Below are 59,167 nucleotides of genomic sequence, written 5' to 3'. Positions count from 1 at the left end.
CTTTCTTTCATATAAATTTCATTATAAAAAAGAGGATCCTTTTTGGACATCTCTTATTATTAATTGACGCAGGCTAAATTTAATGTCTGCTTTTTGTAGCTAGTCTGTCTACAGGTCAATATAGCCAATGCAAGTCAATGCCTCCCTGTCTTTATTTAGGCTATTTACCTGAGAAACATCCCCCTGCAGAGCCGGAGAGTCAACGTTTTAGACGTGTGTATGTGCAAGTTTCAGAGTCACCATTTTAGACTTGCAAATGCGCGAGTACCAGATCCTTCTCTGTTCTATGGACAGAGATTGGTAAATATATATTTTAGAGTGCTGTTGTAAAAATAACGTTAGCTTTGCATTCCCAATAGCTTTTCTACTGCCTAGCACACTAGCTTGCTAGCTAACACTGTCAGCAACTCCTTTATCGTGAATCTTTACAGAATATAGCAACTGTTACCATTTTAGCTAGCGCTAGCATAGCTAGCAAGTTGAAATGTTGACTATACTTCCACTACTGTGAAGTGATTGGCTGATTTAAAGACTCATACATTTTTGACTGAACGGGCCACATCAAAATAGTGATTGACAGATCCCCTGCCCTCACAAGCTCACGCATGCACACGTCTAAAATGGTGGCTCTGAAACTTGCACATGCGCAGGTCTAAAATGGTGGCTCATTTTTTAAAATTCTGATTCACTATTACATCCCATAATAAAATATATAACACATACAAACTATTCATAATAATTGTTTTTATAAACTTAACCTTATTCACCTCAGAATGCCATCTCATTTTACCTTCCATCGTGGTTCACTGCAAGGTTGTTGAATATGGTGTGCCACGCCCCCTGAAGTGATGTCATAGCCATAGAGCCTATATTTTTTAAGACATACTTGCTTATGATGAGCTCAGTATTGAATTTTAGTAATGGGTAATGGAGGTACATACATATAAAGATAAAAATGATTAAGCTTAACTGTCCCACTTTACCCATCGTCCCACTTTACCAGTATTCACCTTATTTTAGCAGCTTTTGAACTGATGCTCCTCCAGATGATTTTGGTTTGGGATGCAACTAACGATTATTTCATTTCATTTACTATGAATTTACTACCAGGATAAGCAGTAAATCTTCACAAACTTGAATATTTTTGCCATTTTGGATTGAAAAAATGTCCGAAACAAGTTAAATTGATCACCATCAGAATCAGTCAAACTCAAGGGCTTCAACCATTGATGGATGACAGAATGGGCCCCTGGACACAGACATACAAAAGGCCCCACCAACCTTTTGTCCAACCTTCAGTATAAAACCCAAAATACACTTTAAGAAGACTAAGACCAAGAAAAGCAGAAAATACTCATATTTAACACCCTGGAACCATCAAATGTTTGGACTTAAGCTTGAAAAATTTATCAAACATAAATCGATTATCAAAATAGTTGCTGCCCACAACTGATTTTTTTTTGTATGTTTGCCGGCCCACTTAAAATTTCTAAGCTAGCATGTATCACCATCTCTACCATGCACTTGCTTCTCAACATTTGTATTTAATTTTGTGGTTATTTTTCCTTTAGTATCCTAAATATTACATTCATACCGATTTGTTTGGGTCTGTACACTGAATTCGTAGTTGTCCTATTTCCGACAGCACTTGAAGGCAATCTAACACTTTTTTTAGATGGGTTGTGTGTTGGAGATCTGCTCTGCAGGGATGTGACCGACAAAGAGAGGGGAGGGAGCAAGCCCCTCTCATCTGTCATGCATTTCCCCTTTGATTCAGCAGCAGCCACTGAATCTTATTTTCCAGCATTTCTCCCCCCTGAGCGCTTTGTTCTGTGTTCAGCTGTAGAATGTGCTTGAGAACACAGTTAATTGTAAAAACCTACAGCTCTGATCTTGTTTTCTCTCCACTGAAACATTCAGGTTTGTGCCAAGATCACAAAAAAAAAGCAAGCAGGGGCGTCAATTTAGTTATTTTCTGCAAAGTCTCTGCAGAGTGGAACAAAAACCTTTGGCATGAAAGCTATTATCTGTCTGTGTGATCAAATGTAGCTCACAGAATGATCAACCAAGAGGACACACTTCTCGTAAGTGCTCCCTTTTGATTTAGATTTTCTTGTTTCAAGAAAACAATCAACAAAACCCAGTTCGGACTTAAATAAGAAAACTATAATGGATTGAATGAATATCCACCTGATAACATGAAAGTGCCATGCTGTCTTTGACACTTACAATTCAGCAAAACATGTCCTTTAAAAAATATCTGTTGACCTTGAATATTGTTTTACTTCCACCAGTTGCAAAGCCACTTCAACCTGTAGGACAAAAATATTGTTTTTAAGTGAGCAACCGCCGTAAAATTCAACCACTCCCCTATGAGCTGAAGACAAATGAAAAGTTTATATTGTTGAAGGTTAAATTTGCCAAACAATGCCAAATAAGCAGTAAAATGCAATACTTGCTCCACCTGTTGGTTGTTCTGTGGCAATGTCAACATTTTGGAGACTTCAATAACTGTATTCGGGCAGAGCTGCATATCCAACTCAGAATTTACCAAAAGCTTGAAATCTTACGATGTGTAGGGGTGTGAAAGTGTGAAAGTGTTCAACACTGTGTATAGTCACTAAGTGGATGTTTGCTCATATCAACACTGGTGTAGTTGCTTTAGGGTAAATGTCAGTATGTCAACACACACACACACAGAAATGATGAGATATGGTGGGAAAAAAACTGCTCGCACACAAGTGTGTTTTTTTTCTTTTTGGTCTTTTTTAAACAATAAGATCATCACATATAAATTCTCTCTATCATAAATCAATTTGTAAGACATTTTACAAATCAAACCCAGCCTAAAGTACAGGAGAAAAGTACATTTACAGATACATTAAGACACTGTGACACAAAGTTTCTCAGTGAAAAACAGTAAGGCACCAATGCCATCTGTGGCATGGGTAGTTTCCAAATGAAAAGAAAAAGAAAATTACCAACTAAAACCAGCAGTCAAAATGAGCATACTTTTCAAAACGTATCAAGAAAATGAAAAAAGAGTGCAAAGCATAAACATGTTGTTCAAAAACCTTGTTAGTGGAACACATCTTGTGAAAGATTAGCAGAACAAAGAAATAGAAGATTGTTCCGTCCAGCCTTTGTTTTGTTTTGTACAGAAGCAAAGGAAGACCAAATTAGTCTGAATTTAAATGCAACTGAGAACCTCATTGTGAAAAATAACCACTGCCAAATGCTTGAAGTTTAAATTTAAAGGTCCAGTGTGTATGATTTAGGAAGATTTAGTGGCATCTAGTGGTGAGGATTGCTAATTGTCAACCAGTTGGTTAGAATTCCTTCAGTGTTCATTGTTGAGAAGGTTTATTATCGGGAGTAAAAACACTGACAAAGTGTTTCTCCTACGTTGTTTGGCCAGTGCCTGCTCATGTGCGCACACCTTTTTTCTGATCCAGACGTTCAGAAGGTTTTTACCATGAGCAGAATTATCCACAGAGGTCTCCTCCTCTCCCAAACGAACGGGCCAATTGTTTTTAACCGGTAAAAACACTGATTAAAGCAGTTTTACATTACAACTAAGTGTTTCCCTAATGCTTACTACAAGCCAAATTATCTCTTTCTCTTCAAAACAAATGGAAACGGTCATTTTAAACTGGTAAAATATTGAATAAAGCAGTTTCATGTTATAAAAACTGTGTTTAACCGATGCTGTTCGCCATGATGGGGCTGCTAACTACAGTGGCCAACGTGAAAATGCAAAACACGACTGGCTCTATCAAAAGCCAGTGTTTAATTAGTCCATGCTGGGCTACTGAAACATGGCGTTGCAACATGGCAATCTCCAGAGACAAGGACCCGCTCCCTATGTAGGTATAAATGGCTCATTCTAAGGTAACAAAAACAAACAATTATTATTATTATTACCTCCGCCAAGGAGGTTATGTTTGAGCCGGCGTTGGACTGTTTGTCTGTTTGTTTGCAAAATAACTCAAAAAGTTCTGAACGGATTTTGATGATTATCAAACCAGGAAAGGTTGATAATGGGACAAGGAACAGATGATAAAATTTTGGTTGTGATCGGTTGAAGCAAAGTGTATAAAATAATAAAATGGCGGGAAATCTGAGCTGCTTGGCGGAGGTCTGCGCTCTCCGAGTGCTTTTCTAGTTTTTAGGTGGTTATTCACTTAGGAAAATATACTTTATATTAGGCTATGTTCCATTTCTGCCAGTATATCCCCCAAAACCCTGCACACTGGACTTTTGAATACCACTCAATTAATAGCATTGCATTGATAGCATTTTTTCTCTCTCTCTCTTTAGGTTCACAAATTCAAATAGAAAATTCAAATGTTTGGGGTTTCCAGACAGACATCTGATCAGGTTATAGTTATTTTGTTTCTTGAATTTTTGTGTCTGCATTTCCCAGTCCAATTTTTAGCAACCTGATTTTTTTTTTCAACTTGAAATTTTACATCTTAAAATGGCCTGTATATAGTTTTTGCAAATTAAGTTTCTGACACTGCTTGCTTATTGTTTTTTAGAGGGGAATTTAAACCATGTTACTGCTTCTAAGCTGTGAAATAAGTGGTATTCAAATTAAGTATTCACATCTAGGTATTGCTTGTTAAAGTCAAATCTGTTTGGCCTTTTTTTGCTTTCGTAGCTTGGTAGTGAGACCTGGTTTTAACATTCAAAAAAATAAGTGGCACATCAGTCGTACTAATAATAGGACATGTGGCGCTCTAAGGAAAAGTGTGTGTGTTACATTTTATTCAGTCGTTAATTCTTTCAACTGCAATTTCAAAGTTCAGACTGCACAAAAAACAACTTCTTCACTGAAGATATAGTCTGACTGTGGAGCATGCATGGCTGTCATCAGACACCCACTGACAGTGTGAAGGATCAACAACATCACCCCCTTTTAGTTGAATGGCGAGACATAAGAATTTATTTACTAAATTCAAATCAAATGATCCAGGCTGCTTAGAAAATAAACTTTGCAATTGGATTATACTTTGATGATGTACATCTCTACATGTACAAGGGAGCTAATGCCGAGCCATCTTTTACATGGTGTTTCACTGTTGTGCTGTAAAGGCTGTGCTTCTGTTTCACACTGTTAAAAAGCATCAAAGCCGAAAAGTCTTGACAGATTGTTTCGAGACGAGCTCTGCTGGTCTCCGACACATTCCCTTTCTGGTGTTAGAGAAGCGAATGTAAAGAGGACCAGAGCTACAAGACATAACTCCTCTAAAACATAAAATAAAAGTAACAGAATAAACAATAGCAATCCAGAATAGTATTGCTCACAGAGTGGGTTAATATGCGATTCACTATTGAACTGTCTTGAAATAATTTCTTCCCCATTATTAATACAAAAATATATAAGAAAACATTTACTGTATACAAAGTATATGGCCGACAATCAAGAAGTGGGTAACTTTGTTCTAAATACCGGTAATTCGATTCAGAAATTGTCACGAGAAAATGCAACAACGACCTATATCACAGCCCCCCACGCCCCCTTTACTGTACCTTTCCAGTCAACACACACACACACACACACAGCCACACACACATCCACTTGGTAAACACTGCACAAAGCTAGCTTTCACCACAATCACAGGCACAGTAAAGAGTATATGTATTTTCTGTTGTCTGTAAATGAAATGAAGTGAGAAAGTGGCCACGGCTAAAAATACAACCCGTTCGCCTGTAGACATTCTGCGAGTTTGTCAATGCACACTGTGGCTCCTGTGAAAACAAGTTTGAATTCCCTCCAGTGAGGCTGAGTGCTGCTGTGTGTGCTTTCTGTAATTATGGATGTAGGTCTGTGTGCTCTGAGGGCGTGTATGTGTCTGTTTTTTTGTACTGGGTCCACTTCCAGATATTTATGAACTGACTAAACCATATAAGGCAAGGGATTCTGTGTGTGCAGCCACAGCGCTTATTAGCACCAGAGCAGGTAAAAGAGAGTAACAGGTACGTTTTCTTCTCACCTGTAACTTCACTGCTGTGATGTGTGACCAAGTTATTTTTACTCAAGAGATAGAAAAGAAAGAGTCTTTTAATTATGCTTTTGACACTCTGTGTGACTTTTGAATAGTGGATGGAAACTCAAGATCACACCACCACCACAGTAACTACTACACATTTCTATATATAACACATCTCAGCCTGTCAGTGTGTTCTTAAAAATATCTAACTGTGAAATGCTTATTTGTTCTGAGAGATCTCTACTAAACTTCATCTCAACATCAACCGTGACACTTCCACTGTCGGTGATGTCAGGTTATATGTCATGAATTTTATTTGCCTGACAAAAATACCTAGAATTGTTTAGTTGATTTTTTTAAAAAAAAAAAAAAAAACTTAGGTTGAGGTTCAGACAAAGGCGAGATGTTTTGCCTCGGCAGTGTCGACTGAGAGGGATTCACTTAAGTATAGTAATTCAGCTCAAGTATCCAAATCAATTCTCCATGAGCCCTCTGTAAGCCGATCAAAAATGGCCACCACTTCCTTGTCTTTCAACATATCTCTCAGCATGCCTCCATTTCCAGAGAGGCCTTCACATGTTTGAATGCTACAGATAATTGCAAAGAATGTGCAGTCGACACACTGGGATATGACGATTAAGCTTCAGCATGTAATAATTAGCAACAGTGACAACATGGTGATTTAACCTTAATCGTGTCCATAATCAATTTATGAAACTTGTCTCATTACCATCTTACCAAATAACTGTATATAAAGATGGGCAGTGCATCTCCACTTCCTCTCATTGTACAAAAATGAAGCCAAAATATCCCAGATACGGCTGCTGCCATCTTGCCCTGGTGACATCATTTAGAACCAGAGTCTGCCCTGTAGCGATCTAAACATTATCAAATTCCCACCATGTGACCAATTGTGAGCAGCACCAATGATCGCAGGCACTCCGATTGGCACATACGGCTGTCCATCATGATGTCAAACCCCCTTTTTATGGCATCAAATAACGAGTGAAAACCAAATGGTTACTTTTAGGACAAAAAAATGAAGCCTATGAGGAAGTACTGAAACCTGCAGTCCCTCTAATGGCCATTTGAGGCTGGCTCCAGAAGCAAGTCAATCCCCATAGACCCCCATATTAAAATACAAAACTTAACAGCAGTAATAAACATGTTTACAACCTGGTACAAAAAAATGGTTTTGGTCTCATGCTAATTTCCCGCTCATGACAATTGTACAGAGGATGAATTTTTATATAACTTGTTCACATTTTATTAAGTCTTCAAGTTATGCAAAATAAAGGGCGGGCTGCTTTGAGTTCCAGGCTTTCTGCCAACAGTGCCATTCGTCTTAGTCAGATCCACCCCTCGCTCCACCACAGCTCTACCCTGGTAATCCAGAGTTCTCGCGAGAGCACAATTTGAATTTGCTCAGCGAGTCACTCTGGCAATCAGTAATGATGCTCATTACCCATGGCGTTGGAGCCGAGCTGCACCAGTCACATCGCTGTATCTGATATAGGCGGGCCAGAGGTGAGCTAAACAGATGATGATAGCGCTGTGACAACGAAGTCCAGAATCAGTCAGTAAACATTGCAAGATGGCTACGGATGAACACCAGTTGTTTGAAACGGCTTTGGCCGCTACAATGAACGAGTTAGACTTGGCTTTTTCTCTAAAAGAGGAACAGAAGACGGCGCTCGAGTCTTTCCTTTGCAAGAAGGACGTTTTTGCTGTTTTGCCGACCGGATACGGCAAGAGTCTAATCAACCAGTTAGCTCCGCTGGTAGCTAAGCGTATACGTATGTCACCCCGTGTATTGTTCTGATTGGCCGTAGTGTTAGCCAATTGCGTGCAGTGATATTTTCAAATGCATGCTTGGTGCTGCCCCTCGAGTTGGGCCATTTGCATTACTCATAGCCAGACCCTAAATCTTTCTAGATTTGGGTCTGGATTTCCAGGCTACCACAGCTCCAGCCTCTCTCCCAAACATGGTCACCTCTGGCTCTAACAAACCGAGATGGCAACAGCTGAGATGCTGAACTCGAGAAACCTATGGGTGATGTCATGGTAGCTACCAGAGTTGGGTATAACGTGTTACAAAGTAACTTTGATTACTTTTTGCAGTAACGAGTAACCTAACGCGTTAATTTGCTGTTTGAGTAATCAAATACTTAAGTACATTTTCAAACAAGATATCAGTTACCTCCGTTACTTTTAGAACGCTGGTCCTTCAGCTCCGAAACAGCAACGGCTGTCGTTTGGTTCTAATAACGGAGATAACGTTAAACCTATCAGTCTGAAAGAAGCCACGGAGCTTGTGGCTCGCTACGTGGTCGGAGAAATGCTGTCTACGGTGGAGTCTAAATAGGTGGAGTAGGACTCGCTGACAGACATATTTCAGACTCAGGACTTGCATTATGCCGCTACACGATGGTACTTACCAATTATCCCCGGTTGTCTTTCAAGGCGTGTGTGATGTCATCGGGTTATTCTTGTCCTATTTTTATTACTTTCACTATTATTTGAGTCACTGTGTCTGTTCATGTGCCAGCTGACATGTTGTTGTAGTCGCCTAAAAGCATCAGCAGATGGCAGGAGCTACATTTGAAGCGCCATATGTAAACGATCAAGCTACTGTATCTTCCACAGGAAGTTCTGACAAATATTTCAAAATAAAAGTCTATTTAGAAAATGGAGGGATTCTCTCAGCCGAGGTTATAAGGGGCTTTTAATTTGAAACAAGTGTTGAGTTTGAAATGACGGTATGATATGTTAACTTTATAAAGACAACGGAGCGGATAAAAAGTAAATATATAAACACACAGAGGGATTAATAAATAACGGACCATCTATAATGTAGTCTGTTTCAAATGAAGCTGGGAGCCTCTGCAGTTGTGGTGAGTAAAAGCCCCGCCGCTATTTGTTAATGTTATTACTTTATGTCCGACCGTGAGGATGTACCATTGTTTGCTAGCTTGATGCTAATGACAGTAACGTTAACTCAGCGGGTTGACAAAGTGCCTCTGCTGTTTCACACCATCATTTCCCCCTTTTACTCTGTGTGGTAACATCCCTAGAGGAAATATTAAAAACGCTGAGGTGTTGTTGTCATACAGTTGTCTACGGCAGCGGATCGTTGTGTGTTTCTACTGGTCAAAGTGACGGCTGTGATGGGAGAATTGGATCTCAGTGAAGGGCAAGTGGTCCATAACTTTAATTTTGGAGACAAAAAAATGTAGGCTTAGCGCCCTGTGGTCCATTGCCCAATAGGAAATGTAGAATACTCAAAAGTACTTTAAAAGTGCTTGAGTTACTTTTCTCAGGGGGTAACATTGGAAGTACTTTTAAGGTAACTGAGTTACTTTACTCAGGGAGTAACGCAGTAAAGTAACTGGTTACTTTTTTAAAAAGTAACGCAGTAACGTACTTTGATTATTTTTAAAGTAACCCTTACCCAACACTGGTAGCTACGTTCATTATTTTTACACTTGACGGTTATAACTAAACTTATCAGAAAATGAACACTTGAAGATACATCAGCGTGATAAGAACTAGCTAAAATGACAGAAAACATTTTATTTTTTGGGGGGAAAAAAAGTGACCCATACTTTGATTTTCTTTCCAGGGTTTATGACATATACTACAGCCAGCCATAAGAGGGATATCGAGATGTTTTGGCTTCACTTTTGGGGAGCTGTCATGTCCCTTCCCTGGATGGAATAAGTAGTGCGTTTTACATTTCTAGCAAAAAAACAAAGACATGATTGTGATAAATACATGATGAACAAGGTAGCTAGCATGAGCAGTGATGTTAGCTTCATTTAGCCACACCTCTAGCTTAAACAACAAACATCTAGAGAAATCCAAATTCTAGAGCTCAGTAGAAAGTAAGCAATTAGTGTTGTTTTCTCTTAGACAGAGCATGGCACTGGTGCTGCCTAGCTGGCAAAACAAGGGAGTTGATACAATTAGCTAGCTAGCTGGGGGAAACGTGGATTCTTATACCATGAAAATTGCTTCAAGCCGTTGAAAACTTGGTATCAAAGTACTTCTCTCCAACATTTACTATTCATTAAGCAAAAATCAAAGTTGAAGTCTAGAAAAATAAATAAGTTTTAGTTAATATTTATTAAGAGTTAGCCTCTCAAGAACGGAGGGTGCGGAAGTTTAAGGTAACACAAGCAAACAATTCCACAGCCTTCATAGGATTTTGTTTCAAATGTTGCCTGACTAACTCTGACTGGTGCATGGTAATACTAGGCATTACTTTCTTCCCACTAAGCCACGCCAAGGGATGGGAATTGACAACTGTTCCAAATTGTCCGACCCATATGAGCTTATCAATTCCTTTTATTGTTGTCGTCATTTTTTTCTGACAGTTGCCCATTCATTCTGTTGCACTGACACCAATCTCACTCATCTATACCCTGCTGAAAACAAGAAGGAGACATGTCAGAGAGGAAGAATTGGTCCAAAGCATGGCTTTGTTTCACGAAGAAAGGTGATACCTGTGCTGCTTGTAATGTCTGTTAAATGATCATTTCAAGTAAAGGTGGAAACACCAGCAATATTTTTAAACATTTTTTGACGCAACTTGGGCTTAAATTCCAGAAATGCCATGTAACTGACACTTTACTCTTGACTGCCACTGCTTCCCAACAGAGCAGCATGTCTGTTACTGATGGTAAATATCCTGTTATAATAACATTAGCACCACACAGGCAGGCTGAGCATTTTTTTTCTTGACTAAGAAAACCCTGATACATAAAAAACAATGCTGTTCAAATATTCTCTCATTTCATCCTTTTTAAAAGATGACAGTCAGACTGCTGCTAGAGTTAGCTCTCAGGCTACAGCCAGCTTGACTCACCCACCAGCTAACAGGGAGGGAAAATAAGCAAAGAGAGGGTGTAGGCCTACTTTTTTCACAAAGACAATTGATCAGGGATTAATAAGGGAATTGACAAAGAATCGAACCCATAAGATGAACCCATAATGGCACTAGTATCAATAAAATCATATCAATCCCCATCCCTTGCCACACCTACCACAAACCAGTGAGGAAAAACAAGTAGCAAGAACACTAATACAGAAATCTATTGTGAAATTAATAAAACTGTTCTAACTTCAGTGAAGTATTTTGTGTTCATGTGGGACCACTTGGTAGTAAGAATTTCCTGGGAAGAAACTGACTGAGGAAATATGTCTTAAGGCATTTAACATTGGTGGTGCAAAGCCCATGACCAAACAACAAATACCTAACTACTACTGACTGTAAAAGTGGCCATGCATGTCCATGCTCTGGCTTCTAAATTAGAAACTGTTTCCTTGGTCATCCCTTAAATTCATGACATAAGCATGTTGTATACAGGCAGGGAAACAAAAGAAGGGCCATGTTTCATGTTGTAAACCTTCTCATATGATTAAAATGAGATCATGAAATCATCCTGATGTCAGTTGTTTGAGCTGGAGGTGTGGATACACAAAATTATCAGACAATAATTAACTCAACAGCGTTATCCAGAACCTGTTTCTTGGATTGGGTTCCAACTCAACCAGTTCAACAGACAAAAACAGAGTGCCATCTACAGAAACTTCAAGGTCATTACAAGGCAATCTATTATAAAATGACATCACATTACTAGCCATACAACTAATCAATGGCTGTCAGTGATTTTACAAACAGTGCCATGGAAATGCTTACGCTGTGCCAAGTTGTATTTTCCTTCATCTTCACTGACCCTGGTTCCCTGGACGTCTGTCACATTCCTCTATCCCAGCTGAACCTATCCGTTTCTCACCCATCTGGGATGACAACCGCTCTGTGCAGTTATCCCACGCACTCTCTTCACTTCCTGTTCTCTCACTGTTAGGACTCCAGCAAACTGTGCCAGCGGCAAACCTGCTGTCCTTTAGACTCTTTCATCTGAGTCCAGTGGGTGAGCTCCTCCTCTCCAGAGCTGTTGAGGCCAAGCGAGATCCAGCCAATCATCTCCTTACGCTTCATGCTGCGCTTGTTGTAGACGGAGAGGATAAGCGTGACGTCCGATAGCTGGAAAAGAGCTACCTGGAAGACAAACGTCTCTTTGTAGGTTGGGTTGGGCTGACCTCGGCAGATGGATGTCTTACACTTGGACATCTCGTGGCCCATGGAGTTCAGTAAGGTCAGCTTAACATATGTATCTGAGCAAGAAACAGGTGGAGTGGATAATTAGAGGGGAAATGATGAAAACCTTTAGAAATATTTAGAAATGTGTGGCATGAGATGTGGCTTCAGTACTGGATCATTTGTGCAAAATCCTTGTGTTTCTCCTGTGTATTCTCTTTGAATGAAAGCATTACTACCTGCTGCAGCTGTGTCTCCTCTGCAGCAAAGTCTGACCCATTTTCCCCACAAAGCATTTGTTCCTGTAATAATGTCACTGCAGTTGATGTATAAGATCATGACCACATAGGATGCGGTTTTCTCTTGATCAAACACAAAGCGCAGCTGTGAATGTTCCTGATAACAGAGCGAGAACGCAAGGAGCGTTACTTCTGTCTTGTTGCTATGCAACTACAGTATGTCTAACCTGAAGTAGAGGATAATGTTGAAGATAAAAATGGACTAGAAAAAGTTGGTAATAGGTCTGCCTGTGCTTAGAGGCTGAAGAGCCTCTTTGAAAACAGATGATGTAGCTAAAATTAATGTTCCTCATCAGCAAAGCCCTCCAGGAGCTGCTATCATTTTCTCTGACTTTGACATAATGTCAGTGTCATGACATAACGTGCACAGACTTTTAGAGTCAAGTACCGCAACCCAAAATGTGCTCTGCCCAAAACAGGTTGCATGTCTGCTGCAGCAGCCCAGTCACCAAAAGAAAATGTTGCCATTGTACATTTCTGCAAAAATAAATTACATGTGTATGTTTTACATGTATCAACATTTATAAAGTGATTTAATACATAAGCTGACTTTGTCATCTGGAGGTGGACCTAGGCGAGACACCTGTCAAGCAGCAGACCACTGTATGAGACCAACAAACAACAACACCAGTTGTTTTTTTATTGAGACATCGTTGTGTTTCCAGCGGATTTTTAGCCATGACGTGGATGTTTTTTAGTGACCTGTCACTGTGTTTCCATCAGGGGTAGTGCCACAAAAACTGGTTGTTTTTTATAGAGACATCGCTGTATTGTCTTCAGGATAGTACCATGAAAAGCTGTTGTTTACCCAGACAATGCTGTGTTTCCAGCCTTGATAGTGTAACAAAAACTGGTTGTCTTTTACAGCAACATTGCCGCATTTTTTGAAGGGATAGTGCCTGAAAAAGCAGTTTTTACCAAAACATTGCTGCATTTCCAGCCAGGATAGTGCCATTAAAAACTTTTTTCTTTTTTTAACATCATCATGGCATTTTCACTCAAGAAAGTGGCACAAAAAGAGGGTGTTTTCTACCAAGACATGACCACATTTCCAGCTGGGATAGTGTCACAGAAAGCGGTTAGTTTTTACCAATACATGGTTTAATTTCCTGTCAGGATAGTGCCACAAAAAGTGTTTTTAGTGCCACTGAAAGCTGTTGTTTGAGACATTACTGCATTTTTTCGATGAGACGGTGCCTGAAAAAGTTATTTTTTACAGAGACCTTTTTTTTTTTTTTATGAAGTCATCATTGCATTTCCGGTTGAGATAGTGGCACGAAAAGTTGCTTTTTATCAAGACATCGCTGCATTTCCTGCCAGGATAGTGCAACGAAACATGATCTTTTCCTAACCAAGTTGGTTTTGTGCCTAAATCTAACCACACCCTAGATTCAACAACTACGGTGTTGTTGAAACATAAAGAAACATAAAATTTAAACCTATCCTTTACATATTATTGTACAAATGTAACATGCCCTTGGTTTGCATAAACAGACAATGCCAAATGTATTCTGGTGAGAGGGTTGGCTGCTAACTAATGAGAATGTTCAAAAAACATATGACTGGTGTATAATGTTGATAGGTCACGAAAGTGGTATTAACTTTGCAGACATGGCATGAAAAAAGAAATTAAGCCCAAGAGCCCAAGATCCTTATAATCAAACAGAGATCATAATCTTTGGACATGTTTCATTAGCAGTATTCAAGAATGTACTGTACATCTAGTACAGAGCGATTATGTTACTGATAATCTTTCCCCAGCTGATTCCCTTCTGTTTTATTGTAAATCAGCGCATATTCTAAAATTTCATTCCCAATAAAACTCATTCATTTAGCCGCAAAGAGGAGAAAAGGAAAAACACTGGCATTATCAAGTGATTCAGCATTTACGGCTTCCTTTTTCACTCCTCATTTCCATGCCCGAAATCATGATATAAACTGAAGCCACAAATCCAGCGGAAAGTAAACGAGGCAAGACTAGCAATCACAATGGGTCTTTGAGAGTGTTTCGCCCCTCGTCTACAACCATACTCCATAATAATGCTGTGTATTATGTTCCTGTCTAAGAGGGAGTATAAGGAATGAATTGCCGAGGCTTTCATGCTCTCGAGTGCCAGCTGCCTTCCAACGCCTAGCTCACCGCCTTGAATCACACATTCAGTTGCTCTCTTTGACATAAAAGCACAGTGAAAAAAATAGCCTTGATTTCTTTTTTGACTGCTGCTGAATGGGCTCTGTAGAGCTGTGGATGTCTTAAGTGGTCAGCAGCAGTGATGCATGGCTCTTTGGTATTGTTGCTGAATGAGAGGGGCTGCGACTGATGATTAACTTGACTTGTCGGCTCGGTACTGTTTTGAAATGATAGAAAAGGAGCTCTGAAATTGCTCTGCATCTTTCACCGGCGCTCTTTCCACTTTGTGAGACGTACAAAGTCAATCAAGGCCTTCATAAGGATTTTGCACAAAGATTTTTTTTTCAGTGTTACCAGATGTGACTATTTTCTGAATGCAATTTGTATACAGTATGTGGATATGCTATTCAGGAAAGCACAAACAATATCAAAATGTGGCAGCTAGTTATTAGTTACAGACATTCATGAATACAAGGAGCAAAGCAATTAATGGGAGGGCAGTTCAGTGTGTCTTTCAGATGAATATTTATGCTCTACTCTGTCACAGAAGTCCTCTTTCTGTTTTATATGCTGTAAGCACAACTGGAAATGTAAAAATGACACCTAAAGCATGCCGTGGTGTTCTGTTTAAATAAAGTCAGCAGTGGATGACGCACAGCATTTCCTTCAAGCTGGCCATCAGCCACCAAGCAAACTGGATTGAGTTAGCATGAAAAGTGTTACTTCTGAGTGAAAACATGAAAGACCTGCAGGCATCACAGGCACCAACACAAGAGTGACACGACACAGGTGGGGAAGAGTGGTTGTAGGGCTGCATGCACAACAAGACTATACACTCCAAAATGAAGGGAACAGCAACCATCTTCATGGATACATGTTTAAATTTTAAAGTTCATGTGAAGAAATAGCAATGACAATGTAAACATAAAGTAATTGCTTTTTTCCTATTGCTTTTTAATTTTAAAGTAATGTTTTTTTTGCAGCAGACTTTACTTGTGGGGAACAAGCTTATTTGCTTTTTGCCAAGCGTTAGATGAGAAGGTTGACAGAAAAAAATGATTTGTAAATAATAATAAATAATAATGTAAAATAATTTTCTAAGCACTGGGGAGGGACTTTTTTATTTCAGCTAAGGGGAGGGGCATACAAATTTAACAGGTTGTATTTTGCATTTATTTTACCACTGAGTTTTAGAGAAAACATGGAAGGTACGTTCCACCTCACAAACCAGCATGCATGACAACAGTGAAAAACCGAAGAACCGCTTTTTTCAACTTCAGGATTTCGTCTTTAAATTTTAACTTGCAACTTTCAAACATCAAAAGGTAAGTTTGTAAAATCTAATAACAAATTAATGGTGGAGGGAGTCATGTGTTTTCCGCAAGTCACTCAGGGAGGCTCAAGACAAAATTTCCCTAGCTTTGGGAAGGGTCAAAATTAAATAACTAAATGGAAACAAGTCAAATTCCAGCCATCCCCCTCTTTTGATAAATAAAGAACCGTCCCTAAAGTTACCACCAGGAGACTGTTAGCTTAGCTAAGCATAAAGATAGGAAACAGCTAACCTAACTCTGTCAGTAATCAACTGTCTGCCATCAAAGCGCACAAACTATATCTCTCACAGGCACAGTAACAGCCAGGCAACCGGTGGAGATGGAGTGGAGGGATTTTGTTCCGTCTTTATGCTAAGCTAACCGGCTGCTGGCTTTAGCTTCATATTTACTGTAGATTTATGAAAGTGGTATTGATCTTCTCATCTAACTCTCAGAATGAAAGTGAATGTGCTCATTTCCCAAAGTGTCAAACTGATGCTCTGAGTACACTAAACAAATCCAAGTTTGAGAAGAAAGTGCAGTACAGTCACACACTTTTCGTTTTGACTCATGTGCTTGTATATTTCTTGATTGTCACATTCGTCTGTTTTTTATACTTACACTGAACAAAAATACACAACACTTGTGAAAGAAATCTAAGACTTTTTTATGAACTCAAAAACAATATTTCTCTAACATTTTTTGCACAAATTTGTTAAAATCCATGTTTGTGAGCACTTGCACCTTTGCTTAGATGATCTATCCACCTGACAGATGTGGCATATCAAGATATGATTAAACAGCATCATTAGGACACAGGTGTACACTGGGATGGTCACAATAGAAGGACAAATATGCGAGAGTTTGAGTTGATCAGGTTGTTGATTATGGCCCGTGGCCTGTTGGCCCACTCCTCCTCAATGGCTGTGTGAAGTTGCTGGATATTGGCAGGAACTGGAACACACTGTCATACACAGCGATCCAGAGCATCACCAACATGCTCAATGGGTGACACGTCTGGTGAGTATGCAGGCCATACAAGAACTGGGATGTTTTCAGCTTCCAGGAATTATATACAGATCCTTACAACACGGGGCTTTGCTTCATCATGCTGAAACATGACGTCATGGCAGCAGATGAATGGCATGACGATGGGTCTCAGGATCTCGTCATGGTATCTCTGTGCATTCAAATTGCCATCAATAAAATACACCCCTGTTGTCCGTAGCTTATGCCAGCCCATACTTTAACTCCAGCGCCACCATGGAGCACTCTGTTCACAACACCGGCAAACTGCTTGCCCACACAACACTATACAAGCTGTCTGCGATCTGGCCGGTAGAGTGTAAAATGGGACTCATCCGTAAAGAGAACACTTCTCCAAAGCAGCAAACGCCATCAACAATGAGCAGTTGGCGAGCATGTGGATGAGCTTCCTTGAGACAGTCCCTGATGGTTGGTGGAGAATTTCTTTGATTGATCAAACCAATTATTGCATCAGCTGTTAGGGTTGTTGCTCTCAGACAATCGTGTACAGGGCTGGATTGGGCATGGGGCACACTGGGCAATGCCCGGTGGGCCATTGGCATATTTTGGGCCGGCACAATCAGAATTTACTAAATCTAATTATGTAGATATTTTTTAACAGCCGCGCCGGCCTTTAAAGGGCCAGTGTGTAATATTTGGCATGGTTTATTGTCAATCTGAATCTGAATCTGAATATTCTACCCATTAATATGTTTATACAAGTGTATGATCGCTATAAAATAAAATTTGTTTGGTTTTCGTAGCCTTATAATTATGCTTTTACATATATATATATATAAAGGGCCTTGCTTTAGAGAGGTCGCCATCTTGCGCCACCATGTATGTACGGCAGACCGAGTGGACAATCCAGCCAGCCAGAGAACGTGTTTCGCGTGTATAAATGAACCAACGAAGGAAGCGGAAGGAAGGAAGAAGGAGGAGGAAACAGCAGAGAGTGTTAGTAGTTCGTCGATAGAGAGTATTGAAAAGTTTTTTTAGTTATAAAGTTTGCGAATGGACCACACTTACCACGCAACAGGAGAGAATGAACCCGAACCGTCATCTGCGAGGAAAAGAAGACGCAACTTCACTCCTTGTGATGCACTCTCTGCGGCGCTTTTCCTCCTGATGATATATCTCCCCAACGATGGTAACAGTAGCACCGAATCCCATTCTGTGCATTCAGCCTCTCTTCTCACCCACTCAGCATCAAACACATGGAGTTCCTCGTCTGTATGCTCCGGCTCAAACAGGTATGGCTCTGGATCTGTGTCCGCTACAAGAAACTCTTCAAAATCGCATTCAAAGTCGTCCATTGCAGCTGCTATAGTCCGGAGATATTGCTAGGCTAAATAAACAGCTGAGCACTGTTTACCGGCTACACTGTCAGTCAGTGTGTGGGCTGGAGATTGGTGGAGCAGAGGGGGGAGGGGAGTCCCCACTCTGCATGGTAAACGATTATGTGTGTAAAGTTATGAAGTGTGTCTGTTATGCTAGAAGAGTCAGAGTTTGGGACGGAGTGGAGTGTTACCGGAGTTTCTGGAGTGCTGAAATAAACGGGCCTTCTTCCCGAACGCTCCTCTGGTCTCCTGCTCGTGAGGGATTCATTACAATATTGTAACATGGTTTAGATTTCTAAATAAACATTCACCTTGTCGCTAGATAGACCTACTCCTGAAAAAGTCGTACGCAAGGCTTTTTGCCCCTACGAGGCCACCGTCATTTACCCGACGGGAGGGGTGAGCGAGTGAGCCCTGCAATCTAGAATTTAACCACTGATGTCACTGTTTTCAACCCATTTTACACACTGGGCCTTTAAAGCAAGGAAAACAGCCCATTGGTTATTTTTCTGTACTGACATTGGGCTGCATGGATTGCTAATGAGTTATTGGGCTGGCCCAATGAAATCTCTGAGCCCTTCCTGCTCGGCCCGCCCCCTCCCGAATCATTTTCTGAGTTCTCCTGAGTTTGAGTAGCTGGCTGTTGGCCTTGTCCATAGTGGTTGAGTGCGTAGCCTACTAACGTACACTGATGGATAAACCACCAAAGCGCAAGGAAGGTGCGGAGAAGCTACAGGAGAAAAGGCGTAAGAATCTCCAGGCAGATGCAGCAAAATGCGCGAAAATATCTGACATGTTTGCTTATAAGATCATGGTGCAGCAGGGCCGTCCGCACTGAGTGCAGTACATCCCGTCGCACCATACACTAATGTGGACCTGCAAGAGAGTAGTTCAGGAGAAGAGGTGGCTGCTGGTGGAGATGATTCAGAGGAGGAGGGACAGAAAAATATGGCCCAGGGACAGATTGAGGAGAACAGAGTAGCCACTGTCGGCCCGGTAAGGAGTAATATCAGCAGAATGAACGAGAGACTCTTTCATCTAGGGAAGGAGATTGTTTGTGCGCCTCCGTGTAAGGGTATCTACCGCTTTTCATGCATTTGAGCGTTAGCCTGCGTCTTCCAGATTAGTTATTTGTGGTGTCAAAATTTTTGAGAGCATAAATAGAGAGATGTTGAACTTTTCAAATGATGATCAGAAAGTGTGTGCTCGTAAATCACCCTTTAACCCGTCAAACACTGCTGGAGAAATTACAGTTGTAGAAGTTGTAGAAAAAAATTGTCAAAATGAAATTTTTATATAACCTGTCACCTTGATTCTACTTTCTGATACATGAATTACCCTGACTGGATTAGTTTAAAGATAAAAAACATAGAAACATAATGACTAAATATTGACTAAGAGGTTTTGAATTTTCGTCAACTAAAACTAGACTAAAATTATGAAGGATAAAAATGACTAAATTGTGACTAAAACTAATAAGCATTTTTGTCTCAAGACTACAACTAAATCAGGGTGTTGGTGGCTTGGTGGGTAGAGCAGGCACCCCATGTACAAGGCTGTTGCTGCAGCGGCCCAGGTTCGAGTCCAGCCTGTGGCTCTTTGCTGCATGTCACCCCCCCTTTCTCTCCCCCCTCAAACTTGTCTGTCCTATCCATTAAAGGCAAAATGCCCTAAAAAAATATTTTAAAAAAGAAGACTACGACTAAATCTGAAATAGCTGTCAAAATTAACACTGATGAGGAGGTCCTGAGCTGGTGTCATGTACTGCCAAATCCATGGAAACAACATTGGCTTATGGTAGTGAAATGAACATCCAGTTCACAGGTAACAGCTCTGGTGGACCAAAGCAATAACATGCTCTCTCAAAAATATGCCACAACCCATGTGACATATTTTTGCGTGATCACACTGCACATTTTAAAGTGGCCTTTTATTGTGACCATCCCAGTGCACACCCGTGTAGAAATGATGCTGTTTATTCAGCATGTTGATATGCCACACCTGTCAGGTGGATGGATTATCTTGGAAAAGGAGAAGTGCTCACTGAAACAGATCTTAACAAATTTGTGACAAGAGTTTCAGAGAAATAAGTCTTTTTTGTGAGCATACATACACCAATGGAAAATGCTTTGTGTTTGATTGACTGCATCCATGAAGATGGTATTAAAAAAGGTCCAGAGTTCAACAGCAATCACATCTCACTTTGCGGCAGGGACAGCGACTCACCTCTGATAATATAAACCTGTCCACCTATCAAGTGTTTTAGACAACAGAACAGCCCATCTGACAACAAGGGTTGGACAGCAGTAAGAAAAAACAACGGACCAAGATGTCAAAAAGATAGTAGGGTGAGAGAATTTCAGGTGCAGACATAACAGAAGATGCAAGGAAGAGAAACAGGGTCAGAAGGCCAACAACATTGCACAAAGTTCAACAACAGGCAGTTTTTGTTTGAACTTGCTGCTCAGACCCTGAAAACTGACCAGTAAATGAGGGAAACCAGGGAACAAACCAGAGGAAAACTGAAAAGCAGGTAGTGCAGCTGAGATAGATGGGACTGTCTCTCATTTGGAGAAGTTTAAAGCTGTGCATAGTTTCTCTCTGGCTGAGTCGCATAAATTAAAGCAAATAGTATTCATTTCAAATATTTAACAAACGTCTTTTACATCAGTTTTGACAAGATTTTTTTCCAAGAATAATTCAGACTCCTTGTTTTTAATGGAAGTGTTCAAGTGCCATTTAAAATTCATACTAATCTAAGAGGAATGAATGAGTTGTATACTGACAATATACAAGAAGACTGAAACGGCTGAAACAAAAAACAAGTTGCATGGATTGCTAATCTGTAAAAACTACTAATTTTAATTAAAGTTATGTGTTGAAAAACAATATCACTGGTTGTGACATTTGCTGTAGAAGCAGATCAGAGTGGTCTTATCACATTGTGTAAGGTTGCCTAAACATAAATCCCTATGCACATGCTCAACCTGTCCTTTTCTCATCTGCAACAGGTTGAAAAATTGTTTACACTCTTCACTGCTCCTTTGGCAATGACTCAAAAAAACGTTTTAGAGTACTTACTGGGTGGCTTGTTGGCAGCCAGGTTTTTAAAATGGATGCCTTTGATGATTTCCACTGAGAGACGTCCTGTTGTGGCGTTGTACACCAGGCCCACAAGGATCTCTGGTGTGGAAGTCTGACTGACTGACTGGAATGATGAGGCGCTTTCACTGCATGTCATATCTGAGAGGCTGACCTGGGATTCACCACCCTGAAAACATTTGCAGACATTCAGAAAAATCTTCACTGGTATACAGTATATATAACAAAAACCACAGTCAATGTTCCTCCATGCAGTGCAATATCAAGAATGTTTATTAGTACCAAACACTATCATAGCATTCAAAACACCCAGTGTACAAATGCTTTATAATTCTGATGACTCTGGCAATTGACTGTTGACTGAGCCCTGCACCTGAGTAAGTGTCCAAAAAGATGCCTTTCCCTGTCAATATTTACTTATTTTTCAACACCATATGTTGCTCTTTTGCCATAGCACTAAAAACTAGAATGACTGCCTCATGTTTACAACCATGTCTGTCCAGACTCGTATGTAGCCATGACAAAAGAAAATGCTTCAAATATGGATGTTGTTGCAAAGAAGCTACAAATTCTAAAATGTGGATTCTTAACACACATCTTCAACACAATCGGCATAGTTTGAAGGTGGACACCCAAGATTAGTGTCATCAATTCAGTATCTGACCGATGTCTCCCCTTCTGTTTCTGAGTTATGGCGTTGAACAATGACCAGAAAAATGTTTTTGCAGAATATTATGATGTCACAGTGAAGGTGACCTTTGACCTTTTGGATATAAAAAAAGTCATCACTTAGTCATGATGTTCTATTAGACATTTGTGTGAAATTTTGTCATAATCAGCATATGCGTTTTTGAGTTGTGGCTAAAAACATGTTTTGTGAGGTCACAGTGACCTTGACCTTTTGACCACCAAAATCTAATCGGTTTATCGTTTAGTCCAAATGGACGTTTGTGCCAAATTTCAAGAAATTCACTCATGGTGTTTCTAGATATTACATTTAAGAGAATGGGGCGGATGTGAAATCACAGTGACCTTGACCTTTGAGCACCAAAAGCTAATCACTTTATCCTTGAGTCCAAGTGGACATTTGTACCAAATTTAAGGAAATTCTCTCAAGGTGTTCTTAAAGTACATCAACGAGAATGGGATGGAAAAGTAGGTCAAAGTGACCTTGACTGTAGAGCACCAAAATCTAAAAAGTTTATTTTTGAGTTCAAGTGAACATTTGTGCCAAATTTACAGAAACTCCCTCAAGGTGCTCTGAGATATCACCATAGCAAGAATGGGACAGATGTGAGGTCACAGTGACCTTGAACTTTGACCACCAAAATCGAATCAGTTTATTTTTGAGTCCAAGTGGACGTTTTGTGCCAAATTCCCTTAAGGTGTTCTTGAGTTATTGTATTCACGAGAATGGGATAAACGAACAGGCAGACAGATGGACCACCCCAAAACATAATACCTTCCTCCACTGCTGTCTCCGGCATGGAGGCATAAAAACAAAGTTGTGAGAAACAATAAAAGGCAAGTAAAGTATTATATGACAACTTCCTTGTAGAATATGTTAATTGACCCTTGTGGTTTGATAATTGCCTTAGCTGCTATTTTTAGGTTCTCTTTCCTCTTTGTAATATGAAATGTATTTAAATTGATGAAATTCTAGCTAAAGGAAAACAAACCACCACAACTAAACTGTTTGTTGTTTCATTCCCTCATGTGAAATGGAGGAAATGTCACACCACAATCTATCCCTGAGACACATTAAACCAACAAGGCAAACAGATGCTGCTGGTTAGATCTTTATATTCTCTCTCTGGAAAGCATAACCTCAGTCTGAAAATGCTATCCAAACACATGAAAGAGGGATCAACGTGGAGGGGTAATTAGTGAGGTGCTGAGAGAGCGCTTGAATGCCAACACCTGCTTTGATCCTACTTACCGGGAGAGCACAGCATGGATCTAATATGACCGGCACAGACATTTTGCCCTGAAGGTTGAGCTTGGTGAGGTAGAACACCTTTTCCCCGAGCACCTTCTCCTTCTTCATACGGCGCATACTATAAAGGCGGAATCGGATGGCGTAATTGCTGATCATCTCCGACTCCACATGGCTAAAGCGGAAAGTCTCGGTGAAGATTGGACACGGGCCTCTCTGGATTCCTGTCTTGGCCCTCTGCTTCTTGGTGGGCAGCAGCACCAGGTGGACCTGCCAGGAGATGTTGCCGGTGCGCTTTAGGGTGGGGAGATCCGATACTGCCATGATGGTGACTGCCAGTTGCTGGTCTTCTGAGTCGTAATCAAACACCACATCCAGGGTGCCATATTTTGCAACTGGATCCGGCTCATAACCTTTAGGAAGCTGAGCTGCTGATCCACGGGCTGACATGTCCTAAAGAAACCAATGACAAGTTCAGTGTTCAATATAAAGCTCAGTATACATCTCCAGTCAAATCTTGCATCTCTGGCATTTACCTCTGGGCTGAGGACAGCTGTACTGTCACTGGGTACATCTTCCTCATAGCCCTTGTTGAGGTAACTCTCCGTCTCATGGCCGTCGCTGTACTCACTGGGGCATTTGCCAAAGGATAGGTGGGGACTGCCACTGGTATGGGACAGATCACACTTGGCATCTCCCAGGTCAGACAGCGTACAGGACATCCTTGGAGAGCCATTCTCATCCTGATAAGGAGGTGGCTGAAGCTCATCCAGTGGTGGTGTTCGTCTCATCCTCTGGATGCAGTTGGCTGGTTGGAAGGAAGTGAAAAAAGAGATCAATGATCACCATAATGTACATATTATCAGTTGGCATATATCATTTTTATTTGAACCATGTAAGTCAGTCTTGGTTGTTCTTTTTAGTCACAGCAGCAGCAGTGCTCAGGCAATAACAAAGTCCATTGGACGGGTCAAGTACTTGGGTCCAGAGTGAAATTCTCTTGTTGGATTGATCGCCATGAAATTTGGTACAGACATTCCTGGTCCCCAGAGAATGAAGCCTGTTGACTTTAGTGATACCTTGAGATTTTATTTACAGCCACTGCAAGCCAAAGTTTTCACCTATCCTGCGAACTATCTCAGCAAGTCCTGGCTTGATTGGTACAGCATTTTGTATATACATTCATCATTCCTAGACAATGTATCCCTCTGACTACCATGATCCCCTGACTAGGGTGACTGGGTATACAAAACACTGCTGCCTGGTTCATTACAGGGACAAAGAGGTTTGATCACATCACCCCTGTGCTTGCCTCCTGAACTGACTGAAAATGTATGTGCTCACTTGATGGCTTTAAATGGCCTTGCTCCGAAATACTTCTTTTATTGACCTGGTTTGTGTCCTCTCAGCCGTTAAGATCTTGAATGGAGCCCTGCTGGTTACTCCAAGGTGAACTCACTGGCTATGGAACTCACACACAGTAAGTCTAGCTTCTTTTAAGTCTCCTCTTAAAACTTTTCTCTTTGTAAAAGCTTTTGTAACACTGTTAAGAAAAATGCTATATATAAAGTTTATTATTATTATGACTGTAATGGCAGCAGTTAAAAATTGAAAGACCAATAAAAGAGAAAAAAACAATAAAAGAGATCTGCTCTCTTGCAAGCTTGTGCATCTGGATTTCGAGATTAAATCCGAATGCCTAGGCATCATTCTTGATTTCCGCTTAAATTTTATTTCGCACACAAAAAAGGTGACCAAAACAGCTTTTTATCACTTAACATCATCAAGGTCAAGGCCTTTCCTATCTTATAAAGATGCTGAAAAACGTATTCATGCTTTTATTTCAAACGGATTAGATTACTGCAATGCTCTTTTTACTGGCCTTCCACATCAGTCATTTGAAAAACTTCAACCTATCCAGAATTGTGCGGCTACACTTTCAACTAAAACAAGAAACAGAGAGCATATTACCCTGGTTTTAGCTACACTACAGTGGTTCCCAGGGTCTTTCAGAATAAATTTTAAGGTTCTTTTACATGTTTGAGAACAGCCTACATTGTAGACTCTCTCGTTCTACAATCCCTTACGAGCTCTAAGATCTTCAGCTGCTGGGTTTTTAAATACAGTTATACACACAAGAAAACAGGCAGCACAGGTTTTGTTAACTATACTCCAAAATTATGGAATACCCTACCAAAAGCTATGAGAGATGCGGGCTTGGTGACAATTTTTAAACAACAGCTGAAATCCTATTTATTTAATCTAGCATATAATTTTTTGTTACTTTGTATTATTAATATTATAAATATATATTCTTGCATTTTTACCATTCTTACTTGTCTCTGTACTTTTCTTTAACCTGTATTTTTATACTTTGTTTATCACTGAGTGTCCTTTGATCGTCTAATCGTGTTTTCTCTTTGCTTTTGTATTGCATTTTTATAGTGAAGCACTTTGCGCTACATCCCTTATATGAAAAGTGCTCTATAAATGAAGTTTATCATTATTATTATTAGTAGTAGTAGAAGTAGTAGTAGTAGTACTGTAGTACTACTACTACTACTACAAGTAGCAGTAGTATTTTAGGACCACTTCTGGTTCTGAATGAAATGTCTCAACTATCAGTGGATAAACTTGTTCTCCTGAGGTGCTGGCTCACAGGCTGGCATAAAATCAAACAGAATGATAAAGCCACAGACTCATAACTCTGATGCCTTTATGTCACTGTATAAAGATCAACATTTCAGCTAACTGCCTTCCTTAGGATGAGAATTCTTATTCATCCTAAAGAAGGCAATTTCGCGAAATATCCACCTGTATATGTGAAGTGAAATATATGCATCAGAAATACATGTGTGCGGCTTTACCATTTTTTTTAAATGGAATGTCATACTGGCATTAACATTTAGTTCAAAGCCCGCTGTGCCAAAGTACAGCCTCACAGAGCTGTCGACACCTCAACAGCAGTATTACTGTAGGCAAGGCAAGAGGATTTTGTTTACATAGCATAGTTCATACACAGGGTAACTCAAAGTGCTTTACATAAGACATGGGCACAACAAGAGCAAGTATTGCAGTAAAAAAAATCTCCTGGGTCCCAAAAAGCATTTTCCCCAGAGACCACAATTATGAAAGAGATGTCTGTAAAACTGTTAACAGGACACCTCGAACTGGAGATAGGGTCTGTTATCAATCTTTTTATTATGAATTTTTGTACCACAGTGGTTTAGTATTTATGAAACTTTCCTCAGGCTGAGAAAAGCAATTTAAAAATCTGTGACATCATCACAATGTAAAGTCTATGAGCTGAGCGGGAACTTGCAGGCGGGCCAGTGAGAAGAACACTACTCTGCATATTCAGTGGGCCATATATCGCGGAAGTAAACCTGGAAGCTAGAAGACTTTTTGGTGCATGCGCCAGGTGTGCAACTCCAATGGAATGAATAGGCGCAATGTTGGGGTTCGGTATCTAGTTATTATTTCATCTTTGAGGCACCCTCTGGGCTAAAAAATGAAGCTGACACAGATGTGCCAAAAACTGCTGATCCTTGAATGGTAACATGAGGCTGGCTCCAAGAGCAAGTCAATGCCCAAATCCCCATGTGAAAATGCCCAACTGTACAGCAGAAATAAACATGTTTACAGCCTAGTTCAATAAATAGTTTTGGTCTTAAGCTAATTTCATCAGTCGTGACAACTGTACCAGGATGAATTTTTATATAACTCACCTATTTACATTTTATTAAGGCTTAAAGTTACGTATATTTAAGAGTTGGGCTGCTTTGAGAGAGAGTCTGTCTGCAAGGTGTCACCACAGCCTATAAGTCAGCTCCACTCCTAACATCCATATATGGTCGCTTCTGGCTCCTGAAATTTCCAGATGGCGACAGCCAAAATGACAAACTTGAGGCTTCATAATGGCAGTTCCAAAACCAATGTTTTATGTGCCATAGCCACGTCTATTATTTTATATAGTCCATCATGATCTAAACCCTGAGATACCCTAAACTCAAAGTAAAACCAATGGCAAAAAAAATATTATGGCTTTGATTTAAAGGTGAGACATGTTAAAGCAAGTCTTCTGGAAATGTGTTCCATATCTGTGCAGCATTGCAGCTAAAAGTAGCCTCCTCATCTCTGCATCATGGATGCAGGAGAGAGTATTACTCACATATTCTGGTAAGTATTGGTTTTATTTAGAAGCAGACTGAGTCGCCGTCTCAGATATCTTAATCCATTTTAAACAACAACAGGAGAGACGGTGGATCCACGTCATAATGAATTTACAGAAGTGACACTAGATTACAACCCAGCACAGGCTGAATTTACTGACAGTGAAGCACTCATTACTAAAGGCTTACACAGTCATTAAATCATATGTGCTTCTGCATAGCCATGACATATTTGATATTTTATTTACTGAACATAGATTAAATGTTTAATCTGCAGCTGCACCTCAATGCTACACTGTAATTCAGGTTCGTATTTTCTGATATAATGTGTTTCGTTCATCTAATTCTACATCGTTGTGTGCAATTTATCATATATTTCATTCTCACTCTGACAAATGGAGCTCATTCGGCCCATCCTTGTGAGCATAATGTGCTCTGTGAGAGGGATCCTTTGAATGCACAACCTAAATAAAACATCAGATATGCACCATTAAAGGGCTGAACTGAATGCTTCTTAATCTGCCACAGATTTCATGCCTCTCACCTTTCTAAATGATTCAGTTTGCCTGGAAGACAGAGAATAAGGCCATACTGAGAGTCTCTGTGGCACTTATAAAGAACCTTGAATAGTGTTGTCAGCTGCATTCTCAAAATCTGCCTCCCTTGTCCAATTTGGATTCACAAAAAAAATTGAGCAGCCGATGCTAATACTCCCATAGGGACACTGGCGAAGAGTGCTTTAAACCCTGGTCTCTTACAAAAAAAAAAAAAAGAAAACAAAAGATGAAGAAGAAAATAACTTGGAGAAAAAAAAACCCTCTTCTTTTTCTGTCTCCATAACTTTTGGAAAAAGCCAACACTGTGATGACGTAATCCTCTCCAACTCATTGTTCCAGCTTTCTCCCGACTTCTTGAAACTTTCACTCTTAATAATGTCAGTGAGACACCACCTCAAAGTGGCACATAACAGTGGCAGGATGGAGGCAAAGGAGTCTTAACTAAGTGTCATGGAGGGCTTGATAAAAGGAGCAAATCCATTTTGAGCAGCTTTTTTCCTGCTGAGCCGGGGGCGGTTGATTTGATGGAAGCTGCTGTGTAAAAGCACTACTCTTTTCTCCAGCCCGCTAATTGGGATGGTTACCATTCCTCCTCTCGTCTCACCCACCCTTCCTTCACAGAGTTTCATCCCCTCTGTGCTGCCAGTCGCCTTGTTTTGCCTTCTTGTACCTCTGTAAGTGTGGAAACAGTTTTTGCTTTGTGAATCTTGACTGTGAAACTCAGGTATAAATATCCGAGGTGACAAATGAGCCAAGAAGCCCTTTATTGTCCTGTACATGGCTACAAGGAGGGGGGGCAGCTGATGCCTTCTAGCTTTACCTCCGACCAAGATCACTTTATGTAAATGCTACTGTCTAATGAATGTTTGTAACAAAAGTATCATGGGCCTCATTTAAACACAGCAATGTTTGACTGAGGTCAATTCAAGCAAGTAATAGGGTGTAATACATATTATGGTGTTTTATATAGATCTGTGCATGTCTGTACATGCTGTGAAAATGGATTTACAAGGTGTTTTATTAGATGCGCCTCTTTGTGTGTGCCTCTGAGCACCAGGAAAATACAAACACACTTGTTTGCAAATGATCTCAGCTATGTGGTTCCCTTGTGCATCAAGTGGCTTCATCTCTTAAAGATATAGTCCATTCTAGGGACACATGTTTGCCTTCTTTTTCAAGAGTAGGATGAGAAAGTTGATATCATTCTCGTGTCGGTTCATTAAGCATGGAGCTGATGTCAGGAGATAGTTAGCTTAGCTTAGCACACAGACCAGTAGCAGGAATATGGGAGATGTTTGACTGAGTGATGTGTTGAAATTCGACTAGTGGGACTAAATCTGGCTGTAGTGCACTGTAGTAAAGACTTCACCCAATATTTATTCGTAAAGGTTTCTGGAAATGCTGTGGGAGCTTTGTAAACTGGGGGGGCGCACGTAAGCAAAGGCAGTGAAGACCAGTTCCTTACTGCTCCCATTGAGAAACTACGCTAAACCATTGTGTGTAATGTCCTGTACTGTTCCAAATATAAGCCAATGCATTATTGTATAACTTTCAATGGCTTTCCGTTGGATGATGGATTGTGAGCTTGCAGGGTTGCAATGATCAGAGGAGACACATCTGATTTTTTTTGTGAGAGCACCTATGTCTGCAGTCTATATTTTAATACGGAGTATATCTTGTTAACCCAAAACGCTTAAGACGTCTTTAAAAGGGGGCTGCTCATCGAGATTTGTCTAGAACGACTGGTGAAGAAGCCAAAAACCAGGGCCAGTGAGCAGCTTGGTGTTGATGTCAGGGCTGGTGACAGCAGGTGCAGCTATCACCCCTCACCCAGACCATGACTATGCTTCACCACATTGTACCCTCATACAACAGTTCCTATCATATCCTACGAAACACAAGTGCTTGTATAAAATCCTACGAATTAGTGGCCCATAAATGATAACCTTGTACCCTTCACGTAAATATATGTAATTAACATAAAGTTACTTAAAATGATTCAAACTTCACCTTCACGCGGTTCTGAACACTGGGGAAAGTCCTGAGTTTACCCAACCTGCTTCCTATCTGGACCATACAAGAGCTCTTACTTCTTAATGCCTGCCAGCATATTGGTCACGTGATCGCAGCCCTCACAATACGTAGGTTATGCATGAATTATTGGTGCATTACTATTCGGAGAAAAATATGCAAACAGTCCATGAGAACAGCCTGTTCACCGGCTCCATTTGATAATTTAAATGCGTGCAGAAAGACGTTGAGCTCATGTGTCAGATAGGTGTTAAATTTTGTTTGGAATGAAAATTAGGTTGACGATACTTTAAATGTCTAATGACATTAGAATTTCACATTGTGTGGACAATAACATTATGACATTTTGCAGATGTTGGGTTTTGCTCTCTATACCATCTAAGTAAATGTTGTTATTCTACATCAATATGATGTTGGCAGGAGGTGTTTGGAAGAAGATGGATTATAACTATTTGGTTAGAACACGACTTAAAACCAACAAAATTTTGACGTCATTTGTTCACAGTATTCTCCGTCAAATCAACGATGGCATTAGACGTTGTCCTGACATTAAATTTTGGTCGATGTGTAATAACCTCAATTCAACCAAATAAAAATGTCTATGTTGGTGGCCAGGAGAGACGCTGCTATCAGGGCTGTTCAAAATCGACATGTCTCAATATCAGCCAAAACAGTTTGTTTTTACTTTGCATCACTTCAGTCTTTAAACTCTGGCAAATCAGGTATGTTGGCATGACTACTTATCAGTGTGGACTTAAAATGGTGTTAGATTCAGGTGAGTACATGAGTGTCTAGTGATTGGTTAGGGAAAATCGAATCCCCTTCCCCACTGAAATCAGTTAGAGTGGACGCAATATCAAACTGAAGATAGAAAGTTTAATGAGATGACACTTCCGTCTGATATCAGGCAAATAAAATAGCTTAATAGAGAAAGTAATGAACTAGTTTGACTGAATCATTTTACTGACACTGAAATAAGTCATGAAAGAAGTAGTATGATGCGTTGCCATGCAACCGTATCTTCACTGAGCGGTCACGACAGCATGCTAACCTCAGAGATGAGAAGTTGAAGTTGGTCCAGACAAACCTCTGATCATTTCTTTCTCACTGCTTACTTCCTATTTTGGGAGGCTCTGCGGTGCCACTGGGGCACCCGCCCTGCCTGATTTTGCAGCCTCTGCACAATCCTCCTCATGTTTAATACATATGTCCTGAGGATAAAGCTCTTCATACTCACAGACAAATACACGCAGCGGTGGGAGTCGGGAGAAAATAACACAGGCGTCTCAGAACTTTTACGACAGCTTGTTTGAAATGAAGTGTTCTCTCTCAGCTATATCATGGAAGCTACCAATGTCTACATTTCTAATAATATTTCACTGTTTGGAGGGAAATAAAATAACAAACCTCTTGTACTTTAAACCAAAGTGCAGCCATGGATGGAGAGATGTGTTGCTCCACTTCCTCTCTGAGATGCAGATAGAATTAATGTGTCGTGGATTACAAGTTAACTGTGATAATCTGATGATCCAAAAAAAGTCTAGAGAAACTGGAAACATATGTAAATTACCCTCCATGGATATGTTCTCTTAGTGCCCTCTTTTTATTTTACAGAAAGGAATAATCTGAGCCAACGTTAAATATTCGATATAATCCTTACAAACCTTTAAGGGTATTTGACTCGCACAAAAACAAACACAAGACCTTGCATAGCTAAAATGTTGTTGTATAAATAAACCAAGTAAATTTCAAATTATTGCTGTCGGGCACTTATGACTCAAATCCCTGTCTCTCTGTCTAACAAGGAGCTCTGAATACAGAAACAAGTCAGTGATCACTTTCACCGAAAAACAAAAATGAATCCAGCACGAGCTGCTTCTTTGAAATACATTGAATTAAAAGTGACAGTGTGCTGTCTAGTCACACCTCCATGTATTTTTTCAAAAGACCCTGGGCCAGATCCATAAAACTCTGCATAGATTCATGACTAAACTGTGTGTGTCCATAAAAGCACATACGCATTATTTTCGTCAGATTCATAAAGCCATGCCTACATCTGATTCTGTTTTATAAATCTCAATCATTGTGGCACTGAGTGCACAGGCATGAGCCTCATTCCCACACCTAGAGTTTACCATAAATGGATGTAGAAACACCCTTAAACATACAGTTGCATATCCCTATTTGTTCCCCTTCACTACTCAGTAGACCCATCAATGAGAAATACAGTAAAAAAAATGAAATTTTACTGGCTGTGTTACATCTGCGAGGTTAGCCGTCAGTAGCGTCCATACCACTAATTCATCACATTCCTGCAAACCATCATCGCAGTAAGATCTCCATCATTATTATTATCATTAAATGTCACAAGAATGATCAACAATTCAGCGCTCATGTGGAAAGTGACTTAAAGTGCTCCACAGGATAAACAATCTCTTACAGGGAGGTGAATGCAAATAAATATAAAAATAAATAAATATTATTCTAACAAAAGAATAAAACAAATCCGTCTCTGATTAAACTGATCTTAAGTGGTAGACGTGTTGTTGGAGCAGGGCTAGGGAATATGGAGAAAATCAAATATCGCAATATTTTAACCAAATATCTCGGATTACACCATGAGATTTTTGATAATCGTCTGTAATGTGGATATAATGTGAGAAAACAAATGTGAGGATGTATAGATGCATAGTGTAGTATAGATAGTTAACTGAGTATCTTGGATTTTAAGGCCAATAAAACAAGCAATAATGCACATTTTAAATCAAATAATTGAGAAGAACATGTTGGTTAAATGGTCTCAAACAAAAAACAAAAAGATTGTTAATCTATATAACATGTACAAAACTAACAGAGAATATTCTTAAGTTTGGGTTTAATTTTCCCTGTAAGTAAACAACACCTAATTCGTAATTTGCGAAAGTGCAGCTTGATTAAAATCACTCATTAACTCATGTTCTTTAAGTCTAAAAGTGAAGAATCAATGTGGCTGTGAGACAGAAATTAAATTAGGTGATTGTGTTTCTATTTTGACCACAGGATGCACGTCTGCTTTAACAGAAAATTTGTTAGTACAAAAGCAAATTCCTGTTTTTCTGTGTGTGCAACCAATTTGACCTGAAAATCTCTATATATGATGATATCTCTTCACAGCCCATCTGGTACCATCCCTCTGAGCCTAGGCTGAGGTTGGCAGGGACCATCTAGTGGTTATCAGAGGACACACAGCTTCTGCAACACTTGCATAACGACAACCTTGTTCAGTGTGTTTCTTCTTTACTAATGGAGTCAGAAGCATGTCATGCGCTATTTATCCCTCAGCTACACATTCAAACATTGCTTTAAATAGATTGAGCCAGACACTCTGCCTTGGAAGCCACTGTCTTATATAACACAAAGCTGGTTCAGACATGATTCACCAATTGAGGACCCTGGCAAAGATTAGATTGTTTTTGTCTTTGATAGACACTGTCAGACATCACACGGCTGATTTCCGTCAGAGGATGTTGAAAACAAGCGTGTTAGATTTGTATCTTTGTATGTGTCCAAACAAAACTGCAATGTTTCAATCTGCTACAGTTCTGCAGGATATGAAATCCAACTGCCAAAATAAATGTTGGCACTGTACGTTTCTGCAAACCACAGATATGTGACATTTATATGTAGCAGATATGTTGACAACTTAACGTGTCAATTTTCAATTTTATGTGTGAATGCTGTGGTTAATGTGTGGTTAGATTTGGGCAAAAAAAATCATTTTGTTCTAGTTAGAAAGACATCATGTTCTAAGTTAAAAAATACAGTTTGGTCGCCACAAACTCAGCAGAAAATGTCCCAACACGTCATTAGAAAACACTCCTTTTTTTTTTTTTGCCAAGACACATTTTGAAAGGTCCCGACCTGTTGGAAAAATTACCTGCTTTTGTTGCTACAAACATGACTGGAAATTTCCCGACATCTCGTTAAAACATGCAGTGTTTCGTCTACACAAACACAGCTGGAAATGTCCTGACATGCCTTTTAAAAATACCTGCTTTTTTGACAACAAACACACAACATGTCGTTTAAAAATACATGGCTATATCACCACAAACACAGCTACTACGATGTGTCATTGAAAAATACCTGGTTGCATCGCAACAAATACGGTTGGAAATGTCCCCACATATCATTAAAATATACCAAGTGTTGTCACCACTTACGGCTGGAAATGTCCCGGTGTGTCGTTAAAAATACCTAGTTTTGTCGCCACAAACACGGCAGTAAATGTCCCGACATGTCGTTTAAAAATACATGGCTATATCACCACTCGCGATGTGTCATTGAAAAATACCTGGTTGCATCACAAGAATACGGTTGGAAATGTCCCCACGTATCATTAAAAAGTACCAGGTTTTGTCACCACAAATTCTGCTGGAAAGGTCACAACATATTGTTAAAAACCATCTAATCTAACACAGCCCATGGGCGGTTCACAGAAACGTGTAATGCCCCATTTTATATTGGACACACTGGGCTGGAGATATCACTTACTCTTTCACTGACATTCATTCATTTTGTTTGAGTTGTGGGCCCGTCATGCTTATTTTCTTCCTTAAAAGACCTAGTCTGACATCTTGGGATTCACACTCTACAATTTGTGCTTTGAACAAAAATTAAACATTTAGATAGATATCACTCTCATGTATATCCCTTAAATATAAAGAAGCTACAACCAGCAGCTAGTTATCTTAGCATAGTATAAAGCCTGAAAACAGCTAGCCTGTACCTCTAAAGCTTTAAACTTTAAGGGCGCTCGTAGGCAGATTTAGATTCCTGTGGACAGAGTCAGGCTCTCTGTTAATGCTATGATAAGCTAAATGGCTGCTGGCTTATACAGACATGACAGCACTATTGATCATCTTATCTTACTCTCAGCATTTGTTGTGGATAATCCCAAAATGTTCAACTATTCCTTTAGAACTAGATTTTTAAAAAAGAGTGTATCTTCTCTGATTTGTTGTACACTCCCACCCAAACACATTAATTCGGTATAACAATAATGACTGCAGTCAATATGAAGTCAAATATGTTACACACCCTGAATGATTGATTCACTTTCAGGGTGCAAATCAAGTGTGTTTGTCAAGTAAAAGACTGATCCAAATAGGTCAGTGCCGGTGTTCTCCTGTGACTTGGTCTATGTTGAAATAAAAGAAAAAACTGCCTTCCATCCACCGCGGTAAACGGGGTGTGATGGTGAGTCGGGCAGATGGGAAACAGAGATGCATCAAAAAAAAAAAAAAAGTGTGAGGCTGCGGCTGTACAGATTATGCAGACAGTTGACTGTTTCACAACCCTCCCACGGAGAGTGTGCTGAACGGGAGCTTTGCTTTGATCACCTCTCTGGATTAACTGACAATGTATATCAGTGAGTACGTTGTGTGTGTGTGTGTGTGTTGGTTTGGAGGTGCAGAAGAGTCTGTGCAATTGGCCCAAGCTTACTGCAGTCATAGGGGGAAATATCTGTTAATCTATTAAACAAGTGCAACTCCTCATTGTCGAGGCATCCTTTGTGGATGTTTCTGGAGAAATAAACCAAAAAAATCAAAGTGAATATGAAAACAAATCAACATGATTCTGAGTGCATTGACCTCAGAACTGCACCATCTCTTTATATGAACACTAGAATATTAGGTTATCAGGTTTTTTTTAATTTCACTTCACAGACAGAGAACGTACCATCGTCAGCCGAGGCTTCACTGCTGTAGCCGTCATAATCAGCAGTCAGAGGGCTGTACTTCTGCCGGCTCTCCCAGCTGAAGCCTCCTGTGTGTTTGGTATTAGCAGCCGCCTTGGCTCCTCCTCGGAGGCCTTGGGAGCGGCTGACTGCTTCCTGATACTGACCCATCAGTTCATCCTCGCTGTCCGATGACGAGCCCTGCAGGTCAGCATCAGAGTAGGCCTTGTCTGTTTGGGGTAAAGACAGATAGCCTGGTTACTGTGGGAGAGAGTGAGATGCAAAAGATCAGGTAGTCTGGCAGCCTCTGCTGGCTCCAGTCCTGTACTTCACATGAGATCTGCTGAGCTGCTTTGTAACAGGCAAACAGGAAAAAAGATTTCAGATACAATTCCAGCATAAGAAAGAACCTCTATGAATGTGTCACCAAAGCTTAAAGGTGCTTGAAAACAAAAAGGATGAGAGACATTTAAATTCTGAATCGACATTTTTAGGGGGTCAAAAGTCAACATGATGAAATCAGTTGTCTCCCAATATAGAAGACGAAATACATGTGTAATGATCATTTAGAGGTTCACTATCTAGTCCATTGCTTTAGTCTATATAAATTTCAGTTTTTCTTATTTTATTTATTCAATTTCAATTTTTTTTGTATTGTCCTTTTGTTAGCCATCTGATAGTTTGGTGACCTGTCCAGGGTGTACCCTGCTTCTCTCCCAGTGCCAACTGGGATCGGCTCCAGCCCTTCCACAACCCGTAACAGGATACGCAGTTACAGCAAATGGATGGATGGATGTCCTGTTGTTGTGTTTTTAAATGTTCTAATGCATTTCTTCTTCACCTTATGTAAAGCCCTTTACATTGCCTCTGTGTATTAAAAGTAAAAAACAAACTACCTCGCCTGTCCTAAAGGTTTGAACTGTTATGTTTAAATGTTGCCCTAATCGCATTACATCAAATAATAACAACTAGTCCATACCCATTGAGTGCACAGTTGCCCACGTACAGTTTCACATGGTGTGTGTTTAGGATACAGGTCATAGGAAATTGCAGATTAAATAGTCAACTGTACCCATTAAGAAGAGCAATGTATTCAGACAGAGTTTTTGTGAATTTGATAGTACGATTGCTTTATTGAAAGTACAGTAGTACCATTGCCAATAGTGGGATAGTTAGTGGGCTAAAAATGTACATTAGTAGTTGAGGTAGCATGTTGAAAGTCAGATAGCTAAAGTGTTTATATGTTGTATTGACTTACAAGTGGGGCACACATGACTGACTGACTGACAGAATGACACACTGACAGTTTCCGTGATTATGTACAGCATACCATACCATGACTTAGTCATACCAAAAATTGGAAAAAACCCCAAACATTGGGCCACAGGGGGAGCCACAGTGATCGGTCGCATTTTAGCCATTTTCAAGCATTTTTCTGTTGTTATAGCGCCACCCAGTTGCCAATTAGAGTTAAATTTCTCCAGTCACCTTGAGGCATCCTGTTCTACATATCTACCAAGTTTAGTAAAAATCGATATGGCGGTTAGGCCTAGATAAGAAATTAGCTCTCTAGCGCCCCCATTTTGTTTGATGGGGTCAATAATGGAGGGATCCCCTCAGATTATGTGTGGTCATATGCCTACAAAGTTGCGTGGTGATCGGTGAAACCTTTGAGATGTTACACACCTTTATGTGATGAGCCACACCCTCCGCAATATTCATTGCCTTATAGAAGCTCAGTTTTAGTAAGTTTTCCAACTTTTGCCAAGAGGGAACTTTAGATATTTGTCCCTAGATTATGTTCACCAAGTTTCATGCAGATCGGTCAAACTTCCTAGGAAGAGATCGATTTGAAGTGTTTTTCAAAAAATTCTAAATGGCGGAAAATCTATATAACCGGAAGTTATGGGTTCTCGAGGCAAATGTGTTCCTCATGAGGAGAGGCATCTCTGTGCAAAGTTTCATGTCTCTAGGACATACGGGCCATGATATATGCCCATTCAAAGTTTGCAATTTCAATCGGTTGCTATAGCGCCCCCCTTTGGCCAATTGATGTAATATTGCTTCATTCGCATCCTCCCATGACCCTCTACCACTGTGCCAAATTTCACATGACCAAGTCAGTGAGCAGAAAAATGTGGAACAGACACACACACAGACAGAGTTTTTGTCATTATAGTAAGATTGTGGTAAAAAAAAAAAAAAAAAGGACAGCTGCAAATCATTCAGTCACGGCTTTGTTAAGGTGCTGTAGTTAAAGAGACATCTGCACACTCACCCTGCAAAGGTCTTCTTTGTTTTTTATTCTTAATTTCTCATGCATCAAATATTCTACATTATTCTCCCAGTGTCTTGTATGTGTTGAATTTAGTGCTGACATTAAGATGCCATCATTCATTTTCTTTGATGGCCCTGGGTGTCATCACACACGGTGACAACATTAAGTTTAATATATTGAATTTCATGCGGGTCATGTAAATAGCATAATCCGTTTGGATGTTGTAAATTAGGCCTTTTTCCAAATGTAGCATTTTCTGATTAAGATGTGGGATACGCCTGTATTGTTTGGGTTGTGGAGTTGTTGTTCTTTAGACATGTAAACAGTACATTTGGTATGAGTGGTTTTTCTGTCGCGTGGCCTCTTGCCTGTTTACAGTCAACTATGTGTGTTGTACACGAGCCAACTAGTGAGCCGTTTGCAGGGCTGTAGAGATGTAGAGATGTCTGCACAAAAGAACAGCCCCGATTTCAGGTCTGTATTAAAAACACACCTTCTTTTTAACAATATGAAAGGCATGGATATCAGCAGATTGTTGTATATGCACAAATATCGCAACACTGACCTTTTCAAAAAGGTTGGTGAAGGAACGAAAGAGGGAGGCCGAACAAGTCCACCACCATTGGAAAACTCTTAAAGTAGAATGAATGCCTTGCGATTGTACACCTCTGTGAGCCAGTCAAATTGCAGTTACAGTTCATGACCATGTCTGTGAAAACATGAACGCTTCACACACATCTCCAACCCAGCAGCACAGAAGATCTGTACAATCAGCACAGTTTCAAGGGGACACCCAAGATTAGAGTCACCAATTAAGTACCTGACTAAATGTCTCCCCTTCTGTTCCTGAAATGTGATGATGAGTAATGGCCAGAAAAGTGTTTCTGCAGAACATTATGATGTCACAGTGAAGTTGACCTTTGACCTTTTGGATAAACACAGTCATTATATGTCATAATTTTATTGTATTGGGTATTCCTGTGAAATTTTGTCACAATTAGCTCATGAGTTAAGGCCAAAATCCAGTTTTGTTAGGTCATGGTGACCTTGACCTTTGACCTTTGACTACAAAATTCTGATCAGTACATTCTTGAGTCCAAAGGTGCATCTCAAGTTTCTTAATTGTCATTTCCTCACTCCTTGATCCCTGCTTGAACCGGAAATTGTTCTGGTGCACCAAATTGAAGAAAGCAGGTTATTCATGTGCAGGTGTTTGTAGGGCAGAGAGAAAATATCCTAGTGATGCTCTGGCAGTGAAAACTTTGTGCCTAACACGAGCACAGTGCACATGTGTGCGGACATACACTCCATCAAATGTCTCTACAGCTGTTAAAGCCAATTAGGCTGATCCAGCTATGATAAGCTGTCGCTGTCATCAGAATCGGACATTGCTTCATGTGACACTTTAGAGAGAATGGTATCTAATTCCTCTAAAAACATATTTCCTCAATTCCTCTCTCCTTCCATGCTTCCCTTGTGTCTCTCCAAGTATCCCTGGTGGGAGGGACAAAGATCCAAGGAAAAGACCTCAAGGCCTTCTTGAGGCCATGTTACCTTGAACTGTGACCACCAAAATCTGATTAGTGATTGATTACAAGTGGACGTTTGTGCCAAATTCAAAGAGATTCCCTTTAGGCATTTTTGCTCATGAGAATGGGACAGACAGACGGACCGACAATCAACCAGAAAACACAATGTCTCCAGCCAACAGCTGCCGCTGGTGCAAAAGCAGCTAGAGGAGTTCCACCTCTCCATATTTTGACGGAATAAACAGCATGTTAGGGCACTTTAATCAGAGTGTGCACAACTGTATGTAAACAGGAATACTGGTGCAATATTCATTTTCAATTAGCCAAGTAAATGGTTTAGTAGGAATATTGTCCTTTTTGGAATAAGGGCAAAAAATAGAATATTTTGTGCATGTAAACATAGTCAGTGTCACTCATTCTGAAAGGTACCTGAGGATTTCTCAGCAGTGACAACATCGCAACGGCTGATATAGTTTTTACTTTGTGAGACTGTGTGTGTTTCTCTGTCTGTCTGTGGAAAGATTCTGTCAACATGACAACATCATGATATCTACTCCACCCATCTCCTATATAAATGTAGGTGGAATGCCTTTGATATCTTGTAACTTAATATAGTGGAGGAGCTGACAACTACAGTTGTGTTACAGATTCTCAAAAGTTTTAAAAAGCATTTTTTCAGACACAAAAAGTGTTTTTATGCAAAGGAAATATATTTATAGAAATAAGTATTATTTTAATTTATCATTTATGAACTGTGAAATAAAAGTTTGATGGATAAGCATAATGCAGTGCAACAGAAAAATACCTTTTTGAACCTTAAATATTCAGAGTCTCTGTATTAACTTTTGAGGCTATAGTTATATAAAGTGGACTGCTACTGAGAGGGATTTCTAATGGCTGACCCAGCTGAAGAAATTTAAGAATATTATTGGCATGCATATCAATAAGACGACATCCTTGTTTTTACATTGACCAGCCACTGAAACGCTGGTTGTAGCTTCAGATTTGTTCCAGCAGGGAGCAGCAGAGCTTTAAAATGGCTCCAGTCAGAGCTGTGTTGTAACATCTCTCCTGCAGGCTGAAAAATCTCCAAAAAATTACTGTATTTGTAAAGTTCCTTTGGTTTCAGAGCATAAAGAATAAAAGATTTTGCGTCCGTCAAAAAAAATACCATTTTGATTATATCATTATATCGTGATAATCTAACACAAACTATCAAAAATAAACATTATTGTTCTGTTTTTGTTGAAACAGTCACTGTGCAGAGATAAACAGGCACAGACACCATGAACACCTCATCACTTTCCACTGCTGCCTTTGTTTTTAACTGAATGTTTACCAGGTGGCTTCTCAGGGTGGAGACAACTCCCTGTGCGGGCTCCCTGGGGCCGCCAACCTTTTAAACTTCTGAAGCCCTGTGGATGCATGACAAGTAAACAGGCCTACATCTGTCGGCAACAGTAATCCCCTCACGGGTTGAGAAAGGCCATTGCCAGTATAAAATGTCCCCATGCAGAGGTCATGGCTCCTGCTGCAGTCGGCGGCATGGGTCCATCATTTTATGGAGTGGTCAGACACAGGGGAGTAATTTACAGAGGGGACCCAGGGGACATGTCCCTTGCACTTTTTTCATAAGTGGTTACAGTGTCTATTATGTCTAGTTTGAATATTATAAGATACACATCATGAAATCTTGACTTCCATAGAGTTAAAAGGAAAAAAAAAAGTTTTATTTGTGTGTACTTTGTTACATATTAAGATGGAGAATGCATTTTACTCACTTTAAACATTTTGCTTTTTGGCACCATCTTTACTGTTTTTGTGCAAACTGTCTTAATCCATGTGATGCCCTGAGCTGTGCCAACATATCATCATATATTTCTTTTAAGTAAAGCTAACTACGCTGGGCTAATTTCCATGACAGCTTTGTATTCAAAAGCCTCTAGACTTTAGTTTCACAATAAATACATGTTTTTTGATATCCACATTGCTTGATGTAGGGCAGACATCCAATCACCTTTGAAAATTTGGATCAATTCCAAACAACACAGGGAAAATTATAAGAAATTAAGTCTGTCCCCGCACCATCTCTAAGTGTTTTTAGTCTGTACATTTTTGCCTATGGGATAAGTCAATATATTGATCGGTCTTACTACTTTTTGCAGTATTTTTCTGTATAAAATATGTTTGTTACAACCAAGGGACATACAGTATCAAATAATGTTCTACCTCAGGTTGGAGTATCTGAAAAACCAAAGCCCTTTTGAGGATTTGTGCCTGTACTAGCTGTGCCTCAGACTGAAAGCTTTAGATTTATTTGGTATATTATACACAAAAACTTTTTTTATGCATTTCCGTGCATCTACTTCTGGTTCATTGTGGACCTAGTATGTTATGTCAGTCCTTACCTCAGCTGTCAAATGAGTGGAGAACATATATGAACAGACATAATCTAAATGTTATATGTCCAAGAGGTTAGGTTATTTCCCTTGAAATTGCTAGTGGCCTAAATTCACAATTGAGGTTTATAGCCCAAATGTCAACTGCCATGGACACGTAGTTTCTGTATCACCGGTAGAAACCAGTCCAAACTTCACTAGAAGTCAGAGGTGGGACTAAGTCACTCCTTTGCAAGTCACAACTAAGTCTTTGCTCTCAAGTCCCAAGTCAAGACAGGCATTTTTTTTTCACATTATTAATCTGTTGTTAGAATGGCATTACATTGAGTGAAGAGCGCATTATGACTTGTTAAGGACTCAGGGTCAAGTCCCAAGTCCTTAACAAGTCATAATGCGCTCTTCACCCAATGTAATACCATTCTAACAACAGATTAATAATGTGAAAAAAATAACAAAAATCTTGAATGCTTCTAAAAATGCATATTAATTTGTTATAACAAGTTATTGGAAGTGTCTCTGGCAACAAAATCATCCTTGATGTCATTTTTTTTTCATTTGGTGACTAACATAATGTTAGTTCTTCATGATTCTCTCCTGCAACTTGATTGGATGCTGTTGGATTAGTTCAAACAAAGTGGATCATCTGGGGAATGAAGTGTCGACTTGTTAGGAATGAACAGTGTTATTGTTTATTATCTGAAGTGAATTGACTGATGACACACTTTTCAAATAATACACTTTTTGTGCTTAGGGGAAGGTATCAAGTATTTTCAAATCAAAAGTCTCAGGTCCAAGTGAAGTCACAAGTCACTGATGTTAAAGTCCAAGTCAAGTTTCAAGTCATTTTTGATTTTGTCTATTCTTAAGTCATCAAATCTGTGACTTGAGTGTGATTTGAGTCCAAGTCATGTGAATCCAATCCACACCTCTGCCAGAAGTATAAAAATGCCATTTGCCAGGTAAAGAACATTCAAGATTTATGTGACATGTTGGCTGAAAATGACTTAAACATATCAAATGGAAGCTCTCGATGAGCTCTTTCTACTGCCAAAGGCTTCTAAGACATTTTGGAATCATTAACCAAAAACCAATTCATCACCAATTTAACACTGACCACAATGAACTATAATATTTTTTTCAATAAATGTCAAAATATTAAGAATATTGTCATTTTTAATATTAAAGATAAAAAGTCAAACAAAGTTGAGGGACAATATGGTCCATTTTTGTTTTGGCTGTCCTGCCAGTGGCGTAAATATCGACGGTGCAACCGGTGCAGCTGCACCGGGGCCCAGACGCTGTCAGGGGCCCATGAAGGAAAAAAAAAAAAGCAGCTGTCCAGAATTGCCACTCCACGCTATCCACCTGGGTACACTGACGCACTTCACCAGGACGCACGGCGCCTCGCGGACCACTACAGCAGGGATTTATCCTCAAGTTTCCCCGACCAAATCCTTGCATTCAGAGCCTGCTTTAAGTCTGAAATAGCAAAAGAGCCAACTGTGAAGGATCTGGCTAAGATGCTAATTGTGGAAAACAGCACCATGGCAGCATCATTTACTGATGTTTGCACTGCATTACTGTTATATCTCACCATAACTGTCACTGTCGGGACTGCAGAGCACTCATTCTCCAAGCCTAAGTTGATAAAGACTTATTTAAGGAGCAGCATGGGACAAGAAAGACGGCCAAATTCACAAAGAATGAACTGCGGCCGCTGATAGCACCTTGAATTGCACTTCACTTGCACCCGCAGTTTGCTCCGTCTTGACGTCCTATTCACAAAGGATATTGCGCTAATGATATACCAGCGCAAACACGCCCACAAAGTTTGGCAGCTGAGTGCAGTTCGCCCCTGGGTTGAGGCTGTGGATTTGACCAAGTTTGACCACTTTATCACTATTCCCTCTCACTTGGAGCTGTTTTTTCGTTATCTTTTGAATTTAATATGAATTATGGAACCGTTTTTGTTCACGTTTGTTTCCCCCGTTTCGTAAAATAAATTATTGAAAGTTGCTTTTGAAGTGCGAGACAGAAGTGCGTTTTGAGAACAGCCGCAGACTGTCACCTGTTCAATGCACCAATATCTTCGCATGCCATTAAAGTAATAATGATTATAATAATAATGTCAAAATATTATTTACAGACTGATTTAACAGACGATCACTGCTGCCACGATCACTGGAAAGTCTGGGCGAGAGGCTTCCACAGAGGAGTGCCCAGTTTGCACCAGCTTTCTAAAGACGTTATTTATTTCACTCAAACTGCGTGTGACTATTAGCCTCAGTAACCTCATATGTTGGAAAAATGTGCACCTACTGTCTGTAACCCTTGTCTGGGTTGATTCCTAGTTTTCGCCACCCTTAAAATAAATGTTCTCTTTAGAAAATGAAAAGCATTCTTTACTGGATTTGATCTATTACATACAATCCTATAGTTCACGGTAGTTTGAGCCCAGGTCAGGACAGGCTGTTAGATAAGTGTTGATATGGAGTTTCGGCCGCTGTCCGTGGTGCTGAAAGGCTGGTTTGCAGGATGAGTGTGTGGCCAGTCACCTGTAACGTTAGCCTACATGGTGACAATAGCAGTTCTCTCAAGTGGCTGTGCGTGTGTGTCCAAGCGTGTGTGTGTGTGTGTGTGTGTGTGTGTGTGTGTGTGTGTGCGTGTGTGCAGTGCGCACGAGCGTGCGCTTGTGTTTAGGGCGGGGGTGGGGGGCACAAAAAAAATATTTGCACCGGGGCCTATCACCATGATGTTACGCTACTGTGTCCTGCATAGTTGGTCAAATGTCACTTACACCCCTCTGGTTCTCTCCCCTGGTTATGGTAAAATGGGCCTTGAAACCTTGAGCACAAGAGCACAGATATCGAAACGCGAGCTCACCTTGGAGATCGTTTTTTTTCCTGAAGTCATCAAGGCACTGAAGGTTCCCTGGGTTCTCTAGTGCCAACTTGTTGTTGAGGTACCAGAACAGGAGGGTCATGAGGATGATGAAGAGTCCGATGGCAGTCAGAAACCCCAGCACCTCTGGAGAGACTGAGACATGGAAAGTCGAGTTAAAGTTGCTGCTGTTAAATATCGGTACGCTATAGTCAAAGAAACGTGACACACTGGCTTATAATTTAGTTAACAAATTAGACCATGGCAAAGTGCATTCCCTAAATAATTCACTATTATTTTAATTTGTAGGAGAAAATTTGTGCAAAGTAAGCTAACATGAAAATGACAGTTGGCAGTAAAACTGGTACTGACACTGCAGACTGTAGTAACCAAAATGGCTTCTTTTGGCATAACAGTAATGTGATCAAGAGTTTATTAAATCAGTCATCAGGTTTGTGTTCAAAGGCAGCATGATGCACTTTTACAATATAATGAATGCTTTTCATGCAAAAATTCATGTTAAAAGAACATTTCACCCCCAAATTTACCTGTAGTGCTGTTTATCAGTCTAGATTGCTTTGGTGAGAGTTGCAGTGTTGGAGATATCGGCCGTAGAGATGTCTGCCTTCTCTTCAGCACAATGGAAGTAGAAGACACTCAGCTCGTGGTACAAAAAAGGCCAATTAAAAAACTCAACAGCAATGTCTCTTTCCAGAAATCATGACCCAGTTACTCAAGATAATCCAAAGACCTTGTTGTGGGCAGTTTCATGTAGGAACTATTTTCTTTCTACTGAACTACACCCGCTAACATCACTGTGCAGAGGGAAGCGTGCATCTACTCACGGACGAGAGGCTGGTGACAGCGAGAGATACAAACATTAATGACATCTCCCTCAGCTAAACTATAATGTTAGCTACAGTTATGTGAGCTAGCAGAAGATGCGTGCTTCCATCTGCAAGGTGATACGATTGGCAGGTGTAGTTCTGTAAAGAGGTATTACTGCTGAGTTTTATATATATGTATGTTTTTGGCACTTTGAGCACCACAAGTCGAGTGCCATCTAGTTCTATAATAATGGAGAGAAGGCAGACATCTGTACGGTTGATATCTCCAACAATCTGCAACTCACACCAAATCAATCTAGATTGCTGAAAAGCACTACAGGTAAGAGGAAAAATATGTATTTTTCATTTGGGGATGAACTGTCCCTTTAAATAAAGTCATGTCATCCATTTTCTACAAACATTAGATCAAAATGGAGAGAGACAGAGGCAGGTAGATTGAAAGGGGCCAGGGGAGGCAGCAACACAGAGAGAGACAGAGAGAGGTTGTGTCACTGTAGAGACACAACTGGTTTGTTGCCATAGCAACAGGTTCAGGTGCAGCGTCACTCCAGACTCCAGACACACAGGCAAGTCATAACTCATTAAACACCAACTGCCACACATCAGCGGATACAGTTTGGTCTGGATACAAACATCATCAGATATGCAGACAGGAAGTGCAAAAACAGAATTAACTTCGTTGATAACTCAATCTGAGGGAGTTTATGACAGATGACAGCCAGCTGTATAACTCTCCTTCTTATATTTGATCTTCCAACACCTTCATGGAGGTGCTGGTGTATGTCATCATCAAGTGTGGTCACAGGGGAGACATCCTGTCTTAGTTCTGTCTCTGTTCTTTTCTCTGGTAGTAGATGAACCCTGTGACATCCAAATGAGCTTAACATCTTTGTCCTCAACCACTGCCGATTATTAAATGTCACCCTTTCAAATATAAAATACTAACCCACCATAATTGAGTAGACATTTTTCACTTCATAGACCTCTGCAAAAGTTCAGAAGCAATCAGCCTTTAATTCCAGTGATTGGCTGTCACCTCCTGCAGGGAGTTCAGGAAATTAATTTGACATTTTACACTAGAAAAATAATGCACTGCAATCAGGGACACAGAGGATGAGCGGGTCACTAGGAAAAAACTGCTCAATAGAGCCACTTCGAGGGAAATTCCTACTCTTTTATATTATAATGAAAACTGGCTGAGGCAAATAATGATAAGAAGAAACACTGAGAACAACATGTTACATAGGGGTGCAGGGAGTGTAGCATCAGTGTGAACAGCTGTCATGTAAGAGCCACCACAGATTGGATCTTGCCTGATGGTTTCAGTAGAATTTGGCAGATCATTTTAATAGCTTAATAGATAAGGTCCTGTCCATAATTGAAGGAGGGAAGTGAGCCCATGCCAAGACACTACCACAGACTATGAGGCAATAACCAGTCTGTGCAGTGGCAGTAAACGCAGCCTAATTAAAGCCATTTCTGTTGAGTGTGACTCATAGCAAAGACTTGTTCAAGGTGACTGCGTCTTTGCAAAAACAAAACTAGAATTAGCACCTTTCAGTTGTATGCCTCCAAGGCGGTAAGTTGTATGTACGCACCAGTCAAATTGCACTTAAAGTTTACATCCATGTCTGTGAAAACATGGATGCCTTGTACACATCTCACCCCGGCATCACACAGGATCTATACAATGCACACAGTTTCAAGGTGGACAGCCAAGATTAGTGTCACCAGTTCATTACCTGACCAAATGTCTCCCCTTCTATTCCTGAGATATAACATTGAATAATAGCCAGAGTGGCCAAGTGTTTTTGCAGCACATCATGATGTCACAGTGAAGTTGACCTTTGACCTTTTGGATATAAAATGTCATCACGTAACTATTTTTTTTCCCTATTAGACATTTCTATGAAATTTTGTCATAAGTAGTGTATGAATTATTCAGTTTTGGCCAAAAACACATTTTGTGAGGTCACAATGACCTTGACCTTTGACCTTCAACCACCAAATTCTAATCAGTTCATTGCTGAAGCCACGTGGAAATTTGTGTCAAATTTGAGGAAATTCCCCCTAGAGGTCTTGAGATATCATGTTCACAAGAATAAGACGACGGTCAGTGACCTTGAACTTTGACCTATGACCACCAAATTCTAGTTGGTTCACCACTGAGTACAAGTAAAAGTTTGTGCAAAATTTGAAGAAATGTCCTAAAGGTGTTCTTGAGATATCGTGTTTACAACAATGGCATGGACGTACGGATGTACAAAATTACCACATTGTGTGTGGTCATGTGGTCAGCAAGGACAATTGGCATCCAGACAGAGGTGCACACAGTGTGTGGTGCCATATGGGTGAAATGGCAAATGCAGTTTCTTCTTCATTAGTACTGCAGGAGTTTGTATTCCTGGTGTCACATTAAATGTATGAACACTGCACTCTATCAAACACTGGGCTTGTGATAGAAAAAGCAAGTTTGTGCAGCAGTCTGTATTCTCTTCAGGGTAATGGCAAGAGGGATTTGGACAGTGGAATGCAAGGGACACAATAAATTTGTGCTGTGGCTTGCGTTGTCTGTCACAGTTTTTCCTCTGGATAATACATTTTGTGGGCTGCTGTGGCCCCAGTGAAACCAGTGACCACAGATGGAAATGCATGGAAATTTGGATACGTTTTTAAGTACCGTGTTCGTGCTATTAGCTATACTGATAGAGCAACTGAGTGTCTGCTGAAACACTGCCTCACTCTGATAGAAAGATTTTCCCGGTGGTAAGATATTTTTTTATTTGTAATTTTATTTTATGTACTTTGAACATTTTTTACAATTTGTCTCTTGTTTCGAATTACCACGTTATATCATTCAATCAAAACTACCTATGTTTAAACTAGGTATGTCAACAATTGATAGCATAATCAATGTGCTGTGTGATAAATATAGGCTCTCATGTCTATTTTACAAGTCTTGGTGGTGCTTGTTGGAGTTGGCGTTGGATGGTGGTAGCATGTGGCTGTGAGTCACTCATCAAGATGTGGAAATCGACTCACCAGTCTGTAAACTCTCCTTCTGCAGACTTTCAGCTAGCTAGCTGCTAGATTGCCAGGTCAAGGTTTTCAAATGCAAACATCAGTAAACATCAAGGAAGGATGGAGAAGAATAAGCACTAGCATCCTGCTAACCATAGTACAGGCGCTGGAAATAAACTGGACGACCTCCATGCCACATCAGTTTCCAATGGGATAACAGTAATTGTAATACCCTTTGATTTACCGAAACTTGGCTAAATCCTGGAGAGTGCTATTCAACCAGGAGGCTCCTTTTTCTGTTTGTTTCTGATCCGACAGAGCAGAGGACTCTAGGAGAGATGGAGATGAATTGTGTGCTAGGACTGGTATGATAGTTGGAGTGTGAGGTGCTGTCCTGTTCCTGCTGTGGATCATGGCTGTACACCATTCAGAGGCAGCAGCAGAGCGGTGTCGTGTTGGGGTCAGGATGTGTGAACAGTTAAATGATTCCACAACCAGAAACCCTGGATTACCGGAACCATCTGGAAACATGGACCATTATGGAGCAGCAGCCATCAATGTAAGAGGATGCAAAAAAAGGACTAAATTACAGTGTACCAGTCAAAGGAACTGATGGGATCACATTTCACTGGAGTTGTACGTTGTGTAATTGAATGTGACAGTTAAATGATTGACTGACTGACGTAGCTGATATGTTGTGACAACGCTGTGGTTAACATGTGGTTATGTTTAGGCACAAAACCACTTAGGGAATGTCGCAAAAAGATTTTGTTTTAGCTTAAAATACTGGTTTGGTCATCAAGAATATGGCTGGAAATGTCCTGAACTCTTGTTAAAAAAATACCTCATATAAATTTAATATGAAGTATATCACTTTAGAGATGTTGATATGATATGTATGAAATGTGCAAATGTAACATATTTTGGTTTAAAGGAACATACAATGCCAACATTTTCTTCTGTCCACTGAGCAGGCGCCGAACTCCAAGAACACTGGATCCTACAACTCCCATAGCGCAGCCAATGGCATCATTTAGTCTGATGTTCCCTGCCTGATAAATATGTCCACATCTTTCAAACACAATGCCTGCAGTGGGTGATGCATGGTTTCTTTTATACGTGTTTAGTCTCCAAGCACAAGCTGAGATAACTGTTATTATGTCATCTGGGTTATTTTCTCAGTCTCTAAAAAGCTCCCTACAGAATCATAAAATAGATTATACAACTGATTTAATACTAATGTGTAGTACTTTTCATGATGTGTGAACTTGAGAGTCATGGGTGGAGTGACACAATATACCCCCCAACTCTTTGTAATCTACATAAATCAAGTGTTAACATTAAAATAGTAATATGCCTATATATGTGGTTCCAGATCCTAGACATTAACGGCAATCAAGAGTGCAAATGTCTTCAAAATTAACTTTACAACAGACTACTGAAGGGTCATGTAAGTGAGAAGGGAGAAGTGAGAAAAGAGATACTAAGAACAAAGGATTTTTTGTGCCATTATAAAGAATACACTGTTCACTCCCCAAATTACCGCTGAGCTCATTTATGATGACGAATTAAGCTCAGCACAACACGGAAATCACTATATAGAGTCCATTTTGTTCAATTAGACCAAATGACCGTCCTGGTACAGATGGAGGATAATGAGCTCATTTGGCAAGAAAGTGTACTTAGATGTCATCTTATTTTCCAATTAAAGATGGTGATGATATTTTCTGTTATTTGTAATGCTCATATAATGTCTGCAACAACTAACTGGGCTCAGCCAACAGTGTCACTGCCAACTTCACTGTTTTCACTTCTGCATTTGTTTTGCTATACGACTGAAATACAACTGTTACATATTACTGTAAGAGCCAGACTGAGTCTTTCACACCTAAAGAACTGAAAGAACGCTGCTGTGCTCTTATTTCCAGCTCCTGTTTGAATTTATAAGATGTGTTTCAGCATGAAAAAAAAGATTGTTTGAGTAATTGTCTGTTAAATGTGCCTGGGCTGTAGTGAGCCTGGAATATTGTGAGGAGCCCACAATGTTTGGTCACATGGTGAGGTGGGAACAGGAGGCGATATCCCACGGGAATGCCTGTCTGCTTGCACTGTACCAGCTTCTCACTGCTGACTGAATTATTCACAGCACAGATGGAGAGGGATCCTGCTCTGTATAATTCCCCAACTGGCCCAAACAGGGAAAACATTATTCAATCACAGAAATCTACAGACAGTTTCTCTCTTTACTTTTGGCTTTCTGACTTAAGACTACAATATTTTTTGTTTTGTTTTACTCTTTTAACAGAATCTGTATTCAGGCTTCAGTCCCCACTTTTACTCCCCTCACCAAATTTAAACATTGGACACGATAGTGTAACTGTAATTAAAGCACTGTAAAAAGTGTTGGTTTCTTGTTTCCCTTTTTTAATTTTATGAAACAGAAACTCACTGCTCTTGATCTCAAATGCAAGTAATTACTATAGAGTGTTTCGATTCTCAGCTCCAGAGGACCATTAGGGCCACATATGAGAAATTTATTTGAGTTCTGAAAGTCAAAACTTTGAGATTAAAGTCAGAATTTGGACTTTAATGACAGACTTTTACTCTAAGATTTTTAAACTCAGAATTCTGCCTTAAATCTCAGAACTCAAATAAATTTTCATGTGGCGCTAATCGTCTTCCATACTTACCTTAGGTCAAGTTGCTTTTTATTCAGTATTCAAATCTGCAGCCACTAGCAGGAACTAATCATCCTGATAATAAGTAAAATAAGACTCATATAATTAATGAAACTAGAGTAATACATAATCTTGATTTAAAAAAAAAAAATCCATGTAAGGTTTTTGACTATAAATTAACAATGGAAACAAATGGCAGACGTTATTGCACAGCCTGTGTTCAGTCTTAGCTGATAGACTTATTTAACCAAATGTATTCCATTAAAATACAGACAATAGCCCTTAGATAATGTGTGGGGGACTGAATGATGACTCACAGGAAGATTAAATAATAACCGACTTTGTTATACAAGAAGCTCACAGACCAATAATGTTGGAAAGCAACCTTGTAGTTGTTACAGGATGTACCACACACTTCTGTAGAAGTCTTTAAAGTTTTTTGGAGTGGATTTGGAAGTAAGAACCAAACATGAGACAAGATGTATCAAACTCTTTTTTCAAGACAGAGATATTTGGGATTCACCACAGCATAATAACTCCTCTTCAAATCATATGTGGAAAGACTTTGAATATGAAAACTAGGACAACATTTTGTCTGTAGCCTGCACAGTTTTGCTTAATGATAACCTAAAAGGGTTTCTGATGCAAGTACAAATATTACAGGGGATCTGTTAAGCTCACATGCTAATGTTAGCTGCTGTTAACTGCTGAATGAGGGGCTGTCGCCACGCGTCGGCTCGCATTCTCCGGTTTGGAGGGTGTGTTCTGTGCTACCACGTGTGTGCTGCTGGGTTGCTAACAAGAGTCTGTAGCTGTGCGGCAGCTCGTTCTTAAGCTTGGGGGTTATGTATGTTACTTTGAAACTGGGTAAGCTGCTAACAAGAGTCTGTGGCTGTATGGCAACTCGTTCTTTTGTTCAGAGTGTGCGACTGGGTTAGCTGCTAAAAAAAGTCTGTCCCCTCCCAGCAGCTTATTCTTCATTTTAGCTTCTTTAGTTGACATGTCCCATGCATGTCAGAGCAGAGAATAATGCTCATTTTGTCACGATTTTGAAACCTAATTCTATATAATTTTATATATTTTTTTAATCATTTAAATTTGGCTGGGTGGTTAATGACGCTTTTTTTATAGTGTGACAAACTTTTGTTATTTTTGCTTTATCTGGACTTAAATGGTCAAATAACAGTTTACTGTCCTCACATGGTCTGCGCTGGAACACCTGTAATCACTCTGACTGAAATGCTCTACTTAGCTTCTGTCTCTTTAAGACCCCCTGCCGAAAAAGCCCAGTCAGCTCTGATTGGTCAGTGTTTGCGAGTTCTCTGCATCTTGGTGTCTCTGCACCATTACTACAGCCAGGGAATGACTGTAGCAGAGTTTAGTGGCACTTTCTACAGTAAAAAATCACCTATAAAAGCTACCAGACAGATTCAGCAGGAATATGATCCGAAATCTGGGAGAAATTAACAACATCAGCAACCAAGATCACATTTCCCTATTGCTAGCATGCAGCTACATGTAGCAGTGTGCCTGCATTGTGCAAATGACTGTAACAGAGAATAGCGCCACTTTCTATTATGAAAAATCAACCCTAAATCTAGCTGTACATGTTCCAGCAGGATTATGGTCTGAAATCGCGAGAAATTAACAACATCAGCCACCACGATTGCACATTTCTCTGACCTTAGTATGTAGCGGCATGTAGCATGTCATGTAAACACCTGTAGTAACGTCAGTGGCGGTCCTAGCACATTCCTAGGTGTGGACATGTTACAAAAATCATATAAATCAATAATAAATGAAAAAAGAATTACAAATGAACTTGTTCTGAGATATATGACATTGTGAAATAATAATAAAATATACAAATTAACTTTCTAATTCTCCGATTTTGGAACTCTGGGCTGAGAGCAATGAAATAACAATTTTGCCAATAGCCGATACCGATGTTTTTATATTGGTATTTATTCTTCTTTTGTGCCAAGAAAACACAGAAATCTACACTGTAAAAAATAAATGAACAGTTTTAAAGTCATTCAGTCCTTCATTACACTACCTTTGAATGAGCACAGGAACCCAGAAAAAAACACCTCTCTATTATTTAGTAGGCCCTGCTTTGTAGTTATGTAGTTGTGGCTTTATGTAATATTTCAAAATCATAGTAATAATAGTATTAGTAAAAAATAGAAAAAGATAAACATTTAGATTTTTATGAATAATGGCGCTCTTAGCATTTGCCTGTACTGCCTATGCCACGGGCTGGCACTGAGTAATGTGCCTGGAGCAGATGATCATGTAAAGAAATGCAGAACAAGCTGACGTCAGCTTGTAGCCAAAGTCCAAAAAAAGGTTGGAAACAGAGTATTTGGTCTGAAGCTTGAGGTTCTTGCTCACAGAGGTTACTTTTACATACATTTACCTCATTATCGTAAACTTTGGCCACACTTGATATCAACATGTGACACTGTAACATTATATATATGACAGAAAAGAAGTAAAGGCATAATAGGTCCCCTTTGCAGCAAGAAATGTCCTTGCTGATGACAGGATACTGAATGCTTGGTGTATGCTCATGGATGCATACAATATTCTTCAAAAATAAGAGATGCTGAGTATAATACAGGCTCATTCATTGTCAGTGCAGGCACTTTAGGTTGATATTAACATGTTAAGTTAGAAAGTGGATGAGCAAGACAATGTTTACTGAACGTTGTCTCACTCGGTTCTATACAAGATATTGAAAAATTAGTGACTTTTATTTTGACATTGCTGAATGACAGGAAGTAGTGTCATGTATTTATAGGGCAATTACAAGACTGTCCAATCACCGGCCGTAGTCCAAGGACATAATGACTTTTCCTTGTGTTTCACAAATGGAAGGTTCCTAAGTCATTGAAAGGTTTCCGCACTGCGCACCATAAAAAATGACATCCTGACCCAACCAATCAGATGGAGGTGGTCCTATTCCTTGAATGGGTTACCTTGACTGGATCTGACAATCATCATGTTGGTCTAAAATGAAACTGTACATCTTTAGTTAGAGCCAACAAAGAGCGTGTTTATAATTTCACCATCATAATCCACGCTGCATACATTTCCCTCAATGCATGGGAGCACTTAGAGATCCCCCAGGAGGAGCAAGAGGACGTTGCTGGGGAAAAGGACATCTGGGCTGCTCAGCTGACCCTGTTGCCATGGCAACCTGACTCAGGTATGTGGCAAAAAGAAATAGATGGATGGATGGCTGATGATGGTGTGCTGATGCTAGGCTCCTAAAATTGTCAATAATGTTTAGGTTATGTGTTATGGGAGGTATTTGATAGCATTTTCATATGGATATTATACAGTCGGTGTACAATGTGGAAAACTAATGTAAATGTGCTTAAGTCTAAAATTCTGAAAGTGCTTAATTGTCACTATTGAAAAATATGGTTGGTATTTTTGTTCATTGTGCACGCCTCTGTTGTCTTTCTTTGGTTCTGTCCGCATGGAAACAGTTGCCATGTTGAATGTCAAAAAGCACAAAACCATCTCAAAACCACAAATTCACCCACACACTCCACAGGCAGTCCATAAGCACTCTAAACAGTACTCCCGTACACACTCCTACGCTTGTTCATACAATGCCCCGAAGCCCAGTACCTACTGTGTAGCCACAAACCTGTCCACACACATGAACACACACACACGCACACACATGCACAGCTCTGGAATCTTCAACAATCACAAAACAAATGGAATAACCCAAATTATTGGACGTGCACAGCCTTACACAACCAGACCACTCAGCTGGCTCGTACACTGTGATAAGCCCCCTCTCAATCTACTTGTGCATTTATCAAGAGTCATCTCCATCCAGAAATATGAATCCTGCCACGGCAAAGAGAGCCACTGAGTGCTCTGACTCAACATGCAAAATTATAATTATTCTAACCTGCCTGATTAGTTAAAAGCTTGTCATTTTAAAACGTTACAGCTGTGCACCATCCTGACCTTTAATACATGCAGTTACATAAGAAATCAGTCACGTCTCAGATAGCATGTACGTATATGTAAATGTAGCAAGCTATAACTTTAGAATCACCCATACAGTGGAATGAGCTTATCTATATAAGTTTTCTTTACTAAATTAATTAACATATATCCACAATGATGCCACTATAACACTTGAGATTACAGCCTGCGAATGACACTGTAATTATTTAGCGTAATCAGGATGTCAATAAATACCTACATGGCACAAGGACAAGATGTCATAAATTACAGTGTAAGTACTTAACAATTACTGCACCCCATAATTGGTCCTCGGTAACACAACCAGAAAAATGTACAAAACAGGTTAACAGTGCTATGTGTTATTATTATTTTTAAAAAATGACATGGTAAAATGATTTAAAGCACAAAGTATTTTTGCTGTGGAGAGGTCGTACCTTTATAGTTAGAGCTATGAAATAGTTCCAGTATGTTCTTAAAATGATGGTAACATATTGGGGAACAGTAATGTAGTTTTGGGGTCCAGTGGATGATCTACAGTACCTGACAATCAAAAGGTGGTTTGGTTTTGGTTAGATGCCGAAAATAAGTTCTGTGGTTAACGCAACATTTTCAAGTTTTGTTCTACGACATAGAATACATCCGTAAATACCTCATCAAGTGGCTAAATGACACAAGAGTACGTCATCATGCTGAACACAGCTTTACAGCCTCGTGGTGTTGTGGTGGTGACACTGAAGTCATGCAATGGTGGTGTAGTTCATTTATAGCCTGACATTTGCTTCTTACATCTGGTGACTGCATTTATGTTTGAAAAATCATCAAAGTGATGTTGAGTTGTGAAAAATTTCTTGCTGAACAAAACGTGTAAGTATCATAAACGTGTGTTTGCCACAGAGCTTATTTTCTGCAATAATCCAAAAGCCAATGGAAAAATCCCATGGGCTTTTTAATGAGGGAACAAGGGCAATGCTAACTTCCACATCAGCCTTAAAAAAGAAAAAAAGAAAAATCACGCAGTACTTCGGGGAGATATTTCCGCTCTTCAGGCATGTGCACATCAACACTCAATATGTCATCTTTTATGTTAAAGGCACAGTTCACCCCAAATCAAAGTACGTATTTTCTCAGTTACCTGTAGTGTTAATTATCAATATAGATTGTTTTGGTGTGAGTTGCTGAGTGTTGGAGATATTGGCCATAAAGATGTCTGCCTTCTCCCCGGTATAATGGAACTAGATGTCACTCGGCTTGTGGTGCTAAAAGTGCCAAAAAATACATTTGAAAACTGAACAGCAATGTCACTTCCCAGAAATCATGACCCAGTTACTCAAGATGATCCACAGACTTTGTTGTGGGTAGTTTGATGTAGGAACTATTTTCTTTCTACCGAACTACACCCTCAAACCATATCACTGTGCAGAAGGAAGCATACATCTACTGCTAGCTCACCTAATGCCACAGAGACAGCTCAGCCAAGGAGGACGCCATTAATGTTTATGTGTGTTTACACTTAATGTGATACAGTTGGCAGATGTAGTTTAAGTAGAAGGAAAATAGTTCCTACATGAAACTGCTCACAACAGGCTCTGTGGATTATCTCGAGTGACGTGGTCATGACTTCTGGATAGAGACATTGCTGTTGAGTTTTTCAAATGTATTTTTTGTCACTTTGAGCACCACAAGCTGAGGTAACTCGGCAACTCACACCCAAACTATATAGATAAACAGTAAAGGCCTAGAGTAGAGCCGCTGTTCCTTCATGAAACGGGTTACTTGAGGTGGTTTGGGCATCTGATCAGGATGCCTCCCGCTGGAGGTGTTTCAAGCACGTCCCACTGGTAGGAGGCCCCGGGGCAGACCCCAAAGACACTGGAGGGATTATATATCTCACCTGGCCTGGAAACACCTTAGGGGTCTCCGAGGAGGAGATGCAAAGTGTTGCTGGGGAGAGGGATGTCTGGGGTGCTTTGCTTGGCCTGCTGCCCCCACGACCCGGCCCCGAATAAGCAGATGAAAAAAAAAATGGATGGAGAAGGCAGACATCTCTACGGCTGATATTTCCAACACTCGGCAGCTAGCAGCAAAACTATCTAGACTGATAAACAGCACTATAGGTGAGAGGAAAAATATGTATTTTTGATTTTAGGGTGGACTGTTCCTTTACACCTTACAACAAAGTTTTGTTTTTTAAGTGCCTTTGTTATTGTTAAAGGACGTAATAGGCAAAACCTGCTATTTCCCTGTTCTGTTCCTTAAAAGACACTGAAATAGCCCCAGTCTCCCTGACAACAGCAGAGACAAACTAACAAATATGTGCACATGGAAAAAAGCAATCTTTCATACCTAAAAGTTTCTTTGTTTCATCTGCTCTTACTTAAGAGAATATGACTCAAATTTAAGTGCTTGCAAAGTTAATTGAAACATTATCAGTTGACAGTCGTAGCAAAACAATGAACAGCAGTGAGCACATACAACAAAGCAAGTCTCAAACAAACAACACAGCCAAGACAGCAGTGAAGGCAGCGCAGCCTGAACACAGTGGAACAGCAAAATAAGGACGAGTGTCAGCGGTGATAGTTTCACAGTGATAAATGCTGATGAGGAAGGTGGAGTGTGGGGTCAGAGGTCAACCTCCCAGAGCTCTGATCTGCCCTACCTTTTCTGACGCAGATCAGCTCATGTACTCCACAGTTACGCTCGCCACCTGGAAAGACAATGCAGGTTCAATGAGCCACGCTGTGATGGAGGGAACGGAAGACAGCGCATGGAAACATTAAAAAAAATGTTGCAACATTTAGACAAATTCCCAGAAGAGGACAGGAACAACACAGAGAGAAGACACTGACGGAGACTGGATGGCAACAGTCTGATGTGGGTGTACAAGCTGCTCCAGTTTAAAATAAGAAACACTACAGACATTTATTCAAACAGCCTGTTCATGATTGTGGACTAAAATGTGTCTCTCTTTGCTGAGTTTTATTGTTTTACTTAACTAGATAATTAGAGAGCTCTAAATGCCCACATAAGGTCCTAAAATTCTTTTAACATTAGCTGATGACAGCGAGCTGACAGCTCCGGCTCCATTAGTGTTCTTCTGTGGGCAGAGGAGCTTTGCATGATTGAAGGCTGCTGCGGTTTTTATCCACAAATACTGTGATACACAGTCCCTGCTCACAGGCTGAGGACGTGCTATGTGCTTATGTGGAGCCTGTAAATCTTGTAAGCCTAACATAATTTAACCAAAATACTCCTCACGCTCATTTACAGTAATAATTACCTGTTGGAGTCTAATTAGGTGTACATAACCTCTTTTTACCCTCTGTGTCAGTTCTTACAGCTTCAGACCTTTCTGTTCAACTCAACTCTAACTAACTTTATTTATATAACACTTTTAACACAACACAGTTCTTCTGTGTGTCAGCATAGCAGAAATTTAGTTGGTAACAATACCAGTGAAACTCCACGTGTTTCAATACACAATCCAATACCATAGTATAAAACAAAAATAAAACAATAAATCCTATGTACTTAGCAGTGTGGGAGGGTAATGCGTTACAATAATATATTTATATTTATTTATATGTTTTAGCAGTAATGAAGTAATATAATATATTACCAACAGGATTTGGGGTAATATTATTACATTTACAGTGTAAGGCATTACCACCTGAAATTTACTGTATATTGCCAATGTGCCACCAGGAAAAAAACATTCCCCGAAGGCTATTGTGTCTTGTCATGGCACTACCTAATTTATACAGTCTATGGTCACTACAGACTACATTATAGCAGGGTGCCAGTGATGGACACAGC

At 39.9% G+C, this 59,167-nt stretch overlaps 1 protein-coding gene across 1 annotated transcript; it reads right to left on the bottom strand.

Moving 5' to 3' along the window:
- Nucleotides 1–4,540: 4,540 nt before the first annotated feature.
- On the bottom strand, nucleotides 4,541–58,077 carry syt14a (synaptotagmin XIVa). Its single transcript, XM_033642078.2, has 8 exons — nucleotides 58,011–58,077; nucleotides 44,815–44,967; nucleotides 35,728–35,955; nucleotides 23,783–24,054; nucleotides 23,250–23,699; nucleotides 21,290–21,479; nucleotides 20,435–20,491; nucleotides 4,541–12,176 (listed from the first exon to the last, which is right to left on the bottom strand). Exons 2-8 carry the CDS (start codon nucleotides 44,912–44,914, stop codon nucleotides 11,863–11,865), a joined length of 1,611 nt encoding a protein of 536 aa, XP_033497969.2. The 5' UTR covers nucleotides 44,915–44,967; nucleotides 58,011–58,077; the 3' UTR covers nucleotides 4,541–11,862.
- Between the last annotated feature and the right edge of the window lie 1,090 nt (nucleotides 58,078–59,167).

Source organism: Epinephelus lanceolatus, chromosome 15 (assembly GCF_041903045.1).
Source record: "Epinephelus lanceolatus isolate andai-2023 chromosome 15, ASM4190304v1, whole genome shotgun sequence".
Lineage (NCBI taxonomy): Eukaryota > Metazoa > Chordata > Actinopteri > Perciformes > Serranidae > Epinephelus > Epinephelus lanceolatus.
The sequence above is the reverse complement of the archived record's forward strand: the minus strand, read 5'-3'. Positions and strand labels throughout refer to the sequence as shown.

Coding starts and splice junctions, on each gene's coding strand:
- syt14a (XM_033642078.2), bottom strand. CDS start 44,914: ATGACCCTCCTGTTCTGGTACCTCAACAACAAGTTGGCACTAGAGAAC. Junction 35,956..44,814: donor GAAAAAAAACGATCTCCAAG/GTGAGCTCGCGT, acceptor TACCCCAAACAG/ACAAGGCCTACTCTGATGCT. Junction 24,055..35,727: donor TGAAGCCTCGGCTGACGATG/GTACGTTCTCTG, acceptor CCTTCCAACCAG/CCAACTGCATCCAGAGGATG.